The sequence below is a fragment of the Astyanax mexicanus genome, unplaced genomic scaffold (genome assembly GCF_023375975.1).
Source record: "Astyanax mexicanus isolate ESR-SI-001 unplaced genomic scaffold, AstMex3_surface scaffold_33, whole genome shotgun sequence".
NCBI lineage: Eukaryota > Metazoa > Chordata > Actinopteri > Characiformes > Acestrorhamphidae > Astyanax > Astyanax mexicanus.
This window is the reverse complement of record NW_026040043.1, coordinates 4,761,780-4,833,868: the sequence shown is the minus strand read 5'-3', so window position 1 is coordinate 4,833,868 and position 72,089 is coordinate 4,761,780. Positions and strand designations below refer to the sequence as shown.

General features: G+C 39.7%; 1 protein-coding gene across 1 annotated transcript; it reads left to right on the top strand.

The window, feature by feature from the left end:
* Positions 1–16,340: 16,340 nt before the first annotated feature.
* LOC125789960 (ribonuclease inhibitor-like) lies at positions 16,341–70,585 on the top strand. The gene is made up of 13 exons (XM_049473071.1): positions 16,341–16,794; positions 17,039–17,160; positions 18,486–18,545; positions 26,567–26,917; positions 29,482–29,571; positions 31,197–31,362; positions 32,957–33,130; positions 37,234–37,407; positions 37,539–37,709; positions 39,895–40,065; positions 40,171–40,335; positions 69,523–69,569; positions 69,745–70,585. The coding sequence occupies exons 2-13, from the start codon at positions 17,070–17,072 to the stop codon at positions 70,353–70,355; spliced, it is 2,271 nt and encodes a 756-aa protein (XP_049329028.1). The 5' UTR covers positions 16,341–16,794; positions 17,039–17,069; the 3' UTR covers positions 70,356–70,585.
* The last annotated feature ends 1,504 nt before the right edge of the window (positions 70,586–72,089 follow it).

Genomic DNA, 72,089 nt, shown 5'->3' with positions numbered 1-72,089 from the left:
TTTTTCTCTCATTAACACTAATTGAGTAAACAGAATACTCTATTTAAACCAATGGTGAGTTCCTTATTAGTGTTTCCTATAATTATATGTAATAATCATATTAATGTACTGATGTAAGTGGTTATTTACATTAATTGTATGCACAAATAGCTTGTAGCAGGAATAACATTGTAGGTTCCTGAACCTCCTAGTTCTTTGAAAACAAATTCACTAACAGTAAAACACAAAGTATCTTCAGTTACAAGCAGTTTGCTTACTCTGGACTAGAGGTCTGTGCGGGACTGCTCCCGCAAATAACAATTAATTTCTGTACCGCGCCGCAAGATATTCTGTTGGGTCCCGCGGGAGTGCCGCGGGAGTGCAGACCTCTACTCTGGACTATTCAGCCCAGTGTCGGGCACTGGACCAAGTTCGGTGGCCAGATCTCAGCCAGCTTTGAGTAGTCAGAAACCGGATAAGGCCCAGTCCTGGTCCTACGTTCAAAAAGACACTGGGCCGGGTTCGGTGGCCGGATCTCAGCCAGCTTTCAGGAGTCAGAAACCGAATAAGGCCCAGTCCTGGTCCTACATTCAAAAATACACTGGGCCGGGTTCGGTGGCCGGATCTCAGCCAGCTTTCAGGAGTCAGAAACCGAATAAGGCCCAGTCCTGGTCCTATGTTCAAAAATACACTGGGCCGAGTCCAGTGGCCGGTTCTGGGCCACCTTTGAGGATAGTCAGAAACCAGCTAAGGCCCAACTCTGGGCCAGCACTCGGTGGCTATCTGGGACAGCAATAATAATAAACTATATATTTATCATGAATACATATTATGCTTAATAAAAATACAAATTAGTAAGCATTGTCTTAAAAGAGCTAGAAAAAAATACATTGAAAAGTTTTAGCAAAATGTATAGCAAAATATTTTCAAGATTTCATTAAAACAAAGTGCTCTGCTTCTCTGTTACTACATAGAAATTTACCAATAAATATCTGCAGTACTGAAACACATTCAACACATTCTGTAGTGGGTGTTCTCTCCTCTAGAGGTTTCCTGGTTCTTCAGTTCTGCTGGAGTCTGACCGGGTTAATGAAAGAGGGTGAAACTGAAAGCTAACGCATTTCAGAAAGAGAGCAGAGTGGATTTCAGAGCTCAGCGCTTTACTTTTCACCCGGTAAGTTAAAGATCTGTCTCTAATATGATTTCTATACCGTTTATATGGAGCTTACAGAAAAAAAAGAAGAACCTCAGTGTGTGTTCAGAAATCAAACAGCCTATTAAAGAGAGGCGATTAAACAGAGCTTCAGTTATTGTTCCGGATCAGTGTGATGCAGAAAGAAATTAAATCAGTACTGTAAAATACTTCTGATCCGCTGGGACCACAGACAGCGCTTTTACACCAATAGAAGTCTGGTTCTTGAACTAGTTCCGTTCGGACTTATAACCGCGGTGCTTTTCAGCGAACCGGATAAGAGTCTGACTTCAGACTCACTTATTAATATGCCATACCATATGTCTGTTAAAGAGCATAATATTGTCGTGTCTACGGATCTTTATGGAGTCTATTCGCGTGGGTGTTAGGAAGCCACGACAAGACAACTTGGATGCAGTTAGCTTAGTGAGTTTACTGAGAAATTCTGTGCAATACAGGTAAGCAGGACAGCCAGCACTCACCAACACTTAGCGACAGTACTCTTATAACTCTCACTTGTTACTGGGACTCTACAGCTGCTGTTGTAGGTGCTCTTTCTCGAGCACAGAACGGGATCGTAGTCTTCGTCCATGCGGTGAGCAGCGAGCAACCTAACTTCTGATTATGTAACAGTTTTTTTACATCCCCCTAGCTCTACCAATCACTTGCTTGTAAACTGAACACATTACTAACATAGGGGGGGGACAAAAGGGGGAGCTAAACCCCGCTGCACTACACCAGCCCCCCTCTAACAGTGCTGCATCCCTGCAGTACATCACTGGAACTTATTAACAAACAAAAGGCTACTTGATGAACTTAAACATACCCTCAATATTTTAAAACATTTAAGACTTAACTAACACATTACAGTCCATATTCTCTTCTAACTATTGTATCTTGCAGGCTTATGAACCTCCCGCCCTCTTAGTGTCTTCACTGCCTTATGTTCCTGTTCAGACATTTGCCCTGGTCCATGGCAGTCTGAACTGTTTCCTCTTGTCCTGTGATTTTTCTTTCATTTAGACCTCCTGCTTTTCTCCTTTGTTTTTGTTTTTCAGGCTGTGTCACCTGCTGTTCTTGCGCCACAGAATTAATGACCATATCAGGGTCATGGCTTGCAAATTGTTTCTCATTTTGAAGCTGCGGGCAGAGCTCTGTGGGAACTGCACTGCTTTGTAGAACTTGGTTTCTTTGGCGTTGAATCCATGCTGGTATCACCTCACTGTCATATGGCTTAAGGCGATCATGATGCATTATCCTTCTGTGTCGCATTCCTTGGACCTCATAAAGTATAGGGCCATAACATGCAGAGATCACACATGGACCTTTCCAAGGAGCCTGCAGTTTTGGGCTCTGGCCCACTTGTTTGGCGGTGTCCCTCACATAGACAAGGTCTCCTACATTGAAAATCCTCTCTTTTGCCCTCAAGTCATACACCTTCTTTTGTCGTTGTTGTGCCACTTTAAGATGCTCTATGGAAATACTGTGAGCCTCTTTCATCCCCTCTTGCAGGCTGTGGAGGAAGTCTGGGATTTCCATGGCACCATAATTGGACTCTGCAACACTGGACCAGATATCCTGAGGCTGATATACTTCCCTTCCCAACATTAGCCTGTTTGGTATGAATTTAGTTGTTGCATGTGGGGAGCTACGAGTCTACGAGCTGCAGTCAAAAGTGGTAAATGTTCATCCCAATTTTTTTTTATTTCTGTCCACGTAGTATCTGATCATTTGGAGTAGCGTACGGTTAAACTGTTCAACCTGTCCATTGGATGCAGGGTGATAGGGGGTTGTCCTTGTTTTAGAAATCTGAAGGAGTTTGCACACTTTGCTGAAGAGGGAACTTTCAAAATTTATTCCTTGATCGGTGTGAAGCTCTAATGGGGCACCAAAACGAGCGATGAACTCATAAACCAGTTTCTTGGCAGTTGTTTCCGCTCCTTGGTCTGGGACTGCAAAAGCTTCCCCCCATCGGGTAAACTGGTCAATTATAATGAGAATGTACTTGTTCCCAGAGCTGGACACTGGAAATGGGCCCAAGATGTCCAGATGCAGACGATCCAAAGGTGCTCCAGCTTGGTATGTTTGCAGTTTGGCACGTTTAGCAGGGCCTGCTGCCTTGCGCTCATTACTGTGTTGGCATCTCTGTACAAACAACTAGACATCGCCCCCCATTCCATACCAGTGGAAACTCTGACAAAGCCGCTCCAGTGTCTTTCCCTCCCCTAAGTGCCCAGACTGTGGAGGATTGTGGCAAGCTTGCAAAATTTCTTTCTGTAGTGAGGCCAGAACCAGCAGCAGGACAGAGGGATTTGGTTCCCCTGGTTTTTCCCAACAATAGTATAGCACTCCCATTTGTGGCCAACACAACCAGTATTTCCGCACTGCCGGGCTTTCAAGTGATACATTCTCCTTAGTATGAGGGGGGCCGAGTTCTTTCCATTGGTGAAGAACAGACAGGACTGGGTCAGATATCTGCTCCTGTATCAACTATTCATTGGTAAGAGGACACAGCCAGTTTGGGAATGGAGCTTTTAGTGGAGTTTCTCTCTGACCCACTGCTTGGCTCTCACTAATTATCTCTTCTGCATTCTTTGTGCCAAGGTTAACGTTCCTTATTGCCAAAGGAACAACATTGTCAACATCCTCTTCAAACCTTTCCCTCAAATTCTGGAGCCTTTGACAGTGCTTACAGCCACCACAGGGTAAATCAGTCAACTCTTTCCCTGCTTGGTAGCAATTACAATCATTCCAGCTTGCACCATATCGCCTTGTCATTGCATCCGCATTAGAGTGCTGTTTGCCTGCCCTGTGCTCAATGTCAAAATCATACTGGCTTAGTTCCTCTAGGTAACGCGCCAGCTGTCCCTCAGGATGTTTAAATCGAAACAACCAGGTGAGGCTGTTGTGGTCTGTCCGCAACACAAATCGTTGGTCCAGAAGGTAGTGGCGGAACTGCTGAGTGTAGCAGACAATTGCCAGTAATTCCCCTCGTCACACAGTACCTCTTCTGTGTTGGTGTGAGCTGTGTACTAGCATATGTGATCACTCTCTCCTCCCCCCACTGGAGTTTTGATAGCACTGCTCCAATGCTGTGGTTAGAGGCATCCGTGTCAACAATGTATTGTCCTTCTGCTCTGGGGTATGCCAGGACAGGGGCTGACAAGTTTCCCCTTAAGCTGATTGAATGCGTGCTGTTGTTCCGGCCCCCAGGAGAATATGGTACCTTTCTTCAAGAGACCAGTCAAAGGGCTACCAAGTTCTGCAAAGGCTGGCACAAATTAGCGATAATAATTGCATAACCCAAGGAAAGCCTGGAGTTCCTGGACAGAACAAGGAGGTTGCCAGTCTCGTACATCCTTTATAAGGCTAGGGTTAGGTCTGATACCTTCACCACTGACTATGTGGCCAAGGAAGAGAACCTGTTCCTTGAGAAGATGACATTTTGATGGCTTCAATTTTATCCCACAATCACTCAGCCGCTGAAAGACAACTTCGAGGTGATCTAAGCTTTCCTCAATTCCTCTTCCAAGAATAATGAGGTCATCTAGATAGATTAGTAGTGTTTCCCATTGGAGTCCGCGTAACACTAGCTCCATGGCTCTCTGAAACGTGCTTGGAGCGTTGCAGAGTCCAAACGGCATGCGTCTGTATTCATAAAGGCCATAGCAGGTAATGGATGCTGTTTTCTCTCTGTCTTTTTCATCAACAGTGATCTGCCATTACCCAGATTGGAGGTCAAGAGTTGAAAAGACACTTGGTCCTTCTAGGACATCAAGACACTCCTCTATCTTAGGGAGCAGGAACGCATCCTTTGTTGTGACGCTGTTCAGTCACCGGTAGTCGACACACCACCTCACACCGCCATCCTTCTTACGAACTACGACAACCGGGGAGGCCCGTTCTGAGGAAGAGGGTACAACAACGCCTGTCTCCAGCATAGCTTGAAGATGTTGCTCCTCTTCACTTTGAAACCTAAGGGGTGTTCTTCTCACAGGCTGTCGAACTTGTCTAGCCGTGCTAGTGTTGATTTTATGAGTAACAACCGACAGGAAACCTAAATCAGTGTCCCTTTTTGCAAAGAGGGTCTGATATTTCATCAGGAGCATAATAAGTCTCTGTTGTTGAAGCTCATTTAGAGTTCAGGCAGGTCTGTTGCAAATTGTATTCTTCTTACTTCTGGCTGTTGTGGGTCCATGCTGCAAACTTGTTCCTCTACTCCAACTGGATACATTTCCACCAACAGACCAAGGCAAGCTCCTTTGGGTAGGGCAGCCTTATTCCTTGAGAGGTTGTACAGCCTAACTGGAACTCGCTTTTCCATGGTTGTTGCAATACTGCCTGAAGCAATGGCTTCGGAGATGCAGAGGGGTTCTAGAACTGCACAGATACCTGGTCTGGGATCATCAACGTCTCCCATACTACACACTCACATTCAGGAGGCAGTGTTGTGTCTTTTTCTAGGAGCACTCGGGCTATATGGTAATCTGGTCCATCTCCTCCAACTATCTTGGCAGGTAACAATTCTTATTATTATTATTATTATTATTATTATTATTATTATTATAAGTTCAACTTATATAGCGCCTTTCCCAAACCCAAGGACGCTTTACAAACACATACAAAAAAAAAAAAAAAAACTTCTGGGAGTAACAAGTGGAAAAAAGGAAAGTCTTTAACAGAGATTTAAAAGAAGTTAAAGTTGAGCAGTTGCGAAGAGGGGAAGGAAGAGAGTTCCAAAGTTTAGGGGCAGCAGCACTGAAAGATCTACCACCCATAGTAGAACGTTTGGTTGAGGGGACAGTAAGAAGACCGGAGTTAGCAGAGCGAAGACAGCGAGAAGGACAATACAGTGAAATGAGTTCAGACAGATATGGAGGAGACAGACCATGGAGAGCTTTGAAGGTGAGGAGAAGGATTTTATATTTAATCCTAAACTCAACAGGAAGCCAGTGCAGCTGCTGGAGAACTGGAGTAATATGTACTGTACGCTTGGTGGAAGTAAGAAACCTAGCTGCAGAATTCTGAATGTATTGGAGGCGATTTATCAGTTTAGCTGGCAGACCATATAACAATGAATTGCAGTAATCAATGCGTGAAAAATTAGAGCATTTACTAACATTTTAGCATCACCGTCACTAAGTATGGGACGTAGCCAAGCAATATTGCGTAAATGATAAAATGCAGCTTTCGTGACTAGTTTAATATGAGAGTCGAAGGTGAGACTAGAATCCAGGAGACAGCCAAGGTTCTTAACAGAGCAGGCTGGCTTGATATCAACACCCTCGATATTCACTGAGAAATTTGAAGCACAGGAAAGTGATGTTTTTGTTCCAATCAGCAAAACTTCCGTTTTGTCTGCATTCAATTTAAGAAAGTTATGCTGCAACCAGCCATTTAACTCTGCAATGCATGCACTTGCATGCAAGTGTCTGAGCGGAGGCAGAAAGGGTAGAAGTGCTGATGTAAATTTGAATGTCATCAGCATAGAAGTGAAACTTTAGACCATGTTTGCGGATAATCTGACCAATCGGAGAAATATAAATGATAAAAAGCAAAGGTCCAAGGACCGATCCCTGAGGGACACCACAATCAACCAGGGCCAATGAAGATTTATGTGATCCAATAGTAACATACTGATGTCTCTCAGAGAGGTATGAGATAAACCATTGGAGGACAAGGCCAGAAACACCAATAGATGAAAGTCTAGATATAAGTAAATTATGACTGACCGTATCAAAGGCAGCTGTTAAATCCAACAGAACCAGGATGTTGAAAGATCCGGCATCTAAGGATAGTAGTAGGTCATTCAAAACTTTAACCAAAGCAGACTCTGTACTGTGTAATGTGCGAAAACCAGACTGAAAAGGTTCATAAAGATCATTTGAAAATAGAAAATTATGCAGCTGAGTGGCTACAACTCTTTCCATAATTTTGGAGAGGAAGGGAAGATTAGAGACTGGACGGTAATTAGCTAAACATAATGGGTCTAGCCCAGGTTTCTTCAGTATAGGGGTAACACCAGCAGTTTTTAGTGACTGTGGAACAGTGCCTAATGAAAAACACAAATATATTAAGTGAGTTATAAATGGAGAAATATCAGAGACAGCAGTTTTTAGAATAGTTGTGGGAGCTGGGTCTAGGTGTGATGTACAGGAGGATGATTTAGAGATGATCTCAGTAACAGTGGAAGAATCCACAGGGGTAAAGACAAAGAGACATTTGTCTGGTGGGAGCGAGACAGTCTCAGGAAAGGAAGGACAAGATGATTTCGGAAACTGTGAATAGATTGTACTGACTTTGTCCTGAAAATAAGCCAAAAATGATTGACACTGGGCTGAAGAGCTCAAGGTGGATAAAGAAGGAGGTAAGAGAAGTTTATTTATGATATGAAAAAGAGTTTTAGGCCTATGACTACCAGAGTTTATAAGTTTTGAGTAGAAAACTGAGCGGGCAGCATTTAATGCAACCTTATAACTGGAAACCTGTTCAGTAAAAAGGGATAAATGAACAGAGAGACCCGTTTTCCTATATAATCGCTCTAAACGTCTAATTTTAACCTTCATGGTTCTAAGCTCAGGGGTGAACCATGGCGAAGTACGAATGGCAGGGACACATCTAGTCCTGAGTGGGGCAAGCGAATTAATTATTTCAGACACAGTACTATTGTAGTGTAAGACTAAATCCTCTGGAGAGGACAGTATAGAAGGGTCTGACAGAGCAGAAGTCTGGAGAAGATTAGAAAATGTTTGAGGGGAAACAGAGGAAAGATTACGGAAGGAGAGAAGAGAGATCACATGAGTTTTAGGAGGAGGTACACCCAGACCACACTCAAGTAAGTAATATAATACAGGAAATTGACAAATCCTGCACCTAACAGCTGGGGTTATGCATAGGGCTCAGCCAGGATCTACTACTCACTCAACTAACAACAATAGCAAAACCACCACAATCTGATACTGGCTCGACAAGAATCCAGAAGCACAGCCTAACACTATGTTCATGGTCCATTGCCTCAACTGCCAAGTAACAGACCTACCAAAAAATAACCTATGAACACACAGAATCCCTCCTTAATCTAAGCTCACTTCCTTTAACTATGGCAACAACACACTTACCTAAGCACAATCGCACACAATAAATCACATTATAAGTTGCGTGAGCAGAACACAGCAACCACTACCATCTGATACTGGCTCGACAAGAATCCAGAAGCATAGCGAACTATGTTCATGGTCCGTGCCTCAACTGCCAAGTACTCAGACGTCTACAAAAACTCATGAGACAACTTATTACAAGAGCAGGACCACACCAATCCTCTTCATCCAAACTCTAACACAAACTTCAGTGCAAGCTCTTCTCAGGGGTCATCAGGCAGGCACCTTCCTTCGTCAGTGTTTCGCTGAATTAGGCCCACGACACCTCCAGAAGGCTCAACAGTGAAGTCTGGCGTCCCAGACCCACCCCCCTCCAAGCCTGCTGTAGAAGCACAAACTCATTCCCTTCCCCACACAGCCTCAGCCCTTCTGAACCACACCCACTGACTAGATCTTTCAGCTACATCTAACAACTCCAACACAAACTTCAGTGCAAGCTCTTCTCAGGGGTCATCAGGTAGGCACCTTCCTTCGTCAGTGTTTCGCTGAATTAGGCCCACGACACCTCCAGAAGGCTCAACAGTGAAGTCTGGCGTCCCAGACCCACCCCCCTCCAAGCTTGCTGTAGAAGCACAAACTCACTCCCTTCCCCACACAGCCTCAGCCCTTCTGAACCACAACCACTGACTAGATCTTTCAGCTACATCTGACAACTCCTTCACTACAGTCCTTAGCACACGACCTCTAATTCCGAATTCAGACAGCAGTCTTGTGGCAGACTTCGCAACAAAGCCTCTAGTACCTACCTCCACCGGTCTAATATACGCTTGCCACCCACGCTCTCTCACCTCAGCCACCAAGTCTGTATACTTCAGCCTTTTCCTTTCATAAGCTCCATCTACCTCGTCTTCAAACGGAACAGTCAGCTCTATAAAATACACTATCCGCTTACTTTCAGAGTACAACACTACATCCGGCCTCAAGGTTGTAACCAGAATGCACTCTGGGATCTGCAGTTTACTACCTACATCCACTAATAACTTCCAATCTCGTGCATTGGCCCACTTACCAGCAGTTTTCAAGCACTGTACTGTTTCTCCACTATGCTGCCCCTCACGCACAAACGTGATTACCCTACTACAACCTACCACGGGCATGTTATTAACTTCTAACCGTTTCTTATCAAGTGCACCTGCAAGAGATCTAAGTACCTGATTATGCCTCCATGTGTAGCGCCCCTGGGATAGACTCACCTTACATGCCGACAAAATATGCTTCAGCGTGCCATTTCCTGCACATAGCTTACAACTTGGATCCTCACCCACCCACTGAGCAAGGTTTTGTGGCGTTGGCAGAACATCATATGTAGCTCCCAAAAGAAACTTTATACGGCCTGTATCCAATCCCCATAACTCTCGCCAGGTGATTCTCCGCTTCTCTACACTTTCCCATCTCATCCACTGCCCCTGTTTACTCTGCCCTGCTGCTTTTGCCCTCCTTGCTTCCTCCTCCTGCTCACGAATAAACCCTGTAACCATACGCCTTTTCTCAGGTGATGTGGCCTTGCCGAATGCTTTCCAAGAATCACCTAAACCTAATCCTGCCCTCCCAGTTTGCACCTGCCCCACAACATCCCTGTGCTCCAGTGCCCTCCTTGCGGCTTGAGTAGCTTCTCGAGCATTCCACTTTCTCCCAGACCTAGTCACTGGTGCTGTTGCTTTAACCAGCCCGTCTTTTGACCCTAACAACTGCATTTCACGTCCTACCTTAGCACATTTGAACTCCTCAACCAAGCTCGTCAACGGCAGTTCCAGCATCCCTCTCCCACACCACGCCACACTACTAAGGCAACGCGGCATCCCCAACCATGTCCTTATAGCCTTGCTCATAACCCTTTCTAACCTCTCAACCTCAGAAATCGGAATATCATAAACTGTAAGTGGCCACCTTAGACGAGGCAACAAACCAAACTGCAGACACCACAATTTTAATTTACCTGGCAGAAAAGACTTATCAATTCTATTAATGGCCTCCACCATTTCTGTCCTCAACCCTTCCACCTGCTCTTTATCATTCAGTGCTGCAGTATACCACCTACCTAAACTCTTAACTGGCTTTTCCAATATAGATGGTATGACTTCTCCCTCCATCCTAAACCTTTCTTGTATCAATTTCCCTTTAACGATTGAGACACTCCTAGACTTGCTCGGTTTAACTTTCATCCTAGCCAGCCTAAGATTATCATTTAACTTCCCTAGCAGTCGCCGGGTACATGGCACCGTGGTCGTTAATGTTGTCATATCGTCCATAAACGCCCTAACTGGTGGGAGCCGGGTGCCATCATGCAGCCTCTCCCCGCCTACGACCCACTTAGAAGCCCTAATAATCACCTCCATTGCCATCGTAAACGCTAGCGGTGAAATTGTACAACCTGCCATTATACCTATTTCCAGTCGTTGCCAAGATGTGACACACTCCCCTACACTAAAGCAAAACTGTATGTCTTCAAAATAGGCTTTAACTAACCTTGAAATCTCTTCTGGAACCCTAAAAAAATTGAATGCCTTCCACAACAATGCATGCGGTACCGAACCAAAAGCATTAGCCAGATCTAAAAACACCACATGTAGATCCTTTTTCTCGGCTCTTGCTGTTTGAATCTGATGCCAAATCATACTATTATGCTCTATGCAACCAGAAAAACCTGCAATTCCTGCCTTTTGTACAGACGTATCAATTAAATTATTTCTTTTCAGGTACGTTGCTAGTCTACGTGCAACCACACTAAAGAAGATCTTACCCTCCACATTCAACAAGCTTATGGGACGGAACTGATCAATAGCCACAGAATCCTTTTCTTTTGGGATAAGAACACCACCTGCTCTGCGCCACTCCTTTGGAATAATCCCCTTCTTCCACACTATAGCCATTAGTTTCCATAGAAACTTCAAAACATCTGGTGCACTTTTATATAATCTATATGGAACCCCATTTGGCCCTGGGGCAGAACCTGCCTTTGCAGCCTTCACCACCTCCTGAACCTCACTCCACCTAGGGGGGTTAACATCCATTTTCCACTCTATATCACCTAACGGCGGCATGTCTGCTGGTAGGTCCAGGTCGCTAGACCTTTCCTTCTCTGTGTAAACACTCTTAAAGTGCTCCTCCAACTCCCTCTTTCCGACCTTTAGATTTCCTGATTTCTCCTTACTAAACAGACTCTTAACAAACCTAAATGGATCTCTAAAGAACTCTATCCTAGCACGCTCCTTCTTCTTCCTCCTTTTCCTCATAGCCTCTGCTCTCCGCAATTTTACCAACTTACTTCTCAACTCCACCTGCAATAACTCAATGCCCTCTCTTTCTGCCTCATTCCCCTTCTTCCACTTCTTTCTGAGTAACCTTGATTCCTTAACCAGTTTTTCTATTTCTACCTGCCGCCTTGATTTAACTACATCTTGACACTTTACGTTCCTCTGCACAACACCAAATCTTGCCATTCCATAATCATAAATTACTTTACCTAGCCTGTTCAATTTATTCTCTGCTGTTCCCTTCAAACCCTCAAGCATACCTTTCAAATCATCATTAATACTCCTCCATGCCATCTTGTCTCCTGTGCCTGGCCATTTAACTTTGGATCTTTGACCGATTCCTTTCTCCCTACCCATCTGCTTTCCCTTAGCCTTTGACCTATCAACACCTCCTTCATCCTCCACTCCTTCTGTGCTTAAGTTAGCCTCCCTAGTATCAAAGGTATTGATATCCTGCGGACTGTGGCACGTAACCTGCCGCTGGACTTCAGCCGACTGACTCAAACAATTCTGTTCAAAGTATTGTTCAATGCGGGGCCCCTGCACTCCTTCACTCAAGCACCTCTTCTTTCCTTGGTGTATCCTCAGCCCTCTCACTGATGTGACCTTGCTCCACCCACACACACAGGTCAGCAACTCCTTTCCACTTACCATCCCACCTGCCTCTATGCTTAACCCACTTCTCGTAGTCATGTCCGTTCCAGAGTCCGTAACCATGTTATCCGCCTGTGAGTCATCTTCCACCCCTGCTCTCGCTGACTCCTGGGGTATTGCTTTTTTCTTTTTCAATGTAGCTTGCTTGGTTGCACACACATGGTTAACCATGGTGGCTGCTACCATGGATTGCCAGCCCATGGCAGCACCGTTAGGGTCTATTCCCTCTTGTCAGCTGTCTTTCCATGCTGTCACAGGGTCTTTCCTCTGTTGTCAACTGTTCTCTTCACAGCAGTCACTAGCTTAACTAGATATCAAGTAATATAATACAGGAAATTGACAAATCCTGCACCTAACAGCTGGGGTTATGCATAGGGCTCAGCCAGGATCTACTACTCACTCAACTAACAACAATAGCAAAACCACCACAATCTGATACTGGCTCGACAAGAATCCAGAAGCACAGCCTAACACTATGTTCATGGTCCATTGCCTCAACTGCCAAGTAACAGACCTACCAAAAAATAACCTATGAACACACAGAATCCCTCCTTAATCTAAGCTCACTTCCTTTAACTATGGCAACAACACACTTACCTAAGCACAATCGCACACAATAAATCACATTATAAGTTGCGTGAGCAGAACACAGCAACCACTACCATCTGATACTGGCTCGACAAGAATCCAGAAGCATAGCGAACTATGTTCATGGTCCGTGCCTCAACTGCCAAGTACTCAGACGTCTACAAAAACTCATGAGACAACTTATTACAAGAGCAGGACCACACCAATCCTCTTCATCCAAACTCTAACACAAACTTCAGTGCAAGCTCTTCTCAGGGGTCATCAGGCAGGCACCTTCCTTCGTCAGTGTTTCGCTGAATTAGGCCCACGACACCTCCAGAAGGCTCAACAGTGAAGTCTGGCGTCCCAGACCCACCCCCCTCCAAGCCTGCTGTAGAAGCACAAACTCATTCCCTTCCCCACACAGCCTCAGCCCTTCTGAACCACACCCACTGACTAGATCTTTCAGCTACATCTAACAACTCCAACACAAACTTCAGTGCAAGCTCTTCTCAGGGGTCATCAGGTAGGCACCTTCCTTCGTCAGTGTTTCGCTGAATTAGGCCCACGACACCTCCAGAAGGCTCAACAGTGAAGTCTGGCGTCCCAGACCCACCCCCCTCCAAGCTTGCTGTAGAAGCACAAACTCACTCCCTTCCCCACACAGCCTCAGCCCTTCTGAACCACAACCACTGACTAGATCTTTCAGCTACATCTGACAACTCCTTCACTACAGTCCTTAGCACACGACCTCTAATTCCGAATTCAGACAGCAGTCTTGTGGCAGACTTCGCAACAAAGCCTCTAGTACCTACCTCCACCGGTCTAATATACGCTTGCCACCCACGCTCTCTCACCTCAGCCACCAAGTCTGTATACTTCAGCCTTTTCCTTTCATAAGCTTGTTGCCATGTTTTTTCATGTTTATTAATCCGCCGTTGAGAGCAAATAACCGGAATGTATCCATCTGAAGCACAATGCGAGAGGTGATAGCGCGGGGACCGGTGAATATACCTTGGACGACGCACAAACCCAGAACTCCAACATAAGTTAAATGTCAGGGGATCCAGACGTGAGTGGGTATTAAAGTTTTTCAGTTCATATGACGAGTATGTGATCATCTCAGGAAAAAAATACGTACAGGTAGACCAAAAAATATTAATCCATATCCAAAAGCAGCCAGAAGGACGTAGATCAAAGCACAGCATTGTACCAATTATCCAGCAGGCTTACTGAGAACCACAGCCAAATCACTATCACTAAAAACCACCAACGCACGTTAGCCAGACCAACCACACTAACCCTGAGTACAGGAAAGTGATAATAACTACCCAATACATCAGATTTAACTGACACAACTTAGCGAGGGGTAAAAACTCACTCACCGCGGCTGTAGTCGAGGAGGGGAGGTGAGGAGGGGAGAGGGCTCGAACGTGGTTAGCAGGTAGTGAAAAAAAAGCCGGGTACACAACCAGGGAAGATGGTTCAGTTCCAAATTGCACCAGAGAAATCCAGCGTAATAGTCCAGATTGCAGACAGACCAAAAAGTCCGAAAACAAGTCCATAAAGTCAGGGGGAAGTAACAAGGGAGAGGAAAAAAAAAAAAAAAGAAAAAGAAAAGAAAGCCGATGAGAAGAGGCAGCAACAAACGCGCTCTACGTACTCTCAACGTACTCTCAACAAGGAAAACTTTCCCACTGGCATGAATTGTTACATCAGCAGCTCTCAAGAGATCAAGACCAAGAAGGACCTGGTCACGGATAGGGGCCACATAGACTTCCCATGTCAAACACTTAGTTCCCAACTGGAAAGTGACCTTCAAACCTCCCATAGCAGTCATTTCTTTTCCTGATTCAGCGTTCCTGAGGCATGTGTTCTCTGATGCTGTTTGCCCACTTGGCTGAAATTGCTGGTAAAGTCTCTCTGAGATGACAGTTGCTTCAGCACCCAAATCAAGCACAGCTTGTACTGGAATGTTGTTAACTGTTAGGGTGATCAGTAGACTTGGGCCCCTAGACATTGTGCGACCAACTTGTGGGGCTAGACTTCCTGAACTTGTCAGTTTATCTGTGGAGGTTGATGAACTAAACTCCTTAGCACCCTGACTGTGCTGGGCTGTTAGACTTGGGGGTCTCCTGCACTCCCGTTGAAAATGTCCTTCACCCCCACATCTACAACATATTGAACTGGGGCTTGGTGTGCAAGTTCTTGGCCGGTTACCCTGCAGCAGGTTTGGTTGACCTTTCCTCCTCTCTGGGCTGTCTGAGCGGCAGTCTAGCTGACTTGAAGCTGTAGGTTGATCAAGCTTTTTTTTTTCAATTTGCTCCAGTTTTTCCATCAAAACCTGAAATTGGCTTACAGTTACATAGTTTTGTTTGATCTTTTCAAATGAATCGGCCAAACATGCTGTTTTTTCAGTCAGGGCTGCAAACTGATCTGCTGTGACATAACTTGGGCTTTGAACTCTATGAGATGTCACAGGAAGTTCATAAGGCATGTTTTCCTCATCTGCCCAGGATATGCGTCGGGCCTGAGTCCTTGTATTAACATCTCTGCCCAAAGTAGCACGATAGTTATGCTCATGTGCTTCTGCAAGTCGTTGAGCTTCCAAGAGGGTGTGTGGGTCTCGATTCATTACTTCATATGCCACTTTATGTTTTTTAAGCCCTTTCAGGAATGCATCAATCGCAAGTTGGTCTTGAAGTTGTAAATCCACACCAGGGTAAGCAAATGTGATCAGCCGTCTGACCTCCTCTGCAAACTCGGCCGAGGACTCCTTGAGTTGACGTAGCTCTCCCAATTTTCTCCTAGCTATGGTTGGAGGGTCTCTTTGACCGAAACGCTGAGTGAGCTGTTCCTTTAATATTGTGTAATCTTCTCTAATGTGTTCTGGTAGGGAGCAGACATACTTGATGGCAGCACCTCTCAGACACTCAAGCAGTTTGTCAACTCATTGGGTGCTGCTCCAACTATATTTCCTGGTCATTCAAATGGCAAGAGAAATGAGTCCCAATCTTCTGTGCCATCATAAGGGGCTAGTTTCACCTTATGCCCTTCTAAAGAAGCATGCTGGGGTGGTTGAGAAGGGCTGCGAGATCTATAATCGCCAGGGTAAGCTGATGCTGAACGGTTATCTCTAGGCCTTACATCAGGGTCGGAAGTGTGACTTGTTCTGCTTGGGCCTGCATTCCGTTCTGTCTGCTGTATCACCTCTAATTCTGCAGCAAAAAGGACCACTAGTCATGTTGCTGGGTCCCTGTGGGATCTCCCATGAAGATGGTTGGGTAGGATTTAAGTGAGTACGCCTCTCAGATGCTCTTTCAGTGTTTAAGCCTCGTGGGGGAGCAGGGTTATTCTCACGTATTTGATGAAGTATTGGAGTAAGCATCATTTGCAGTTGCTGATTACTTTTATCTTGATTGTCTAGCACTGCTTTCAGCCATGTAGGTGGATTGTCAGGATCAGACACTGTAGCGCTCACTTCCATAACTTTTTCATCAGTCATTTTTCTTTTTTGTCTTTTATTTTATTTATTTATTTATTTTCACGCTTTCTTCCTCAGATATGCTGCTGCAGAACCCTGTTTAATTTCCTTCTTCTTCTATTTTTTTATTCACATTCTCTTCCTCAGATATGCTGTTGCAGAACCCTGTTTAATTTCCTTCTTCTTCTTTTTTTATTCACATTCTCTTCCTCAGATATGCTGCTGTAGAACCCTGTTTAATTTTCTTCTCTTTTTTTAACTCACATTCTCTTCCTCAGATATGCTGCTGTAGAAGCCTGTTAAATTTTCTTCTTTTTTTTAACTCACATTCTCTTCCTTAGATATGCTGCCGCAGAACCCTGTTTGATTGAGTCTCAACGTTCTCATATGTGACGTCACTCGCTTGATCGCTGCCCCGCGAGAGCACAGAGAGAGCAGCGATAGCACTCTGCTGTTGTTGGTGCTCTTTCTCGGGCACAGAACGGGATTGTAGTCTTCGTCCATGCGGTGAGCAGCGAGCAACCTAACTTCTGATTATGTAACAGTTTTTTACATCCCCCTAGCTCTACCAATCACTTGCTTGTAAACTGAACACATTATTAACATGGGGGGGAGGGACAAAAGGGGGAGCTAAACCCCGCTGCATTTGTAATGTCACAGCGTCCTGAATCATTACTACATCTCTGCTGTTTGTAACAAATCAAACCGTGTGTAAATCGGGTAAAAATTGATGGAGTTGTGATTATTATAGGTTTATTAAACTCCTTCCTCAGTGAAAATTAATGCACTGGGGGTGCATGGTTGCCGACTCCAAAATAGCGGCCACACTGAAACGTCAGCTCCAATCAAGAGGACCTGGCTGCAGACGGCTGGGTGAGCATTTTTAGTTCTAAATATTTGGGTGTTTGTAACAGCCATTTCAGTTTGATATATCTAATAACTGATGGACACAGTAATATTACAGGATTGAAACAAGGCTTATTGTACTAACAGAAAATGTGCAATATGCATTAAACCTAAATTTGACCGGTGCAAAAGTATGGTCACCCTTATCATTTTATTGATTTGAAAACTCCTAACTACTTTTTACTAACTTACTGAACTTCATAGTCAGGTGTATCCAATCATGAGAAAAGGTATTTAAGGTGGCAAGTTGTTCTCCTATTTGAATCTCTTCTGAAGAGTGGCATCATGGGTTCCTCAAAACAACTCTCAAATGATCTAAAAACAAAGCTTGTTCAACATAGTTGTTCAGGGGAAGGATACAAAAAGTTGTCTCAGAGATTTAACCTGTCAGTTTCCACTGTGAGGAACATAGTAAGGAAATGGAAGACCCAGAAGTGGCAGGCCAAGAAAAATATCAGAAAGGCAGAGAAGAAGAATGGTGAGAACAGTCAAGGACAATCCACAGACCACCTCCAAAGAGCTGCAGCATCATCTTGCTGCAGATGGTGTCACTGTGCATCGGTCAACAATACAGCCCACTTTGCACAAGGAGAAGCTGTATGGGAGAGTGATGCGAAAGAAGCCATTTCTGCAAGCACGCCACAAACAGAGTAGCCTGAGGTATGCAAAAGCACATTTGGACAAGCCAGCTTCATTTTGGAAGAAGGTTCTGTTGACTGATGAAACAAAGATTGAGTTCTTTGGTCATACAAAAAGGTGTTATGCATGGCGTCAAAAAAACACAGCATTCCAAGAAAAACACTTGCTACCCACTGTAAAATTTGGTGGAGGTTCCATCATGCTTTGGGGCTGTGTGGCCAATGCCGGCACTGGGAATCTTGTTAAAGTTGAGGGTCACATGGATTCCACTCAGTATCAGCAGATTCTTGAGAATAATGTTCAAGAATCAGTGAGGAAGTTGAAGTTACGCCGGGGATGGATATTTCAGAAAGACAATGATCCAAAACACCGCTCCAAATCTACTCAGGCATTCATGCAGAGGAACAATTACAATGTTCTGGAATGGCCATCCCAGTCCCCAGACCTGAATGTAATTGAACATCTGTGGGATGATTTGAAGCGGGCTGTCCATGCTCGGCGACCATCAAACTCATCTGAACTGGAATTGTTTTATAAAGAGGAATGGTCACAAATACCTTCATCCACAAACATTAAGGGACTGGCCTCACTGTTCTAATACTTTTGGAAGGGACTGTATTTATAAAACTGAATCTGTTTAACCTCTCTTGCAGAGATGAAGATTCTCTGGGTGATTCTAGTGGCTTTCTCAGGACTAATGGAGACCATGTCAGGTATGTGTATTCCTGGTACAGGTGTGTGTGTGTGTGTGTGCTGTGTGTGTGTGTGTGTACTCAACAGTTACCTTAACCAAGGTTGTTTTCACACCTGAAAGTCCGAACCAGAGTCTGTACTGAGTCTCGTGTTTGTTACTTTGTATATAGTAACTGGTTTGGTTAGGTTTGGTTTCACTCTACAGTTTACTGAATGGAATACAGAACTGTCCCAAGTCCTCTCCTTATCACCTATGTGGACAGCCTATTTTCCTAATCTCCCTATACTTTACATTAATTGGTTTGTTGAATATTGTTGTTTTCCCAGTTGTTGTGCTGAATTCCACCTCACTGACAGAAGTCAACTCCCCCTCCATTAGCATGTGTGATATGCAGCAAAATGAACTTATGAAAACTAAACAGATATAATGTTTAAAATGTTTGTCGTGGTAAGGCACATCTTACATAGACACATGCAGATACAAATAAGAAACATTATTATAAAAAAAGAGCGTTACAAGAGTAGTCAGGATATGCAGGGTCAGTTCTGGTAGCCAACAGGAAATAACATACCAGTGAGTAACAGTCGAAGGTTCAAATAGAGGCAATCAACAAAGAAGAACAGGCCAAAAATCAAGGTACACCGAAAAATGGTCAATAACGAGAGCAATCAAAAACAGAGAAGTAACGCTTTGTAAGGCAGAGCGAACCGAACAATTATCTGTGATGAGTGTGAGTGTTGAATGGTCTAAAACAGTGTTTCTCAACCATGGTCAAAATATTGCGCCTCACGTGCATATTTCCTTTCCAGAGTCAGCTCGTGTCGGGGTGTGTCCCAATTCACAGGCAGCACTAATCGCGCTAATTGTGACGCGCTATTTTATTTCATATTCCGCCAGCAACACCCCTCGTTCTCACCTGAATTACTGCACCCCCACCCCTCCCCCCCCCCCCCGTTCTCACCTGAAGTACTGCGCCAGCAAACCACCCCCCCCCGCCCCCGTTCTCGCCTGAGGTACTGCGCCAGCACACCCCCCTCCGCCCCCGTTCTCACCTGAGGTACTGCGCCAGCACCCCCGCCCCCCCCCCGGTCAACTGGGGTGCCTTGACATCTCGCATATATTTAAAGGGTGACGTGATAGAAAAAAGGTTGAGAAACGCTGGTCTAAAATACCAAGTTCTCTGGTGTGTTCAATATTCGGGTGAATAGCTCCCTGGAGGTGTGCAGAGTTATAGGTGAGAGTTATAGGTGAGAGTTATAGGTGAGAGTTATAGGTGAGAGTTATAGGTGTGAGTTATAGGTGTGAGTTACAGGTGTGAGTTACAGGTGTGAGTTACAGGTGTGAGTTATAGCTGAGAGTTATAGATGAGAGTTATAGGTGAGAGTTATAGGTGTGAGTTACAGGTGTGAGTTACAGGTGTGAGTTACAGGTGTGAGTTACAGGTGAGAGTTACAGGTGAGAGTTACAGGTGAGAGTTAAAGGTGAGAGTTATAGGTGAGAGTTATAGGTGTGAGTTAAAGGTGTGAGTTAAAGGTGTGAGTTATAGGTGAGAGTTATAAGTGTGAGTTATAGGTGAGAGTTATAGGCGAGAGTTATAGGTGTGAGTTACAGGTGTGAGTTACAGGTGTGAGTTATAGGTGTGAGTTACAGGTGTGAGTTACAGGTTAGAGCTATAGGCGAGAGTTATAGGTGAGAGTTATAGGTGAGAGTTATAGGTGTGAGTTACAGGTGAGACTTAAAGGTGAGAGTTATAGGTGTGAGTTACAGGTGTGAGTTACAGGTTAGAGCTATAGGCGAGAGTTATAGGTGAGAGTTATAGGCGAGAGTTATAGGTCTGAGTTACAGGTGTGAGTTACAGGTTAGAGCTATAGGCGAGAGTTATAGGTGAGAGTTATAGGTGAGAGTTATAGGTGTGAGTTACAGGTGTGAGTTACAGGTTAGAGCTATAGGCGAGAGTTATAGGTGAGAGTTATAGGTGAGAGTTACAGGTGTGAGTTACAGGTGAGAGTTATAGGTGAGAGTTATAAGTGTGAGTTATAGGTGAGAGTTATAGGCGAGAGTTATAGGTGTGAGTTACAGGTGTGAGTTACAGGTTAGAGCTATAGGCGAGAGTTATAGGTGAGAGTTATAGGTGAGAGTTATAAGTGTGAGTTATAGGTGAGAGTTATAGGTGTGAGTTACAGGTGTGAGTTACAGGTGTGAGCTATAGGTGTGAGTTATAGGTGAGAGTTATAGGTGAGAGTTATAAGTGTGAGTTATAGGTGAGAGTTATAGGCGAGAGTTATAGGTCTGAGTTACAGGTGTGAGTTACAGGTTAGAGCTATAGGCGAGAGTTATAGGTGAGAGTTATAGGTGAGAGTTATAAGTGTGAGTTATAGGTGAGAGTTATAGGTGTGAGTTACAGGTGTGAGTTACAGGTGTGAGCTATAGGTGTGAGTTATAGGTGAGAGTTATAGGTGAGAGTTATAAGTGTGAGTTATAGGTGAGAGTTATAGGTGTGAGTTACAGGTGAGAGCTATAGGCGAGAGTTATAGGTGAGAGTTATAGGTGAGAGTTACAGGTGTGAGTTACAGGTGTGAGTTACAGGTGAGAGTTATAGGTGAGACTTAAAGGTGAGAGTTATAGGTGTGAGTTACAGGTGAGAGTTACAGGTGTGAGTTATAGGTGTGAGTTATAGGTGAGAGTTATAGGTGAGAGTTATAGGTGTGGGTTATAGGTGTGAGTTAAAGGTGTGAGTTATAGGTGAGAGTTATAAGTGTGAGTTATAGGTGAGAGTTATAGGTGTGAGTTATAGGTGTGAGTTATAGGTGTGAGTTATAGGCGAGAGTTATAGGTGTGAGTTATAGGTGTGAGTTATAGGCGAGAGTTACAGGTGAGACTTAAAGGTGAGACTTAGAGGTGAGAGTTATAGGTGTGAGTTATAGGTGAGAGTTATAGGTGAGAGTTATAGGTGAGAGTTATAAGTGTGAGTTATAGGTGAGAGTTATAGGTGTGAGTTATAGGTGTGAGTTATAGGTGTGAGTTATAGGCGAGAGTTATAGGTGTGAGTTATAGGTGTGAGTTATAGGCGAGAGTTACAGGTGAGACTTAAAGGTGAGACTTAGAGGTGAGAGTTATAGGTGTGAGTTACAGGTGAGAGTTATAGGTGAGAGTTATAGGTGTGAGTTATAGGTGTGAGTTACAGGTGTGAGTTACAGGTGTGAGTTACAGGTGAGAGTTATAGGTGAGAGTTATAGGTGAGAGTTATAGGTGTGAGTTATAGGTGAGAGTTATAGGTGAGAGTTAAACGTGAGAGTTAAACGTGAGAGATATAGGTGAGAGTTATAGGTGAGAGTTATAGGTGTGGGTTATAGGTGTGAGTTAAAGGTGTGAGTTATAGGTGAGAGTTATAGGTGAGAGTTATAGGTGAGAGTTATAAGTGTGAGTTATAGGTGAGAGTTATAGGTGTGAGTTACAGGTGAGAGCTATAGGCGAGAGTTATAGGTGTGAGTTATAGGTGAGAGTTATAGGTGAGAGTTATAGGTGTGAGTTACAGGTGAGAGTTACAGGTGAGAGTTATACGTGAGAGTTATAGGTGAGAGTTATAGGTGAGAGTTATAGGTGAGAGTTATAGGTGAGAGTTATAGGTGAGAGTTAAACGTGAGAGATATAGGTGAGAGTTATAGGTGAGAGTTATAGGTGTGAGCTATAGGTGAGAGTTATAGGTGTGAGCTATAGGTGAGAGTTACAGGTGAGAGTTACAGGTGAGAGTTATACGTGAGAGTTATAGGTGTGAGTTATAGGTGTGAGTTATAGGTGAGAGTTATAGGTGTGAGTTATAGGTGTGAGTTATAGGTGTGAACTATAGGTGAGAGTTACAGGTGAGAGTTATAGGTGTGAGTTATAGGTGAGAGTTACAGGTGAGAGTTATACGTGAGAGATATAGGTGTGAGTTATAGGTGAGAGTTATAGGTGAGAGTTATACGTGAGAGTTATAGGTGAGAGTTATAGGTGAGAGTTATAGGTGAGAGTTATACGTGAGAGTTATAGGTGAGAGTTATAGGTGAGAGTTATAGGTGAGAGTTATAGGTGAGAGTTATAGGTGTGAGTTATAGGTGAGAGTTATAGGTGAGAGTTATAGGTGAGAGTTATAGGTGAGAGTTATACGTGAGAGTTATACGTGAGAGTTATAGGTGAGAGTTATAGGTGAGAGTTATAGGTGAGAGTTATACGTGAGAGTTATAGGTGAGAGTTATAGGTGAGAGTTATAGGTGAGAGTTATAGGTGAGAGTTATAGGTGTGAGTTACAGTTGTGAGTTATAGGTCTGAGTTACAGGTGTGAGTTATAGATGAGAGTTATAGGTGTGAAAATGCCATAAAACACATCAGAAGCTGGTATTGAACTCCAGTAATGAATTTTGAATGTAAGTACACAGTATGAGACACTTTGGGAAGAAGGATTTCTAGGTGAAAGTTTTAAAAATATGAAGGCGTTTTGCTATGTCAGATTTGTCTGGAAGGCCTCAGACTCCAGAATTTAATTCTCAATCCAGCCACATTTTCTCCTGTTCAGGGCAAATAATTCCCACGTGCATGTTACCCCACATAGCTGTAGCAGATCTTTCAGTTAGTGCGGTACAATAGGGCAACAGTTTATGTCACAACATATTTCTTAATTTCAGTCGATCCAGTAAACAATCCCATCCAAAAGCATTGGGACTGTAAGACCAATTATTTTGTTTTACTATAGACTGTCATTTAGGTTTGACATTAAAAATAATGACACAAAAGGTCAACATTTCAGCTTTCATTTCCAGGTATTTGCATCTGGATCTGATACACAATTCAAGAGAGAGCACCCATTCATGCAGACTAAAAAAGTAAAAAAAAAACATATATAATTATAAGACTAAACAGCCTCGCAGTCTATAGCCTTCATTTACCACAGGTGGCCATGCAGCATCATGAGGTGATGATCACCTTTTTGCATTAAGGTGATTATTTTAGGAAGGTTATGATATATGTGGATTATGGATACAGGTTATTTGAGTCCACAGTTATTGAGCTCAAAATATCGGCATAAAGCTATTGGTAATACCAGGGTTAAGCCTTGTTGCTAAAAAAACTAAGCCGCCGAACACGACAGTGGCTAACAGCTTTTCCGAGCTAAATGAAACACTGAACATCTTCAGTTGAAGATCAGAACTGTTTGCTATATGGTTACTCGTGTGTTGGGTAAACCTTGCTGTGTTACCTGTCAACTCCTAAATTCATCTTTAAATTTTTACATCTGGGAACATCTGACTTGTCCTGAAACCCTGACAGTAAACATTATGCTATTGGACGCTGAGCTGTAGTCGAATAACTTTCTTACATCGTTTATATATATATATATATATATATATATATATATATATATATATATATATATATATATATATATATATATATATATATATATATATATTAAATGCAGAATAAATCAAAATGTTCATAGATTGTTTCCCAAAATACAAACTGCAGATAATACAACAGGTGGTTAGAGGATTGTTACTACAGAATATTGTATAATTTGTGCTGTCCTGTTTGTTCTGTATTGCAGATCGTTTTAATGTAGTGGGTCCAGCTGCTCCTCTTGTTGTTGAAGCTGGTGAAGATCTGATTCTGCCCTGTTCTCTTCAGCCCAACATCAGTGCTGAGGGAATGATGGTGGAGTGGCTTAGAACAGATCTGACTGATAGACTGGTCCATCTGTACAAAGATTATAAAGACACAAATAATGATCAGATTAAGACATACAGAGGGAGAACAGCTCTGTTTAAAGAAGAACTGAAGAAAGGAAACACCTCCCTGAAACTGTCAGCACTCCAACCTTCTGATGAGGGAACTTACAAGTGTTTAATTACATCTGAATCCTGGTATGAGGACTTTACTCTTCGTGTTGAAATTAATGGTAAGAGCAGTAACAGATTTTATACAGTTGAAAAAGAAAAGTGTCCAATGAATTTCATTACGTCTCAAAAGATGACATAAAAGACTACATAAGATTTGTCTCTATTAATACATAATACTAATAATTCAGGGTGAAAAAAATGAAAGGTTTTGTAAAAATTGGACTGATCTTCAAAAGATCAGGAATTGATGTTATTTACTTACAATATCTGACTTTTTTGGAAGTGAAGGCAGCAGCTATTTTGTGATAGTTCAATTCAATTACACCTGCCCAAAAAATCAGTATAAAACGTGTAATTTTATTGAGTATCCTAGTTTTCTTTTAATGTTGACCCTTTGATTTGGCATTGTTGGCTTTGATTATAGATATGCCCTCACTTTATCTACCTCCTTGTTATTTGACCCCTGCCTTCACTTCTGCAGCAGACGGCCACTGCTCTATCATAACATACATTGATCTGCTGTAACATTAGCACCAACTGTCTAGTTGTCTGTCTATCCAATACTAGCCAGCCCCCCTTGGATTGCAACTTCAAGACCTGCCTGTTCAATTTATGCATAATTATGCAAATTACATGAAATAAGAAACAAAAATTAATTAGAATTTCATTGAAAGAAATTTGCATTTGACTCCCTAGTAAAACATAATTTAATACTTGGTGGCAAAGCCCTTGTTGGCAAGCACAACAGCCAGATGTGTCTTGTAGTTTTTATAAGGTTTGAACACACTTCAGGAGTAATTTTGGCCCACTTCTCTTTGCAGATCATCTCCAAATCCTTAAGGTTTTAAGACTTGCATTTGGAAACGTGCTTTATATAGTCTCTCTCCACAGATTTCCAGTGGGATTGAAGTCAGGAGACTGGCTAGGCCATTCCATGACCTTGATATGCTTCTTGTGGAGCCACTCTTTGTTTCCTTAGCTGTATGTTTTGGGTCATTGTTGTGCTTTAAGACCCATCCGCAACCCATTTTCAGTGCCCTGGCAGAGGCAAGGTGATTGTCACACAGGATTTTTCATCTTCCCATTAGTGCAGGTGATGTTGACCTGTGCCCTTAGAAGAAAAACACCCAAAAACAATATTTGCACCACCATGCTTGATAGTGGAATGGTGTTCTAAGGGTCATATTCTGTATTTTTCTTCCTCCAAACACGTCGAGTTGAGTTGAGGCCAAAGAGCTTAATTTTGGTCTCATCTGACCACAGCACCTTCGTGCACTACAGGAACCTTGCGTGCACTACAGGATTTTAAACCATTATGTCTTAGTGTATTACAAATGTTTTTTTTTTTGTAGACTGTGGTCCCAGCTTCCTTGAGATCATTAGCCAGTTCCTCCCATGTAGCTCTTGGCTGATTTTTGCCTTTCTCAAGATCAGTGAGACTCTACGAGGTGATACTTTGCATGGAGCTCCAGGCCAAGGTTAATTGACAGTAATGTTGTATTGGGCTGCAACGTTTAGTCTGTGTAATCGACAACATCAACTATTAAAAATTATCGATGCGGAATTTCATTGTTGACGTGTCATTAATGTTCGATGGAGAGAGAGTGAGCACACGAGAAAAAAATGGCGCGAGAAGAAGACACACACACACATAGGGAGTATGACCGTCCTGATTTGCCACTCCTTATGCATAGTTGGCCAATGAGGCTTCAGTGTGGTTGGGGCTTGCAGCGCACAAGAGAGGGAGAGAGCGCGAGCGATAGAGACGCATACAGTGTAATAAGAGGGCTGTGTTCATTAAACACAAACTAACACATTTAACTCCACTAAACTCTACAGTCAGTCTTTACTAGTTCTGAACAGTTTAAACACTGACATTACCCATGCTGAGTTAAATTACTGCAGAGAGCTGCTGAGGTGAGTTTAAAGTCTTGCCCATGGTGGAGATGTTGGAGTGTCAGAATCTGTGGGGGATCAAATACTTTTCCTCCACTTTATTATACATTCTTGCTAAATGTGCATTCTAAGTCAATAAGTATTTAAGTTAATATGTTTGTTTAAGCAATACACTGATCTTTGAGAGCTTAGCAGCTACTTTGTTAACTGAATGCAGTGAAAAGAATTAACATTCCTTTGGGTTTTATTTTATTTTTCATTCTTATTTCAGTACGTTTGAAACTAGTTGGAGCAGCTGCTCCTCTTGTTGCTGAAGCTGGAGAAGATCTGGTTCTGCCCTGTTCTCTCCAGCCCAGCATCAGTGCTGAGGATATGATGGTGGAGTGGTTCAGACTGCATGAGACAGACACACTAGTTCACCTGTATGAAGATTTTGAAGACAGAAATGGAGATCAGATGGAGTCTTACAGAGGGAGAACAGCTCTGTTTAAAGAAGAACTGAAGAAAGGAAACGCCTCACTGATACTCTCAGCTCTCCAACCTTCTGATGATGGAGCTTTCAAATGTTTGATTAGATCATTTGGCTGGTATGATGATGTGACTCTGTATGTTGAAGTTAAAGGTGAGAAACTTTACAATTTCAGTTCATCATGATTTTACATCTTTGTTGTATGTATAAACTATGCAGTGATGAGTACTTCATCTCAACTCTTTATTCAGTGTTATAAGCTTTCTGTATATTTTAGGGTTGTGCCGATGGACGATGATATGTCATTTATGACCCACCATCGCGATGCCACACCTACTTTTTTTTTTTCCAGGAACATGCACTGACATTCTTTAGGTCTCCTTTACCTAAAACTTTAGCAGGGATTGTAAGGAAAATGATCAAATCAGTTATGTAACTCATATGAATTAGAATCAGGGATGAAAATTAAAATACGCTGTACTGCTACAAATATGCCTGATTGGCATATTATTATATTATTTATTATTATTATATTATTATTAGGATATTATTATTTATATCTAGGTTAAAGCTTGTCTTTGTTTTTTTCTACATGTCTGTATTAATTTTAAACATTTCATGTTATTCATGCAAATAGAATAAGCCTGCTGGTTGTGCCTTGGGAAACGTGTACAAAAGAAAATGAGTTATGTAATTTCTATTATTATTAGAAAAATAACAAACGAAAATAAACCCAAAATGTTGACAAAAATATAATCTAACGAATTTCAAAACATAGAAACGAAAAACGTTAAAATAGTATTAATATAACAGTTTTACAGCTGGATCAAACCGTTATACCGTTATACGGATTTAGCGTCAGTCATAAGAAAAGCGCGCGCGGCATTGCGATTAAAAAAAAAAAAGGTTTAAAAAAAAAATGGCCTATCAAGTGTATTAAAATATTTGGTATTAAATGGTATTAAATTCACTGATATTTAATCAAGAGAAAAATGGCAAAATGCGCCACGCTTTCTCTCTCTCTCTTTCTCTTCCGCAGCGCGGAGCTGAATTCAGCGCGAGTCTACCAATGTAAAACTCATTTTAGTTAAATAAATTAAGATGAGCAAGTAACTGGGAAGTTAATCAAATATCATCAAATATAGAGGATAGGTTGAGGTTTTGGTGAGCTGTTTCAATTATTTGAAACTAAAACTAATTGAAACTGAAACTTTTAGTATTCTGCGCACTATTAGAAAGCCTTTGATTGTTTTCGTCATAAGATATAAATTCTTTATTTTTCATGTATCAATTTTTATGATTTTCTGTTTAAGCTCCACATTGTAGTTCTATATGTGTAGGAAAAAACTCAGAGCTGAAGCCAAGCTGGTGTGTTAGATTATTGTTGTTGTTATTTAAATAGTAACTTAGTTTTATATTTTTACCACTAAATGCAGCCTATTTTAAGCAGTAAGGTGACTCTGAAAAATATAAACTATTTTCAAATAATTTCTTTATTTCTGAAATCTGATTACTGAGCACTTTCGTTTATTTGGAGTCAGCTTAGATTCCCAGTTTTTGTTTAGAGGTGGCGATAATTAGGGGGAGCTGTTGTTGGCCTGGCGTCTTTGTGGCATTTGGCCCCGCCCAAGATTGGTATCGCGATCAGCCCAAGAACACGGATCATCCATCTTTAATACTGACAGTCAGATTTATATGTTAAGATGATCCTTTATTTATCTCACCAAAAGAAATCCAAAGCAAAGGAACATTTTACTAAAATTCAATTTTTTGACAGTTTTTGACAGATTGATAAATTCCTGTGTATTGTTGCTTCTGAGAGACTCTACTTTTTTTTATATTTAATTATATAAGTTCTAAATTATATTTTTCATCAAATTGTAAAATGTCTATTTCATCACCATGTGTTCTATCTTCCACTGTGAATAAAATGTGGTTTACTTCAATATGCAAACCATGGGTAAGGCTTAAGGCCAGATTACACCAAAATAAATAAAAGTCTGATTAGTTCTAGAACAAGATTTTTTTCACAGATAAAACAAAGATTAACCTGAATATGAAGAAGGAAATAAAGAGTTCATGACCCTGAGCATACCACATCATCTAATACTATTGAGTGGACAGTGGTGTGTGAGAGGTATGCATTTCTGCTAGTGGAACTGGGTTACTGGTTTTTCCTTATGATGAGACTGCAGATACAAATAGCAGGAAACATTCTGCAATATGAAGACATAAAATCTGCACAAATTCAGTCAAAATCATACAATGGTAATTTAGAGTATAGATGAAACATTTCTGGAACATACAGTTAAAGTACCACAAGCTTTTTAAGGCAAAACTGAAGCAGAAAACAGCTCAAACAAGCATTAACTGAAGGGGGCTAAAATAAAGGCTGAGCAAAGCATCTCAAAGAAGGAAACAGCATTTTGTGACACTTATTGATTCCAATCATCTGACAGCCATTAACTCTACTGATTCTCTTCTAATTTATAGTATGTATTCAATAATGAATTTACAATACAGTGAACAATGTAAACAATTACTAAATTACTAATGCAGTTCTGTTGTCAAACAATCTGGACTTGTACACATCATGAACTGTTTTATTTTAGATCCACTGAGAGCCTGAAGACAAAACTTCAGAATTGCATCACTGTTCAAATTCTTAAAGATCTTTTTGTACATAAATAGTAATTTGTATCTGGTTTGTTTTTCAGGAAAAGGATTTCATGGTTGGAAGATTGCCAGTATCTGCATTTTTGTTTTTGCTGTTATTTTAACTGCCTTTATAGCATACATCTTAAAAGGTAATTTTATTTCCATCATTTTCACTAAAAATGTTTAATTACTTTAAGGATTATATTCATGTTTGGGTTGTGTAACGCAGCTATTTTTTCAGCATGACCACATGAGAAGAAACTACGCTTTGTGGGGACCAACGTGCGGAGCTTTCGTGTTGGGCTGTGTCTGTTTTGACAATTTATTTATGCATTAAGCACAAACCAGCCTTAAAGGCTGGAAATGCTACGCTAAAGTTCAGACGGTGAACAAGTTTTTACACAGCAGAGTGTTATTTCAGGATCATCTCTAAACTACAGAATAAAATAATTTAAATTACTGCTTTAATTTTTATTTAATTTTAAACTGAACTGGAGTGAATGCTGGAGGGAATCTGGCTTAGTTTCTAGTTCTGTTGATTTCCTCATTAACATATAAGAAATTAGCTGTTTTGCAGCTGGAGTTTTAATTTAACATGCTTTAAGATGCTAAAAAAATCTCCAAGGGGTGCATAGCCATGGACCTCCCTTGACAGTATGATCATCATGACTATACACAAACTGTTTATATATCTGGGCCCAGTTATGCGTCACATACATAGCACTACCACCCCTGCCAAACTCCCAGGTATAGAAAAAAGTTCAGAATCAGTTCTGAGTCTACATTTTTGTGTGTCTGTGTCAGCAGTGGTTTCCTCCTCGGTCTCCTGCCATAGTGTTTCATTTTTTAAAATGTTGACAGACACTGATACACCCTGAGCCTGCAGGACAGCTTAAATTTATAAAAATTTTTAAATACAATAACAGTATGAAGTTCATATGAAATACATTAAAATAGTTAAAAATAAAACAAATCAAGGTTATCAGCCAAGAGTCTACTTAAATATGATGCCAGAGAGAAAAAGTGTGTTTTAAAGAGGATTTAAAAACCTTAAAAGAACCTGCAGATCGAATGTACCAGGGCAGGTTATTCCAGAGGCTAGGGGCTGCCGCCACAAAGGCTCGGTCACCTTTGGTTTTGAGTTTTGTTTTAGGAGGGACCAGTAAGAGCTGATTGCAGGATCTCAGTGATCTGGCGGCGGAGTAAACATGAAGTAATTCGGTTAGATATTGAGGGGCTAAGCCATTAAGAGCTTTGAAAACAAACAATACAATTTCAAAATCTATTCTAAAAGCAACTGGAAGCCAATGTAGCGAAGCTAAGACTGGGGAAAATGTGATCACGCTTACGTTTACCAGAGGAGACGAACCGTTGCATTTTGTACGAGCTGCAGGCAGTGCAACAGTGACTGATCAAGGCCAAAGTAGAGAGAACTACAATAATCCAACATTTGAATTGATAAAAGCATGGATTATCGTTTCCAAATCTTTATATGGTAGATATCCTTTTACTTTAGATAAAACCCTCAAATGATAAAAACTGTTTTTCACGACCGAGCTAACCTGGCAACCAAATTTCAGCCTGTCGTCAAAAATTACCCCGAGATTTTTTACAGAATACTGAACCTATCAGCAGCAGCTTCCCTTAAAGGAAAACAACCCCACCCTTTTGTATTGGATAAAAGCCCTTTTTACATGAATATTTGTGACTGAAGACCTGTCACTGAGTGACAGCAGTATCTTATCAATGTTCTGCTGTCTGTCTCTGATTCCAGATAAATACTCTGAAAAGCAGCTCTCTCCTATACAGTGCTCAGTTATAACCTACATGCGTCTCCACGCCGAGAATCCCCGCAAAGAGCTGAACCTGAGGAAATTCAGAACAACAGACAAAGGATACAGGAGACTCATTCCAGCTATCACAAACTGCAGGAAGGCTCAGTGAGTGTTTATTATACAGATTATCAATTATCATGCTAAAAGGGTTACTACTGTATTGTGGTGACCATCACTACAGATTGTGAGTAGAGGAGTGCTGAGGGGCACAGTGTCTCCCTCCCATCATGCACCACTGACCCGCTTTCCAAACTAGAACCCCAGCTACAGTTGTAATTACAGTCCAGAATTAATAAAAGTGTTGACTACTTATTGTTGCAATATAGTTCATGATATGCCAAGTTTGGGTAATTGTGTAACTGATGTGTTGCTCCAGAAATGAAAACTATTGGCCACAAAATTCTCATAGATAGACTTGAGATTTGGGCTGCATGGAAGGAATCATTTTGTTGAAATTTTAAATAGTTAAATAGTTTCCCTCAGTCCACATAACTGCAGTCCCCTTGACATACTGTGTAAGTGCCTTGAGCACATTGCTGATTGGATGGGTCAGAACTGTCTGCAGTTGAGTAAAGATAAAAAAAAGAGTATTTTATTTGTGAATAGACATGAGGGGCACAAACTAACTGCATATCTGAATTTAATATCCCTGAAATTCACTGAGATTCTAAGTGTGACCAGATTCCAATCACTTTAATGTCAGAAAAGCAGTATAAAAGCAGCACCTAGTCAAGCAGACTGCTTCTACAATCATTAGTGAAAGAATGGGTCGCTCTCAGGAGCTCAGTGAACTCCAGCACATTTAAACCTCATGTAGCTTCAGATTAGATAAAGAGCAGTGCATAAAGAGATTCTTGGAATGGGTTTCCATGGTTTAAAATCTGCATTACAAGGCAGGTGAGCAGATACTTTTGGCAATATAGTGTATTTATATTTGATCTTTATGTGAATAATACTGAGAGGTAATATAACTAAATATATATTGAAGAAATGCACAGTTTGAAAACACCATTTGAATAATGTTATTACACCCAACATTTACAATGTTTAAAATGAGAATGAGGTATCAGGTGTCTATCAACTAGAATTGTAATTAGAGTGGTTAGAGAGGATTAAGGATATCCTAAGTTAAATTATTTTTAAATTATTATTAGAAATTTATATTGATTTTGAATTTTAATTTTTAGATTATATAGATCTGTGATTATATATCTATTGATATTGTTTTCAGATTTGATCATATTTCTTAATAAAGAACTAAAATTATAGTAATTCCAGCATGGTACCGTGAAATATTAACACGACTGGGAACGACAGCGACTCTGTTCTCTGTCAGTATAAAATAACACAGAGGAACCAACTTTCTGCAGAGTCACTACGTCACTACACACCTCCAAACTTCATGTAGATTCAGATTAGATCAAGAGCAGTAGTGTAGAGAGACTCATGGAATGGGTTTCTATGGCCGAGCAGCTTCATCTAAACCTCACATCACCAAACACAGTGCAGGCCAGCAGATACTTTTGCCAGAATAGTGTATAAGACAGAAATAACATTAAGCAAACAGACTGTGGTGAGTGCTTATTTTACAATAAGTCATGGCGATGTCTCAAATCTTGTGCAACACAAGACTAAAATTTTTAATCCAGACAGAAGTATGTGTACTTCATAATACTGATCTGTTCTTCTTCTTCTGCAGATTAGCTGGCTGCAATCTCACTGAGAAGTCTATTGAAACCTTAAGTACAGCTCTACAGTCAGAAAACTCTGCCCTGAAAGAGCTGGACCTCAGTAACAACAACCTGCAGGGATCAAAGATGGAGAAACTCTCTGCTGCATTAAAGAGTTCAAACTGTAAACTGGAGATACTCAGGTCAGAATTACAGAATATCCTTAAATATTATAGTTCGGTTACAGCAGTTTTAAGGATTTCATTTATCTTTTGCAAAGGAACTTGTTAAATAATATATTATTCATGTAATATAATATATTTAACTGCAGATAACCCATTATTTTTGTTTATAGGTACTGCTTTACACTGTTCAATAAAATTAGATTCTTTAGATTTTTTTACCTGACTGTAAAAATACTTTTGTAGTAATATTAGTTTATACATCACTGTTCATGTATTTATAATTGAGAGTGTTTAAATATTTGTCAGTAATTGAGTTATACCACACAGTGAGGTGTGCCAGCTGATGATAGGGCAGCTCAAATTCAGATCCCACTCTCTAAATTTCTAAAAAGATATATTTAGATTTTTCAAACTGGACCTAATCTCCTCCACTGCTCATCCTTCTGCCCTACTGTCCTCCACTGCTCATCTCTCGGCCCTACTGTCCTCCTCTGCTCATCTCTCAGCCCTACTGTCCTCCAGTGCACATCTCTCAGTCCTACTGTCCTCCACTGCTCATCTCTCTGCCCTGCTGACCTCTACTGCGTATCTTTCAGCCCATAATTCCCCCTGACTGTAGAACTGACACACTGTATAAAATATACTGCTGCTTCTGTCACCTGATCTCGGTGGGGGATGAGGGGGTACTGGAAGTGTTAAATCACACTGCTTCACATTGGTTCTGATTTCTGTGCCCTCAGTGCAGGATAAAAAATACATACATGACAAGGAAATATAATAAAGTACAAAATTACACATTACACTGTGACCGAAATGGCTCCCTACTCCCTCATTAGTGTTGCGCTATTTAGTGAGACACTATGTAGTTAATTAGCGGTAAAACAGGAGTGAATTCGGACACTAATTCATCATTATCATGCGCCAGCACCGGTCGCATAAACACACACAGGTGAGAGGGGTTGAGCCGTGTTTAAAACTCCATAAACACACTGAACTGAGCTCTGAATTAAAGTTAGTGAAGCTCTGAGCTGATCATGAAGTTATTTATCTGCCTGTTATATTTACGCTGTTTAGAAGATGATCCTTAAATTATTAAACTACATGAAGAAAACCTGAAATTAACAGCGTGCAGCGGCTCGCACTGTTGCCAGATTGGGTGGTTTCATGCCAAATGTCGAGTTGTGTCTGAAATTGTCTGGAGGAAACGCTGTGATTTGACGGTTGAACAAAACTACCAAGTGTAAAGAGTTTTGGAATTGAACTCATCAGTGTTGTAGTTAGATATCTAACCCTGCAGAGACAGAGCTTTTAGTCCTGCTGATGGAAATTTGAAGTTGTGTTTATGTTCGTTATTATACGAGTATTTATTTCTTTCATTCTTGCAAGATTATTTTTATGTACTGTATTTCCTTTTTTTTGTTCATGTGTCCAATGATACAAGGCACAAAACATGTAATACAAACATGCAGATAAAATAATTTAAATATCGTTTTTAATTAGTGATATTTAAGATATTTAAGGTGTTTTATTTTATTTTATCATGTTGGAATAAACCCTGTAATATTGTTGATATGATGAACATCAGCTGTTTGGGTGGTTTTCTCAGTATTTTGTTGGATTTGAAACACGTTTTACCCAGTGAATTGGTTTTATCTGAATTCCAATGTAACAACCTGGCAACCCTGATGGTTTGCTTTCCGCCCCGTTTCTTCGGCTGTCTGTTGCTTAGTAGCGAGACCCGCAAATGCATTTTGGGACACATTTAGCTCGCTTAGTAAGCAGTGATGTTTACTATAAATCATGATGCATTATGTGCCCTCAAAATCACGCTCGAATTCCCCCTTACGATTCGGACACTCACAGAAAAATGGCTGACTTACTCAATAGTATCCTAACTAATAAAGGGAGACTTTTCGGTCACAGCCTTTTACTTCTGTCTCCCTCCTGAAAATACAGACGAGGCTTAATATGTGGTTTGGGTAGTTGGCCTTCCAAATCGGGGAGACAAGAGGTATTTATAAATCAAACCAAATAATTTTTTAGTTTAGTGGTTTCTAATTTACCTTCATATATTAGTAAATGTAACTTTTGGAAAGAAATTCCTTGTGCCTATAAGAGTTCATCAGTATCTCTGCTATAAATACACCATGAAGATAGAAGAATATGTATGCAGTTACTTACTTTACATTATATATTGTACTTACTTTTCTTTGTAGCAACCTATTTTCACTTTGTTCTTTTTATTCTTCTAATTATTTATGTTATACTGATTATTGTTCCATTAATAAAAGCAGTAAATGGGGAAATATGTAGGTAATTTGTAATATTTCAGTAACATCTTTGATAGTTGTTTGAGGAGGGGTTTGTGTGTGTCAAGGTTCCTGTGGTTCCTTAAAAAGTCTTAAAATGCCTTAAATTTACTGAACATTTGCTGTAAGTATTACATTTTCAAACCGCATGTTTAATGCAGGGGGGAAATCTCAGTGGCCCACCATCAGTGTTGTGCCAGTTCACAGCTTTTCTGAATTAGTTGAAAGTTCAGTTCATTTTACTTTTTTCGTGAGATATTCAAATTAATACTTTTTTTCACACTACAAGCTAGAAATCACTATACGTTCTTTGAAACTGCTCATTGTAGACATTTGCTCATGAAACTGCAATTGTGGGTTTCTTACCAGGTGAAGAAACTTGCAGCAGTACAGACAAGCTAGACCAGTTCTATACTTGGTGCAATGAAATCTACCAGCATTTAATAAAAAAAAGAATATATAATATGTAATATGTATAAATTAGGGATGCAACGGTACAGTGAGGTCACGGTTCGGTTTGTATCATGGTTCTTGGGCCACGGTTTTGATATATCAATATTATTTAGCTCCAACATTCTTGGATCTAACAACAACCTTTCTATTTCAACACCGGCAGGAAAAAAAACACACACACAGCGTTGGCGTGCCTTTGTCGCTCTGTGCTGAGAGTGAGGATCCTCACGTGCCTTCAGCAGCACGTGCTCAGCAGCCCCTCCCCCTGGCCATGTGGCAGAGTCTGCTGTCCCAAACAGTTGCTTGACTGCGGGGCTGCATTCAGCACCATGTACAGCGGCAGAGCGTTCGCTTCTCTGTTAATGCACGCAACGGAATATCACGGTTCTTCTGGGTGTATCAAACCGAACAGGCCGAACCGAGCGGTTCCATAAAATACCGAGAACCGTTGCATCCCTAGTATATTTTATTTGATACATATGATATTATATATGCATATGTGTGTGTATGAAATGAGCAAAACTCAACTTTTTTTTCTTTCTCTCTCTCTCGTTCGCTCTCTCTCGCTTGCTCTCTCTCACTTGCTCTCTCTCACTTGCTCTCTCTCGCTCGCTCTCCAGCCCTCCACGCTCTCGTTGTTGCCTGCTACGCGGCGTGTCTGCTGTTCATGAAACATAATGTGAACTGATTCCCGTTCAAGTTCTTTATTAAAAAATGTGTTGCGCTCAGTTCAACGTTCACGAAAAAATGAGTGTGTTCACTGAACGCGTTCTTTTCTCACGCACAACACTGCCCACCATAAACGTCTAATCCAAAACAAGAAGTAAAGGTAACAGAGAACTAGCTAAAATTAGCAGCGAGCTAGCTAACATACTAACATTAGTGCCGAGCTAGCCAACATTAGCAGCGAGTTAGCTAACATTTGCTGTGAGCTAACTAACATGCTAACTTTAGCAGTGAGTTATTTAACATTACTGGGGAGAGACCTAAGGTTAACAGAGAGCTAGGTAACATTAGCTAACATACTAATGTTAGCGGCGAGCTAGCTAACTAAATTCAAAATAAGTCGTGACTAAGAATATCATTTGTTCAGAAAGCTACAAAAGAGTTCATGCAACTTACATATGTTATGTTGGCTCTGTGTGTTTTTCTCTCGTTTTGTGAATTATGTGTAGATAGAATGTTGAGTAAATACTGATTCTGAATGAGGGTAATATATAGGTAATATGTTCTGAATTGTCAATGAAGCACAAAAAAATATTTGAACAATTATGAAGCTGTTATATTTAGATCATTCTAAATGTATAACATTATTTGTGAGATTTAAAATATTGTACTCTATTTTTTTGCATTCTGTAGATTATCTGCCTGTAAACTCAGTAAACACTCATTTGAGAATCTGCAGTCAGTTTTGCAATCAGAAAACTCCTCACTGAAAGAGCTGGACCTCACTAACAACAACCTAGAGGATTCAGGAATGGAGAAACTCTCTGCTGGACTGAAGAGTTCACACTGTAAACTGGAGATACTCAGGTCAGTATTCTTTAAACTTTTTATTCAGTGCCTTTTCTAATTGCCTACCTGTAAACATTTAGGGTAATTTTATTCAATAGTAACATGTGTCACTGATTGTTGTGTAAAAGGTGTTTTTATTATTTTTACAGACTTGTTACGTGTAAACTCAGTAAACAGTCCATTGAGACTCTTCAGTCAGTTTTACAATCAGAAAACAACTCTCTGAAAGAGCTGGACCTCAGTAATAATGATCTGCAGGATTCCATAGAGAAACTCTCTGCTGGACTCAAGAGTTCACACTGTAAACTGGAAACTTTCAGGTAAGAATGATCTTTTTTATAATTATTTAGAAAATTATATAGAACAATGCTACAATATGGTACGATGTCTGCATTGTATTGTTGCCACAACAAAACATTTGGCTGTTTCAATTGCTGTTTTGTATTTTATGGTTTTCACAGTGCTCTTTACAGTGTTCGTCAGTGATAAAGACATTATATTATTATTATCATCCAGTATTATCCAGTATAATAAAGACTCAAAATAAATACAACCCGTTAGAGACTCTCTGCATCTTATAATTTGATGTTAAAGGCTGCTGCATGCTACAACACAGAATCCAGCATGTCAAACACTGTATTCCATTTTGTTTGTTTAAGGGACCTGTCCAGGTTGCTTAGCAATCCAAAGAGTTTAAAGTATTTGACCAGTGTCTTCTCATTTCCATGAGCTGAGAGATCTCTTCTCCAGTACAGCAGGGGAGAAGACGCTCGACAGAGCAGTGCTTAAAATGTAAAAAATGTAAAAATTGTAGTTAAGTCTGGTTAAGCCAAGCAAAACAGCATTCATGTTATCGCTCTGTGATAAAAATGATTCTCTTTAGTGCCAGGTTCCATGAGCTTTTGCCACAAAGCGATCTAATATTAATTAAAATGCCTTGCTATTTGGGGTCCAACATTGCTAAGAAGGGAAATGAACTGTTCAATATCGTATCTGAAATAGGTCAGAAATCCACTGACACAACTCACCACCAATACACACTACTAATAAATGCCACTGACACTTTTATTTAACAGAACAGGTAATATCAGTAAGCTGGGTTATGTAAAGGTGATGTCTGAGGAAAACATTTTTCTGTTTTGTTAAATATGATTCAGAAGAAATGCTTTGATCGTACTTACAGAACTTCCTCATTCAACACAGTGCCAAAAAACGTATGAACTTGAGGTTAGCCGATATCTGTCAGAGTGGTTCATCACAGTAAAATTAATTTTATTATATCTACCAAAATTATTTTTAAAACATTTATTTGAAACTAGGGGTGTGACGAGACACTAATATCATGAGACGAGACACGATACTGGGTTCACAAGAACAAATTAAAAAAAAATTAAAAATGGCATAAAAACTGGAGTTTTATTAGACAAAATCATATAACGCAAACTTAACAGACTGGTTTCTCTGTTAATAAAAATAAAACTTTTCTAGGTCTTATATAGTGCAAACAATGAGTACAAACCACAACCAGTCATATTAAGGCTATGGTTTGTGTTTTTTTTCTCCTAAATCTCTTGTAATTTAACTATGCATAACCATAACCAGTCATATTAAGACTATACTTGAACTGCATAACAGAGTGCATGAAACTTTTTTATACAGTACAGAGCTAAGGGATTAGTACAACTGCCTATGAAACAGTCACGTGTATGATTTACATATGGTTTGTATCTTGTTGGTCACTCTGTTACTGTTTATTGTTTCCACTGGAAAGCCAAAATGCAACAAGACATACAACTTAAAAGTAGCAGAAGCATCTTCTATGCAAATGCCCGAATTTTACTCTTCTGCTGAGAGCTGCTCTCACTGCTCAGCCACCACACTCGCTGCTATCGCTACTGTGTTGCCAGATCCCTCTTAAAAAGTCCACACTAAACTGTTTTTTTCCCCCCGCGAGACAGGTTTAAGCTTGACATGAAATATTGTCACGTTTTAATCACACGAGATCTCATGCCATGATTTTCATATGGGCACAATGGGATATAGTGATAATATTTAATAAATACAACCATAAATTTAAAAAAAGAAATTCATTAAGAAGAACTACACATTCAACTCCGGACACTCCTTATGGTTGTATAGCAAGATTAAAATAAATAATTAGCTTTCTGAAAGTATTACTACTCTTGTAATTGCATGTTCTGTCAATCAATCATGTTATCACCTGGAAGTACACTCCTTGAATGCTGTTGTTGCAATCGTTGTCTGTGTAGCTGGTTGTCTGTGTATCTTGTATGATTGAAGTTACCTTTACAGTTTATAATCTGGTTTTAGAAAACACTTGCATCACAACTGCATTAATCAGATAATATTAACATAATACGCCTAGTCAGCATGAATCATGAATGCACCCAGAATCATATTACACTAAATATGGAAGTGCAAACATTAATACATTTTCTTGCTTTATTCAATACATTCTTCTTTATGTACATTCTATTTTGTCAGACTAGCTTTGTGTAATCTTGGGGAACAGACCTGTGACAGTCTGGGATCAGTTTTAAAACTAGAAACCTCCCTGAAAGTGCTGGATCTCAGTAATAATGACCTGCAGGATTCAGGAGTGGAGAAACTCTGTTCTGGACTGAAGAGTTCACACTGTAAACTGGAGACACTCAGGTCAGTGCCTCTGTCAGTATATTACTAAAAGAACTTTAATTTTAAAGAATACCAACAGTCTATATTATCTGTGTCTCTCATCTTATCTGTGTCTCCTCTCTGCAGGTTATCTGGTTGTATGATCACAGAGAAAGGATGTTCATCTCTGGCTTCATCTTTGAGCTTAAACCTGAAAGAACTGGATCTGACCTACAATAACCCAGGAGACTCTGGAGTAAAGGAGCTCTCTGTAAAAATGAAGGATCCACACTGCAAACTCAGCACACTCAGGTATGTGTGTGTGTGTGTGTGTACTGTTTTTACTACCAATGACATGTACTACCGATACTTAAAGGCACTGCTTAGCATTTCACATGAATGAGTGGTAAGAAAAAATAACCAGTAAGAGAGCGAGAGAGAGAGAATTATTAGACTTTGTGCAAAAAACCTAAATTTGGGTTTGCCCAGTACCAGTTGTGAGGCTGACAGGAACCGATTACCCACAGAGCATGTACAAATTACAAAGCCAAGACCAAATGTATCCTTCCCAGAAGATAACGGCACCACCAGCAATGCACAGTGCAATCAACACCAAACAGGGAAAAGGTGTGGAGTTATGCTGGTAACAACATCCCTGTACAACGGAGAATCGTTCTCTCTGCTGTTCACTACTAAGAGGTGAATATTTAACAGAGAGAATCAAAGAAAGCAGCTGTCTGAATCAGATATCACCTGTAGACAGAACAGATAAAAAAAAGAACACAAAGAAGGTCTGCACCATTGTTCTGACCAAGCGAACCTTAGCTATCTGCCATATCTTAGAATCTAAACCAAACGTCTGATCAACGCTCCACATGGATATTTCCTTCAACGTCAAGCCTGTAACGGGCAGATACAGACAGAAGAGGAATGGTAAAATTACCTCCAAATCATATGAGGATGACAAACACTATATTTCCTATAATATCCATCACATGAGACTGAACATTAAACAACTGGGCTAGTAAGGCCTTTAAGTTGAATACATTAAATAATTATCAAGAGAAATGTTAGAACAATTATTTCTTAATTTGTTGTCAAAAACCTTCACTGTCTAGTCACCAACAGTTCAGGACAGTAGGTTAGTGTACTAGTGTTTAGTGTTACATATGCCGGTAATACTCAGTGTTGAGTTTGCAGCACAGCACAGAGCTGTTGTCCTCCTAATTAAGTCTTTCTATGTAATTTGCATGTGAGCTGGTGTTTACTCATGGGTTATTAGTCAGTTTATGTTGTTGGGGATGGTGAGGTGTCCAGTGTATTGCAGACTTTATATATTACTGAAGTTAGAAGCTTTTTGAATACCAGTATGGTAGATTGAACACAGTGAGTCTATATTAGCTAGCACATCAGGTAAGATAGATCTTTGTTAGCTCTGCATGGTCCGTGTTTTTATGAAGCTTTTGGAGGAAAGTTAATGTATTTAAAGGGAAAGAAAGCACAGAGCATATGATTGTCCTTCTAAAAAAGCCCATTTATGTCATTTGCAGACATTTTTGTTGTTGCTCCAGTAAAGCTACAGTGACAGTATATCTGAAGACCTTGTTTTTGAGCTCTGTTACATGAACATGCTGAGCTGTAACTCTTCTGTAACTATGTGCTTATCCTGAGTTATCCGCACGTGTGTGTACCTATAGCCATGAATAATCTCCATTGCTTTCTCAGCTCCTCCAACATGGAGCTTCACCATCACAATATGCTTCCTCAAACAGTCATTTTTACTCAGCTGAACTTATTAACATATGATCGTCATGTTTAGTATTCCAACTGTGTTGAAATCATTAATCTTGGTTGCTACTGATAACTATATGTAAAATAATTCACATTTAATAAAAACTTCAGATCAGATAGTTTTCTCTAGTTAGAAATGAGATATGTTATGATATCAATGATTTGGACATTTGTATTTAATTTATTAATGAAACTAACTTAATTATATGATAATTTTAAGATTGGGTAAAATAGATCCCTTCCCTGTATTTTATGGTGAACTGCACACCTACATTCCCTACACAAACAAATGTAACAACAGCTCAAACTGAAAAAAGAACACAGTGGTAGACAATGGAAACTATACAATGAAGCCAAAAGCTTAAAAACATTCTTAATTAGTCTCCTCAGTGTCCAAATAAGCACCACATATTTAGGTCGTCACAAAAGAACCACTGGACTATATTATTATTATCAGTGTTGAACTTAACTATTGCTAAGCTATATATACAGCTTTAATATATCACTTTTTATCTTACATTACAATACTCCATCAGAAACAGTTTACACTCAAATAACATGTTATTAACCAAATCCCCAATTAAATATATCAGCTTAGAAAAAACAGTGTGTCACAAGACCCCACATGTAGAGTATTTTAATGTTTTGACATAGAGCAGCAGCAGAGACAGCAGATAATAGCTTTATTAATTATCTGGGTAATGAATCAGTTTAAACTGCACCTGAAATGCTGTGTATCTAAAATGAGTGGAGTAAATTTGATAGTTAATTTAGATTAAGGACAGATCACATACACACCCAAACAAGCCTCTCCAGAATAGGTTTAGAACGAGAAGGACACCACCTCCTCTTGCAGGGCTTGGTGCAGTTGTTTTAGTAAACAATAGAGTTTAATTACTGTTTATACACCCACTGAAACGAACTGCACCAAGGGAAACGGAACAAACCAAAGAGTGCTGGTGTGAAAGTGGACAGAACTAGGCAGATACGTCCGGTCATGATCATTACCACCAACTGCACTATCCACCAAAGATGCAAAGCTTGAGCAAGCAGTGACTGGAATCTGATGATTTTCAGTTGATCGGCCATGACTGTTGACCAGCTAATCAGTCTCAGAAATCTGATTCAAATTTACAAAAAATTGACACAAATTTCACATGGTTCACTTTAATGCAATAGCGGTACACACATACAGACTCACACAAAATACATTGTGAGCAAGAATGTTCTTCACAGCGAGTGCAGACGTCAGCAAGCTTGCAATCTGCCATATCTACAGGCTCAGAGTAAGCTGCGGAGGAACAACTCCTTCAATATTCAGAGCAACAAATTAATAAGACACTTGCTGAGTATGCCCAGTCTGAAGAAGTTAGCAGTCGAGGTTAAAGGTTTTAAAAACACTTCACTTCACTGAACCTCAAGGAATACAACACACAATGCAATACTTCTCAAACGTGTGTTCCAGGATTATTTCACCTCTTGTGACGGCACACACAGCTACTACAAGCCGGTAACAAACCCATAAAAATAGTGTACTTCATTTCAACAGCTAGTCTGTAAAAGGTCCAGTGCTGCACTTTGTTTCAATATTTTACTAAAAAGAAATTTTACTTATAATTTATGTGAGAAGTGGAAATTGGAATTGGTGCATCTTTGCTCTTCACTGTAGGTTAGAATGCTTTCCATGACATATTGCTGGTACACACTATGGACACATTGGATCGAAGAGTATTAAATTACCACAGAACTATGGAGATTGAATGTTCATCCATTTGCACCCACTATCAGACATGACTCCCTAACTCCCATAGTTTACATCACCTTTGGATGAGCACTTTTATATAGTGTTTACCATCAGTTTACATAATGCTATCCTATGTTTTTTTAGATATCTAAAAAGCAGCTATACATGGTCATATCCGAATATTATGACCACCTCCTTAATTGTCCATCTTATCAGTTCCACTGATCATAAAGGAGCACTTTGTAGTTCTATAATAATTACAGACTGTAGTTCTTTATCTATTTCACTACATACTTAATTATTACCCTCAATTCACCCTGTTCTTCAATCCTCAGAACCCCACAGGACAAACCACCACAGAGCAGCTATTATTATTTGGATGGTGGTGTTGTATGAGGTGTTAGAGTGTGTTGTGCTCATATTCCAGTAATTCTGCGTGTTGGTATTTCCCTGTATATGTGGAGAATGTACTTAAACTCTCTGATTATAAATGTAATGAATGCAGGAGTTTACATGACTATTATTCTTCTGTTTAACTGTTTATTTAAAGAATTATCCTCCTCTTCAATCAGATAAAACTGTATTCAAAATGGCCTCAGTAGCACTGCTCTATTCTCACTGAGGTGAATACATGGACTACTCATGTTCTATTCAAATTGAGCTATTCTAGTTTAGATTATTAATAGATTATCATGATTAACATCATCACATGGTATTTAACACATTATAATTTTTTTAATTCAGCATTATTGTATGTTTTCCTAACCCATTGTTTTCTATCATTTATTTTTATAACAGAGTTTAACTGTTGAGAATAGAAATCTCAATCTGACAATAAAAAAAAGTGACTCTTGCTGTTATTTATAGTTTGTCCTTCAATAGAGACACGTGCAGAATCATTTCCTCAATGATAATATCACAGAAACTGATCTATTATTTTTATAAGGAGTAATATAAAAAGTGTGTGACTGGGTTTCAAAAACTGGGAACGTGTGTTGAAATTGAAATTTCATATAAAATTAATTTAATGTAATGATTGTCAATGAGGACATGCAAATATAAAAAAAATAATAATTTTATATCAACTTTTACTCAGTTCTATTAAATGATGAGTTTACAATGCAGTTCATGGTTTCCATTAATTGAAAATGTTTGAAGTAAGGTTGGGGCATCACCATGTTAGAGTCCAGCCAGCAGAGCAGATCAGATCGAGAATATGACCAGAATTATGGGTCGATTAATCAACATGTTAAACCAGAACAGTAAACAAACAAACAAAACAAAACAAACAAACAGAAACATGCAAAAAAACTTGCGTTCTAGGTTGTATAGGCGGTATAATGGCTGTGGTATCGTTCTCTCTTACTATCTCTTTCTCTCTCTCTCTCTCTCTTACTCTTTTTCTCTCTCTGTTTCTCTCTCTGCAGTAAAATGTTTATTCTGAATGTGTTACTGATCTGGGGTACGTTTCCCAAAAGCGTAGTTGCTAACTGCGTTAGCAACTTACATAGTCTGGACGATGCAGCTGCGACGCAGGTGTTTCCCAAAAGCGTGGTTGGAACTATGGAGGTAACCACGTTAGTAACTTGCATAGTGCGAACCTTAGTTAAGCTACTCAGGTGTTTCCCAGAACCGTAGTTCCAGCGAATATTCGCAATTACCGTGGTTCAGCTGCGTCGTTCCAACTACAGCTCTAGACCTGTCGTTAGGAGCTTAGTTCCTGGTTATTAGTGCAGACGATGGACGGTAGGACTCAGAAAGCTGATAAATCACATTAATATTGCTGCAGGAGGATTTAAGATGTCAAGTGTACCTATTTTTTTAATGTTTGTGTTAATTACATTAATTGAGCCACTTCACTTTTACCCATGTGCGCCCAGGTAAAATAATAAAATTCAGTCCTTTTTTTAATGTATGTCTTTAACATTTAGCTTTATTTGGCAAACATGAATTCAGTGTAGTGAAAAGAGAAGTGCTCTTTAGCTAAAATGTATTTTAGAGTCTTGGAAAGATGTATGTCAATTATTCAAGCAGGCATCTCTTGAGTAAAGATAACTTGTGCTGTGCACATTTATGAAATAGTTAATAATTATTTTTTTAAACCCACTGTGCTATATGCACTCTCCGAATAAGGCTATTAAACTGTCACTGGGGTAATACTCTAAAATGGCTTTAACGTAAACACCTGTACCCTAAGGACCTTTGAGGGTATATTTGCATTGTTTGTACCCAGTGAAACAAATATAGCCATACAGTAGGCAAGAAGGTGTCTTTTAATAATATATTCATAACAAGAAAAAACTAAGTAAAAAGTGTCTTAAAATAAATAGAGACATGTAATAAGCAGGTGTTTTGAATTACCTAATTATCCTCTGGAGGTAACAGGGCCAGACAGAGTGTGAATAAAGACAATGTATCATTTAGCCAATACAACGTGTGTTTCTAGGCCTATACAAATGTTATCAATTAGTATTTGTTAAATAATATATTACAGGAAATACGTAGAAATATGTAGGCTACATTAATATTTATGTAAAAAATAATAACATTAATTGCCATTATGGAAAAAAAACATTAAGAGAATAAAACCACGACTGGGATTCGAACTAGGTTTCCATCCGGTGTTCTGTCGAGTTTTGCTACCCTGTCAAACCGTACTACCCTGGTGCATATTTAATTTTTAAATATAAAATTGCTAGAAAAAGCCCCATATTTAAACATGCTTTCGGTAGAATATTTGGAAAGCCTGAATCAAAATATCAGGAGACAGTTTAGGGTTATTAGAGGTGATTATAAACCTTATGTTTTTTATTATTGCTAACTTATTATTACTTTCATTATCATCAGCTGTCATTTACGCATTTGTAATACTAAATAATAAAAAATAAAAATAATAATGGCAAGGGGTTTCTGGTTGTTTAATGCACCCAAAAATTACCATAAAAAAAAACAATAAATAAATAAAAAAATGTTTCCACGCATGGGCGCTGGTGTTGAGAAGCACATCTCGATCGGTTGCACAATTCGACAGAACACCGCGCGCTGCACCGTCGTAGGCGCTCTGCTGAACCACTGAGTAACACACATTTCTCAGGTCTCATTTGAATAAGACTCATTCAGAATGGTGATTATTTTATTTTTAAAAAATATTGCAATAGCAAATATGTGTATGTTTTTTTTAAGTAACACTGTCTGTTACAAATAACAATTAATATATAGCAATTATTGTGTACATTTTACTTGCAGTTCATTGTTATTTTATTAATAGTATTGTTGTCCGTTATGTTCTGGTGATAATTACAATATAAATAGCCTAAATGATACATTATTATTTTTTGCATAATATTTTAAAGATTGTGAGTTTTGCACGTTTTCTGCTGGGAAAGTCTGGCCGAACACATCTGGAAACACCTTAGTTAAGACCACGGTGGTTCAAACCAACATAGTTCAGACTTCCGTGGTACCAACAAAGTACGATGGTTTCGGGAAACGGTCGTACTTCAGATGTTAGTTAGTTTAACGATGCATCGTACCACGTTAGTTCAATGCTAGGCTCCGTCGTTGTACGGGAAACGCACCCCTGGATCAGTCCCTACTACAGGTTTTTAATAAAATGTAATTAAATAGTTTAACTCCGCATCAGTAGATGCTTTTCCACTTGACCAGGGCCGATTCTAGGATCAGAGTTTTAGGGAAGCTGAGCCACAAAAAAACCCAGCCCAACGTCCTCCCTTAAAAAATAAGTCAATTAATTTAAGAAGAGTTCCCCGGAGGTCTGAGTGAATCATATCAGAAGAAATAAAAACATTTACATTCAAATCAAACACACTGTCACATCCTTGCCCTGTTTCCTGTCTGTTATGTTTCTCTATTTGTTTACCTGATCCTCGTGCCTGTGTGCTCCCCACTTGACCTGTGCTCCTCTTTCTCTGCTCCAGTACTTTTCCATTCTTGTCTCATTCGTAGCTCCGCCCCCTAGCCCTAGGTGTTCGTGGTTTATTGTGTTTCCTGTTTGTATATATAGTCCTCAGTTTGTCTGCGTCAGTCTTTGAACTAACCCCTGTTGTCTTGTCGGTCCGCGTTCTCGTTTTTCACAATCATAGCCCTTGTTTATTCCTTGTGTATTTCTCCTTGTTTATTTCTCCTTGTTTATTTCTCCTTGTTTATTGCTTTGTTTATGTTCCTTGCCCTGTTAGTTTATTCTGTTGTGTTTAGTTCCTCGTTTATTAGCCTCCCTGTTTATTTAACATTATCTCTTGTTTGTTTTTGGTTTGTTTCTTTGGTTACTTGTTAATATTGATTGTAATAAAGTAGATTACCTCCGTTTACGTCCGCCTCCATACGGGTTGGTGTGGTGAGCCTCTGGTCTCGTCCCATGTTAGGCGGCGCCTACGAGTACCCGAGGCAGGTAAAGCGGGAACCGTGGGACTTCCTTGGGTGTGCTCCCAGCAGCTCTGAGGAGGAGGAGGAGCTCTACCCCACACCAACTCCCTTGCCTTACCCCCCAGGGGTGGTGCTCTACCCGGCTCTCAGCCGCACAGCTCCAGAGGCCGTCCCGACTCCTGTCCGCGCGTTTTTGAAGGCACGCTCCGTCCCGATGACTCCCAAGGTACGCTCCGTCCTGGCTGCTCCAGAGGGGCGCTCCGTCCCAGTGGCTGCAGTGCTAGCTTTCCCGGCTGCTGCAGAGCTAGCTTCCACTGCGGCTGCTGAACTGGATTCCCCCGGTGGCTGCTACGCCGCGCTTTAAGGCTGCTGCGGCTGCTACGCTGTGCTCCGAAACTCACACGGCGGCTGAGAAGCCGCCCTCCGTGATGCCCGCTGCTGAAACGCCGTGCTCCCTGAATCTCGCAGCTGAGGCATCACGCTCCGTGATGCCCGCGGCTGAAAAGGCATGCTCTGCGATTCTCACGGCTGCAGCACTGCATTCTACGGCTCCTGCCACCCTGGAACCTGCATACGCTGCTTCTGCCATCCCGGAACCTGCATACGCTGCATTTCCAGCAGCCCCAGTCTCCGTGCCTGCTCCAGCAGCCCAAGTCGCTGCACCTACTCCTGTGCCTGCTCCCAGAATTTTGTTCAGTCCCAGGCACCGCCTACGGAGGCCTGCCCCGAGGCCTCCTGACCTCACCACCAGAACTGTGCCCAGGCTGGTCCCACGAACTGCACCACAGATTTTAGCCAGTCCTGGGCACCCATCCATGTTTTTATACCCCTGTCTCTCCCTGTCCTGGTTCCAGTCTCCGTCTCCCTTCCAGTTTCCTTTTGTGCCCAGTGTCCAGTCTTCGTTACCTGTACAGCCTGCGTTCCCTGTTCGGTCCCCATTCCAGGCTCCATCTGCTGTCCAGTCTTCTTTCTCTGTCCAGTCTGTGTCCCCATTTATGTCTAGTGTCCTGTCCCAGTTTATTCCTCCTCTCAACTTTCTGTTTCTGTTCCCTGTCCCGTCCTCTGTCCAGCTTCCTCTCTTGTGTTCTCTGTCCTAGTCTGGTCTGGCGTTCTTGTTCTTTGTTTTCTACCCTCTCCTGATTTGTTCATATTGATTGTAATAAAGTAGATTACCTGCATTTACCTGCGTTCGCCTCCACGTCTCCCTGCCTGAGCAATCCCTGACAAACACAGACTATTATATACAGGAGACAGGTGTGTTACTTTCACTTTACACATTCTTTCAGCAGATAGGAAGATAAAACTGTTGGGTGCACATTTACATATTTTTATTAAACATTCCTCTCACAGCTGTGTTCTCCATTATCTGGTCCAGGGTGTGAATTATACAGGGACAATCGAAGAGAAGTTTTTCTTCAGGGTGTAAAGAGAAACAAGTACAGTGCAGGATGTGCTTCAGTGAACTGAAGTCTTACAATCCTTACAGTGTCTTATTTGCTTACTGTAATTTATGCAGTATATAAATGATAAATCCTTTACACCAGTAGCACATATTACTACCACTATAGCCTTTATAGTCAGGGTAATAAACAATATATTATACAACAAAATCAACAGCTTGTCAATCCCACAAACACACACAGTGCTATTGGTTGCTATCACAATCTAGACCTGTACCTGTAACATTAAAGCCATAAACCACCCAAAACAATAAATCTGTCAGTTTTCTCACCCTAAAAAAAATATTACACAGTAAAATAATAGTAAGGAAGCCACCTAAAAAAACAATATTTCATGATTTGTGAATCCACGACTGAATTAGCTAGCTAACCTAACTAACGCTAGCTGAGGGGAAATTTTTCACAATAAACTGGCTAGCCAAGCTAGCTGAGGAGAATAATTAACCTATGTTCTCTTAAACTACTAAACTTGCTCAGCTAGCTGATGTGAAATAGGGACTAACCTAGCTGGTTAGCTAGCTGACGTGAGGCGGAAGACTTCTCACAGGTTAAACAAAAAGTGTGGGAAAGTGTGCTCAAGAAACAGCTAATGTAGCGTTAGCTAGCTTTAACTTGGGTTAAATAGGGACCCTCTTGCCAGAAAAGGCTAGGTTAGCTAACCTAGCTAGCTAGCTAGCCTTAGCTTACTTGAAACGGGCAACTTATCGCAAGAAACAACCTAAAGTTAACTAGGTAGCTAGCTAGCTGAGGCGAAATTGAAAAGTTCTTTCATGAAACCAATTCTGGCGTTTGAAGTCTCAGCATGTAGGCTAGCTAGTTAACTTCTGTATCTACCATTTAAGGTGGATTTTTGTTTCTGGTCCACCTTAAACTACGCAGTAGGCTGTGTTAGAAATTAATCCTGTTGTACCCTACTGCAACTTGATTCATATCTATGAATGTGTTTAAATGTGATGCATTTTAAATAAAAATACCAGTAACCTGAATAATATAAAAGGATATGTTTTCTTCTTTATTTTAATTTCACTATTCAATGTCATTAATACTAAGTTTAACACTTTAATACAGTAATATTTACTTTTTGTAGTGTGAGACCATATATACTCCAAACGGTGTAAAATTAACTCTATAGGTATTGCTATGAAACTAATAAACAACACTAGCGTAGCGTGAGTAAAATGGTACACTACACAGTGTCATATTAACACTAAACATTTAACACTGCTATCAGTGTAATGTTTACTCTCTGTAGAGTGGGACCATATATGCTCCAAAGTAGAGTAAAATTAACACTTTAAGTATTGCTATAACACTTGTGAACAACACTAGCATAAGAAAATAGTACACTGCACAGTGCCATATTAACACTGAGCATATAACACTGCTATTAGTGTAATGTTTACTCTCTATAGAGTGGGACCATATATGCTCCGAAGGAGTGTTAAAGTTAACTCTTTAGGTGTTGATCCAGCACTGCTAATTTTACTGTGTACATATTTTACAAAAGACTAAAACAGAATTCAAGGTTATACAGTGTATCACAAAAGTAAGTACACCGCTCATATTTCTGCAGATATTTAAGTATATATTTTCATGGGACAACACTGACAAAATGACACTTTGACACAATGAAAAGTAGTCTGTGTGCAGTTTTCATAACAGTGTAAATTTATTCTTCCCTCAAAATAACTCAATATACAGCCATGTCTAAAACACTCGCAACCAAAGTGTGTACACCCCTTAGTGAAAGTTTCTAAAGTGTCAATATTGGTGTGGCCACCATTATTTTCCAGAACTGCCTTAACTCTCCTGGGCATGGAGTTTAACAGAGCTTCACAGGTTCCACTGGAATGTTTTTCCACTCCTCCATGATGACATCACGGAGCTGGAGGATATTCAAGACTACTTTATTTTCCGCTTGAGGATGCCCCAAAGATGTTCTATTGGGTTTAGTTCTGGAGACATGCTTGACCAGTCCATCACATTTACCCTCAGCCTCTTCAATAAAGCAGTGGTCATCTTAGAGCTGTTTTAGGTCATTATCATGCATTATCATGTACTCCTCACGTGATTGCTGCCACACATGCTTGAGACCATCTGAACCAAACAAATTAATCTTGGTCTCATCAAACCATAGGACATGGTTCCATTAATCCATGTCTTTTGTTGACACGTCTTCTGCAAACAGTTTGCGGGCTTTCTTGTGTACAGACTTCTGAAGAGGCAACCTTCTGGGGTGACGGACATGCAGACCAGTTTTATGTAGTGTGCGGCGTATAGTCTGAACACTTCCCACTTCCCACCTATTCAATCTCTGCAGCAATGCTGACAGCACTCCTGCGCCTATCTTTCAAACACAGCTTTTGGACGTGACTCTGAGCATGTGCACCCAGCTTCTTTGGACGACCAACGTGAGGTTTGTTCTGAGTGGACCCTCAGCTTAGTTTCAGGGTGTTGGCAATCTTCTTGAAGCTTTGGTCATCTTCATGTAGCGCAAAAATTTGTCTTTTAAGATCCTCACAGAGTTCTTTGCCATGAGGTGCCATGTTGGAACTTTCAGTGACCAGTATGAGAGAGTGTGAGAGCTGTACCACAAAACTGAACACACCTGCTCGCTATGCACACCTGAGACATAGGAACGAGTCACATGACATTTTGGAGAGAAATTAACAAGCATTGCTTAATTTAGATATTTTGGAGGGTAGTCTCTTAGGGGTGTATTCACTTTTGTTGCGGGTGATTTAGACATTAATGTTTGTATATTGAGTTATTTTAAGGGAAGAATAAATTCACACTGTTATTTAAACTGCACACAGATTACTTTTCATTGTGTCAAAGTGTCATTTTGTCAGTGCTGTCCCATAAAAATATATAAATATATAAATATAAATGCAGAATATCTGCAGAAATGTGAGGGGTGTACTCACTTTTGTGATACACTGTACATTAGTGTATTGATTTACTACGTGAATATATAACAGAGTTTCTGCAGATCCTTTAAAAACCTTAAGTTAATTTATCTAAAAATTTGGATTAAAATGTCTTGAATCCACCCCTGAGGTTCTTAAAATGTTACAGACAGTAAACACAGATTTTGTTTTGTTTTGAGAGTTTGTTTTGTTTAACATATTAATGTTAAATAATAATAAAAAAAAAATAATACAACAGATTTACTGTAAACTAAAGTAAACTTTATATTGGTGTATTTATTTTTTAATGGTCTGATGGTTCTCTCTTACAAAGTCTTACATTTTATTTCCCCAAACCTGCAGAAACCATAATTTGAGTTTACTGTAGGATTACTCGTACATGTGCAGCTAAGTCCTCACTACTAAACCCACCAGAATATCAAGCTTTTAGTTTCATGTTCACATTTTTAATTCCATCTTAAAATGAAGCACACATTACATTGAGCCTGCAGTAGATGTGATGTTTTTTTATACATTTCTGTTTATGTTGTGCAGACATTAAAAACAGTCCACATAAAACTACATCTTGATTCTCATATAAATTTTCTGTGTGCCCCTTAAGAGTTGAAGACATTCAGTTCCTAAAAAGCCTGTGTGTTGCCACAGCTGCATTTAAGGTGGAATGGTCAATTTAAACAATCTAAAACCTAAATATGTGATAGATTTAGTGAAGGCAATTGAGTGTGTTTAAGAAAATCAGAATAGCAGCTACTTAAATGTAGTGCCATGGCTTGTGCAGTTCTTAATTTGTGAGCGTGCGGGACAGAAAGTGAATCATACTTTTTTGAGGGGGAAACTGCTGTATTTTCATTCCTAAAATTATGATTAATTATCTACTTTCTAATATTTTACTAATACTTTTTTATTTAGGGGTGCTGGGATACATTTCAGGTGCTGGAATTCCACTAAAAAGGGCTAGCGATGCACGTTATATTAACATCTGAAGTCTGCACTATTTGACTCTTAATTCCTTTAAATTAACAAAATCACTGTACAGACATTAACACTGTAATACAATCAGCACAATTTCAGTCTCACATACATAACAATAATAAAATAAACAGCTTTTAAATATAAAACTCATATAAACACTTTTCTCACATTTCAGTAGTAAAAACACAGAGGAGCTGATGTTTTTATAGAGGCTGCATTATAGAAGAAGCTGCAGCAGAGTAGAAGTTCTGGATTAAAACAGCAGGAGAACAGAAACACAAACCCACTTTAAAACCTTTACCCTGATGCTGTAATAAATCCTTTATTAAAACACTGAATTACAGATCATATAAAAGTACAGAGAGTGAGATTCTCCTTCTGAACCCATTAGAACAGACCCTATGCTAAGCTAAGCGGCTAATGTATTCTCCATCTTTTCATTCTCTGATAAAACTGACCCAGAACAGGCTTATCTTGGACTGTGGTGTTACACAATGCTTTATGAAGCTTTCAGTGTAAAGTCTGGATGTTTCACTGGATACAGAGATTAAAGCAGTGTCCTCACTAAAATCACTAGTCACGTTATAACAGTAACTGAAGCTTCGTTACGTCACTGAATCCACTGTGAAGATTCAGATCCCCCGCTTTATTCCACTTACTGGAACTGGAGAACATGTTCTGTTTTAATCAGTTATATTTTTCATATTTTGTGCCTTTATTTACTCACAGTTTTTACACCAATCCTTTAAATAAAATGTAATAAAAATAAAATCCATTTAAATAAATCTATAACTGATATATTTTATGGTGGTCTGGAAATGACGTGTGTTCAGGTACATTTCTGGTGTGTTTCTATCTTGGCTACGGAAAAACCCATTGCACGATTGATCCTCTGAAAAGACATCTAAATTCAACAGTCGGTGGCACACCCAGAACTGAATCACGATCACCCTGCGCCCTGCGCTCCAAAAAAACCCATACCATCCCTTCTTTACCACAGAAAAATACACCTCACCCACAGCCTTCAGCAATCAACTATAAAAATAAAATATATTTAAAATCTGCACAGTAACTATAAATTATTATTAGTTATATTTATTTCTGTCAGTTATAAGGATTTATATTTATGTTTAGTACACAGACTAAATAACTGTAACTTAATGTAGCAGACACAGGCATTCTGCTGTTTAAGAATTTCAAAAAATGTTTATTCTCACTCAAATGCTGGAGTTTTTGAAATGGAAAATTAAAATAGAAAATAACTTTGACTGAACATAATAGAGGTGTGCCAAAAAATCGATTCACATAAGAATCTTGATTCTCATTTACTACGATTCAGAATCGATTTAAAATGTCCCAAAATCGATTCTGAGGGGCGGGTTTTGGACTGATTTTGGGCTGGGTATTTTTGTTGGACCTGGCAACCCGCTTGTCCCTTCAAACCGAGGTCTTCCAGACCCACACAGAGCGTAGTAGGTGTTTGAGAATCACCGGTAAGATGGCAGAACAAGCACTATATTACCTTAGATTAACGTGTAGTTTCAATGTTTTATGGCAGAATGCTTCATAACAAGCATAAAAAAGATCGCTAGTAGTTAGTTTCAGTAACTGTTAGCTAGCTAACAAGCTAACTTTCCAGTTCCACCTTAAATAACGCTACAGGTGGCTGCGGGCTGCAGCATTTAAGGCGGAACGGAAAAATAACAATAAGCTAATCAGAGCTAATTTCAGCTCCTCATCACAGAGGAATTAAGGAATGGACAATATGAATTAATTTCTCCACCTCCTGCCCCCTTTCTGAAGAAATACAACGACCTTAAATTAACTAGTTAATCAGCAGCTGCTCCTGAACTTTAGCGCTCCACTGCTATCATCACATCAGCCCAGCAGCGTCACCTACACACCACCGCTAGTAGCCTGGTAATAAAGCAGTGTTATTTATTATTTATTTATTGTTCATTAACGTCATTGTGATATCCCAGTGATTCCTCTGTCACTGAGGACCCACATTCCTGCACATTTTATTGTTTTTGTAACACATTACTTGCTCCAGGACCAGTGTATATTATGGAGGGTTTTTTTTCAATACGATTCATAAGCCAGAAGCAGAAATATTTATAATTCAAATCGTTTTGAATCAAAAATCGATTTTGAATCGAATCGTGGCCCCCAAAATCGGAATCGAATCGAATCGTGAGATAGTAATCGATTCCCACCCCTAGAACATAAATTTATTTAATTTAACTTTGCTAGTATTTAACTTTTCTATCTGAAAAATAAAGCACATTGTCATCCTGGCGTCTGAGGCTGCCCGTCAATTATATAAAACTTAAAACATTTGAAATTACACAGAAATATAAAGCTATATGTTAGCATTCATTTCTTATCACCAGGGCAAATGTATTAAAATATTAAATATATTAATTCATTAATTAAAATCTTGTCCATGAAACGCCAGACAGATAGGAATGACGCTTGCCGAATAAAAGGTAAAGACTGGTTTATTCACAAAGTTGTTAACAGGGAAACACAGCCAGAGAACAGGTTGAGCACCACTCACAGCGTTAACAGGAGACGTAGTACAGGAAACAGTCCAAGATCCGAAGCCAGAGAGACAGTCCGATAATACAACAAATCCGATAAGGGCAAAAACAAAAGGCAAAATCCGTGATACAGAAAAAAGGGTCATAACAAAAGGGCAGACAGAAAAGGGTTTGGAAAAACGCTCAGTACGCAACATGAGTCGACAATACCTCGCAACGGACAGAGGTGGAAAAAGTACAGAAAATTTGTAATGGAGTAAAAGTACCTTTACTTTGCTAAAATTCTACTCAAGTAAAAGTAAAAGTACCCATCTAAAAATCTACTCGAGTAAAAGTAAAAAAGTACTCAATTTAAAATGTACTTTGAGTAAAAGTTACTAGTTACTTTTAATTATTTGATGTAAAAAAAAAGTCATAAATTATGAATAGGTGACTATAAACCGTATTTTTATATTTTTACAGTTCATTATTATTTTTTTAACTTGCCATTGCTATGCTGCTATTTATGCTATCAAATTTATGGCATATTAATTTACAGAGTTATGCAGTAAACAAAACATAAAAATAGTAAACAAAACCTTTTTTATAACTTCTTAAACTCCAAGCCTAATTTCCGCCTGAAAATTCATACCCAAATTTTAAAGCTTTTTACACTAACATTAAATTATTCAGAGAATTTTAATTTTATCAATTAATATTACGAAATTAACTGAAAACACTTAAAAATATACAAATGAACGTGTAATATCAAAACATCAAAATATGGTAAAAACTGGATTTTCAGTTTCTCATTTTTAATTTTAAAATGAAATATTTATGTGTGTGTTTATATAAGTGTTTTTACAGTTCTTTATTTAGCTACAAGGTGTTTACATTCACCATGTAAAATTATAAACTGGTTAGATATTATAGTGATCTGCTCCTGGGATATTTCTTTCTTTCTCCAAAGGACTGGAAACTTTATAAGAATAAAAAATACTAATTTTATAACTTAATTTCCAGTAAATAATGTGTTTCTGTATTCTTTATATCTATCTGCCCAGTAACAGTGTCGGGTTACAGACACCGCCCCCGCTCTGTCGCCGCCTAACGCGGCACCTGATTGGCCTGATTCAAGTCTTTAATTTTAATTTTAATTAAGTCCAGTAACATAGAAGGGATTGATATATTTGGAAAAAAGATACTGATAAGTCAATTGGCAGATGACACAACTCTTTTTTTAAAGGACAGCAGTCAAATTTCATTAGTGCTACAAACTATAGATTGTTTCTCTATTAAATATAGACAAATGTGAAATTCTTATCATTCATGAATATCCTTTGCAAACACTATATAATATAAAAGTAAAGAAAGAAGTAAAATATTTGGGAATATTGATTTGTAAAGATAAAGCAGTCTCTGAGAAGAATAATATTATAAATGTAAAAATTGAAAAATGTAAATTAATTTTAAGTAAATGGATTCCAAGGGATATCACTATCTTTGGACGTACTCTCCTAACCAAAATGGATAGTATATCCAGACTGATTTACCCTGCATCTTCTTTGGCGATGCCACCTGACATTATTAAAGCCATAAACAAAATCAACTTTAATTTTGTATGGAAAAATAAATGTCATTATATTAGAAGTGTTAAGCATATTTGTTATTAGGGCAAAGCCATGTTTACCAGCATCCAATTAGACATGTATGACGTGATGACGTCAGTGCCCATGTATACGCCCATGCGTACCGCCCTTATGCTGTGTGTTTTTTTTTTTGAATAAACGGCTGAGTCAGTTGAGGTTGTGCCAGCCAACAGAGAAGATGGTTGTCGTGTGTTTCTCTTAGCCAATCGAGTCGCTAAAGCTGTTTACTGTGTGCCCTAAGAAAAACGCGAGTGCTGCTGAACAGGGACGATGAGTATCCCCACAGGTTATGGGCCCAGTCACTTAGGCCACAGGTGGAGCAGACTTTTATTCGACGGTGAAGAGAAAAATTATGAACTTTGGGAAGCAAGGTTCCTCGCTCACATGGAACTCCGTAGTCTCAGGGAGACCATCACGGAGACGCCTGATATCGATGCGGGGGATGAAGGAGCTCTCGCCGAAGATGAGGCAAAGAATGGTGAGGCGTATGCGGAACTTGTGCAAGTGTTGGACAACAAAAGTTTATCGTTGGTAATGAGAGAAGCGGAACGAGACGGAAGAAAGGCATTGGCGATTCTGCGAAAGCATTACGTTGGCAAGGACAAGCCACGAGTCGTGAGTCTATACTGTGAACTGTCCTCACTCTGCAAAGCTAGCGATGAGACAGTTACCGACTACATAATTCGAGCAGAGACTATTTTCACGTCATTAAGGAGAGCAGACGAACAAATTAGTGATGGACTTATGATTGCAATGGTAGTGAAAGGGCTACCCGAGTCCTACAAACCGTTCGTTGTGCACGTTACACAGACAAATGAAGTCGTGATGTTTGGTGAGTTTAAAAGTAAACTGCGCAGCTATGAAAGTACAGAGAAATATGGGAGAGGAGACGTGACTGAGGACAACGTGATGAGAACAAGCGGGGCGACGAAAGCACGCGGGAGAGGCCGGGGGAAGAGAGTGGACTTGGCTGACATGGAGTGTTACGCGTGCGGGAAAAGAGGGCACATGGCCCGGGCATGCCCCAACGACGTGCAGCAGAGGAGAGATGATCGAACATGGGACACACCACAGCGAGGAAAAGGGCGCGGTCGTGGACGCGGCCGAGGTCGTGACCAAATCAAGAAAGCTGATGAACAGACAGATACGCAGTCGTCATTTTTCTTTAAGATGAGTGACTGTCACTTGCAAGAAGAAAATAAGAAAGGGCTCATGGTTGACTGCGGCGCCACATCGCATATGATCAATGATGCCACCAAGTTCAAAACGGTGGACAAGAACTTCAGACCCGAGGATCATATGATCGAGCTGGCCGACGGAACCAAGGTGAGCGGAATGGCGAAGATGAGGGGAGACGCCGAGGTCTACTTGCTGGACAGCGAGGGACGACGAGTGAAAACGAAACTCAAGCAGGCGCTCTACATTCCATCGTTCCCACAGAACATTTTTTCTGTCAAGGCAGCAACAGGCAACGGTGCAGAGGTCCATTTCAAAGACGGTGATGACTGGCTAGTCAACAGGGACGGTACAAAATTCAAAATGGATGTGTACGGTAGGCTGTATTACCTTAGCACAGTTGAGAGTGTTGAGAGTGATGAAGTGTATGGTTGTCATGATATACAAACATGGCACAGAATACTAGGCCATTGTAACTTTGATGACATTGTAAAGCTGGAGAATGTTGTTGAAGGGATGTCTATTAAGGGCAAAAATGATAAGTCAAAACAAAACTGTGAAATATGCACACAGGGCAAATTCACACAAAGCAGAAACAGACAGGCAGATGCAAAAGCTACATGCATACTTGAGCTAGTGCACACAGACTTATGCGGCCCCATAGAACCAGCAGATAAAAATGGGTACAAGTATGCAATAGCATTTACTGATGATTACAGCGGGATGATTTTTCCATATTTTCTAAAGGCAAAAAGCTATGCAGCGCAAGCTACAGAGAAATTCATAGCAGACGTAGCTCCCTATGGGAAAATTAAGTGTATAAGGTCTGACAACGGAACAGAATTTACCGGACAGGAGTTCCAGTCCTTACTTAGGAGTAATGGGATAAGGCACGAGACAAGTGCACCCTACTCACCTCATCAGAATGGAACTGCCGAAAGGGGATGGAGAACATTATTTGAGATGGCACGATGCATGCTGTTGGAGAGTAACCTCCCAAAGCAGTTGTGGACATATGCAGTGCAAACTGCAGCTCAGATTCGAAACAGGTGTTACAGTAAGCGTCTAGAGCAGACACCTTACCGTGTTTTCACAGGGAAAACACCCAACCTGTCTAACATGAAGGTATTCGGATCTGAATGTTACACATATAAGCAGGACAAAAAGAAGCTGGATGCTAGGTGTGACAAAGGGATCTTTGTCGGCTATGATAAGTATAGCCCAGCTTACAACATCTACTACCCGGAGACAGGAAAAGTCCTAAAACATAGGCTTGTGAAAACAATCACTAAAGGCAGCGCAGATAGCCAGACACAGACCAGTTATGATATGGAGGATGACTTAGAGAGCTATGGAGATGATACACCAAAGGTAGTGAGCCAGGGTCAGGAACAGTCTGAAGGGACTAGAGAGCCTTGTACGGAGACGACTGAAGTAGGTCCAACCCAGGCAGATGGTACAGAGAAAGAGCAGGTAGAAAGGAGGTATCCTGTGAGGGAGAGAAAGGCCCCAGAATACCTGAAAGATTACCAGTGCAAAGCTGACTGTGATGATGAAACAGAAAATGTAGATTATTTCTACAGAGTGACCTATGGTGTTCCTAAAACGTTTAGTGAGGCAATGAGTTCAGAAAAATCTAAATTATGGGGTGATGCGATGAAAGAAGAGATGCAGTCTTTAACTGAGAATGAAACTTTCACTCTGACACCACTGCCACAGGGTAAACAAGCAGTGGGAGGTCGCTGGGTATATGCAATGAAAGAAAGCCCAAATGGATCTGAGACTTGTAAAGCCAGATATGTAGCAAAGGGGTACGGTCAGGTAGAAGGGATTGACTATAAAGAGACATTTTCACCCACTGCCAACATGACCTCTGTCCGAGCATTGATGCAGGTAGCTGTGCAGGAGGATCTTATCCTTCACCAAATGGATGTAAAGACTGCTTACTTACATGCTCCCATGGACTGTGAGGTATACATGGAGCAACCGGAAGGTTTTGAGGTTATGTCAAAAACAGGTGAACATCTTGTGTGTAAACTCAACAAGTCATTGTATGGGTTAAAACAGTCCGGTCGCAACTGGAATATGTTACTGCATGATCACCTTACAGGGAATGGTTTTGTGCAAAATGATGCTGACCACTGTGTCTACACCAGAGAATCTGGGAATGAGAAAGTCATACTGTTAGTGTGGGTTGATGATTTAATCATAGCAGCTAGTGAAAACACCATACTGAGAGATGTGAAAGAAATACTGAAGAAAAGGTTTAAGATGAAGGATATGGGTCCACTTAAACACTTTCTAGGTATTGATTTTAACTACAGTGATGGAGAAATCAAAATGACACAAAAGAGACACATTGAGAAAATGTTAGCCAGATTTGGAATGCCTGAATGCAAACCGAGATCTACCCCATCTGAGCAGAAATTACATTTTGGCAATGACGGAGATGTAATTGATCCAACAGGGTACAGAGAAATAGTGGGTAGCTTGATATACATCATGACATGCACTAGACCCGACTTGAGTTGGATAGTTAGTAAGCTATCACAACACTTGGCAGAACCAAACCAACAGCATTGGACTGCTGCAAAACACTTACTGAGGTACTTAAAAGGTACTCTGGATCAGAAATTAAACTACCGAAAATGTGAGAAAAGCTTACAGCTTGAGGGGTATAGTGATGCTGATTGGGCAGCTGACAAAAATGACAGGAGAAGCACCACTGGATATTGTTTCAGCTTAACTGAGACTGGTGCAGTAATATCATGGAAGAGCAGGAAGCAGCCAACAGTGGCGCTATCTAGCTGTGAAGCAGAATACATGGCTCTAGCAGCCGCTACTCAGGAGAGCATGTATCTTGTTCAGCTACTAAAAGGGATGGATGGTAGTAACCAGCATTTACCAGTCAATATCTATGAGGACAACCAGGGGGCGATAGCGTTATCCAAGAACCCAGTATGTAGACAGAGAAGCAAGCATGTGGATATAAAATATCACTTTGTACGGTCTGCACACACAGAGGGGAAGATTAATGTTGTTTACTGTCCTACTGCAGACATGGTAGCTGATGTACTTACCAAACCAGTGTCAAAAGTCAAATTTGAGAAGTTCATGGGTTATTTGTTTGGAGAGTAATGAAAACTGCCAGTATGTCAAATGTTTTTGTTTTATGAGTTTTACTGTAACTGAGTACAGTACAAAATGGGTTATGTATCTTTTTGGTTTCGTTTTCCACTATACAGTTGAGAGAGAGCTGCAAACATGTCTTTGAGTGGGAGTGTTAAGCATATTTGTTATTAGGGCAAAGCCATGTTTACCAGCATCCAATTAGACATGTATGACGTGATGACGTCAGTGCCCATGTATACGCCCATGCGTACCGCCCTTATGCTGTGTGTTTTTTTTTTTAATAAACGGCTGAGTCAGTTGAGGTTGTGCCAGCCAACAGAGAAGATGGTTGTCGTGTGTTTCTCTTAGCCAATCGAGTCGCTAAAGCTGTTTACTGTGTGCCCTAAGAAAAACGCGAGTGCTGCTGAACAGGGACGATGAGTATCCCCACAAGAAGAGAAGATATGGTTAAAAACTATGAGGAAGGTGGTGTTAAAGTAATTGATTTCAGCTCCATGAATGGTGTTCTAAAACTTAATTGGCTGAGAGCATTTTGTAATGATTCACAGTCTTTCTGGTGTATCATTCCTAATGTTGTTTTTCAGAATGTAGGGGGAATTGATTTTCTCTTAAGATGTGATTTTGACTATAATAAGTTATAGGGCTGGACCCGAATATTCGGGTATTCGGATATTCGTTCGTTGAGTAGGTATTCAGTTTTTAATTTTGGTATTCGGATATTCGGTTTTTTTCTCCTTTCCAGAGTTCCACCTCAGTCTAACCACTTCTGTTTTAGCGGGTCCCGTCAGAATATCTTGCGCGCGGGACAGAACTGGGGTGGGTTTCCCGAAAGCTTCGTAACGCTAAGAACTTCGTTAACTCGTACTTAAGATTGATCGTTAATTAAAGAGTGTTTCCCAAACCCGTGCGTAACTAAAGTACTACGTAAACTCGATCGCAGATTAACGAGTGCTCTCACCCAGTCGTTATTTTTAACGAGCTTCTTTAGGGGATCTCGACTTGCAGTTCAGCACCTTAAACACCAGGGACCGCCAATTTTGTGGAAGAAAAATGATAATTTCCGTGTTTGAAGCAATTATATTACATTACTATTAATTATAATCAATTATGTTATTATATAATTATTAATATTATTATATTATATTATATTACTATTAATTATAATCAATTATATTACTATATAATTATTATTATATTATATAATTATTATATTATATTATATTATATTATATTATATTATTTCCCGTGTCTGCGGGTGCTCCGGTTTCCTCCCACAGTCCAAAGAAATTAGTTCAGGCTAATTAGATGTCGGATAAAAATTGCCCCTTAGGTGTGAGTGAATGTGTCTGTGTGTCTGTCTGTGTCTGTCTGCCCTGTGATGGATTGGCATCCTGTCCAGGGTGTATACTGCCTTCAGCCCGATGCCAGCTGGTATAGACTCCAGCCACCAAGCATCGACCCCCCCCCCCCTCCCCCCCCCCCGCACCCCTTAACGGATAAAGCGGTTGACGAGTGAGTAAATGAGTGAATAAGTTATATTATATTATATTATATTATAATGCCAACTGTGGCTTGTAGTCTAACTGGGCAATCAAACCCACGAGTAAATTATTTAAATCCAGATTAGCGATGATAGAAGTCTTGACATTAATGCTGCAAGAAATACAATCAGTCAATTCCTGCAGATGATGCTCACGGTCTAAGCAAAGCTGCAAAGTCACCAAGTTCATCTGGGCAAACTCTGGGGTGTGTCAGCTCGCAAATATCAGTCAAAAGTTGGACACGTCTCATTCCATGTTTTTTTTTTTTTACATTGTCGATTAATATTAAAACCATGAAAACTAATTGACGCAAATGGAATTAGTAGACAAAAAGGTGCATGGCTTTGACAATCCCCTGAAATAAACCCAACTGAGATGGTGATTTAGGTTGAGCTGGAGCTTCACAGTATAAAGTACAAAACATATTTCTCTTGGTTTAAAATGTAATATATATATATATATACACATATATATATATACACATATATATATATATATATATATACACACACACACAGGAACATATGTATTATTATATTATTTTTATAATATTAAAAATTAGAATAATAATAAATTAATATTACTATCAACATTACTGTTAATAATATTAGTATAATATATATTTATATAATATATATTAACAATAATAGTTTTAAAAATGTAAAAAATAAGTTTAATGTTTTAAAATAGATTAGATTTTCGAGTATTTATTTAGTCATATGTATCTTTAGGAGTATAATGTTGTTAATTACAACACATTTCTACGTTTTTAGGGTGTAATAGTGAATAAATACTGCATATTGCAGTGTTGAATCGATATTTGTGGATCGATTGAGCGCGACCGACACACACACGCACACACCGATGGTGTTTGGACTGGGGTAAGGAACGGGACCACACTATTCAGCGCTGCTGTTTTAATAAATATATAAGTAAATTTTAAGCATTAAATGTAGTTTATTTAATTTATATTAGGAACGTGGGGCGGGAGCGGCAGAAATGTGTATGTGGCGGGCGGGCGCGGGATTAAAAGAAGCAATTTTTTTGCGGAGCGGTAACGAGACAGAAACGCGGGAGCGTGGAAGAGTGGGTTTAAAAATCAGTCTTGCGCAGACCTCTATTATACATGATAAAAAAAAAATGCAGGCTCTTCGAAACTGATTTATATAATAAAACGTAAGGGGTAATGTGGCAACAGTAGGGGCTAAATCGGTTACAAAAGCCTGGCCTACAAAAATGATGTCTGAACGAATTTCCTCTTATCTAATATAATTTAAAATGGTTTAAAAATATAAAATAATTTCTAAGCAAACGAAATATTTAATATTGAGCTTATAGCCCAAGTGCAAAAATACAAAATCAGTAATACGGCTATGCCCTGCACAATGCTTAAACCGAAATAGACCAAGTACAATAACGTCATTAACAATGACTTTCCTCTACTCTAATATAATTTAACATGGTTTAAAAATATAAAATAATTTCTAAACAAACGAAATATTTAATATTGAGCTTATAGCCCAAGTGCAAAAATACAAAATCAGTAATATGCCCTGCACAATCCTTTAACCGAAATAGACCAAGTACAGTTTACAATGACTGTCCTCTAATATAATTAACAATGTTTAAGAATATAAAATACTTCCTGAACAAACGTTTTTTTTTGTTTGTTTTTTTAAGCAAATAGCCTAAGTGTGAAAACACAAACAGCAATTTACTGGGCTGGCTTGCGCGGAGAAACCGTGCAGCAGCCTCCTAGCCTGCTTACGCAGCGGATAAGCCGCGTGTGGGGCAGCAGAAATTCCGGGATGAAAACACAAAGAAATCTGGGCTAAAAACACAGAAAAATATGGGGTGAAAACACAAAAATATGGGGGATAAAAACACCAAAAATCCGGGGTGAATATGTCTCGTCGGTCAGAGCAAATTGAACATTTTTCAGTGGATTAAAGGGGCCGTGATTTGCTTTTTTTTATTTTTTTTTTACCTCTTTTTTTAAAAACGAATATTCGAATATTCGCTTCGAATCAGTGCCGAATATCCGGAGCTCAAAAAACGCTATTCGGGCCAGCCCTAATAAGTTACCCATCAAGCTGTCAGATTTTCATCAACAGGTCCTGCTTTATTGGAAACTCTTGTATAAACATAATTTCACACCACATAATTCTCCTGTCTGGAACAACAGATATATTTTGTTGAACAGAAAATCAGTTTTTTATGAGAACCTGTTTTCGAAAGGAATTTGGGCCATATCACACTTTATGGATGACAATGGGGATATGTTATCGTTCAAAGACTTTTGTTTGAAATTTAATGTTGTTTTTGATGGGAAGAGTTACAACAAATTGATAAATGCTTTCCCAGCTGTTCTTAAATCTATGGTTAAAGAAGATGTGTGTCACTCCAAAACCTCTCCTGCTCTGAGTCAACTCTATATAGAAGATACAGACTTTAATAGTGAAAAGATGACTAACAGGTTCATTCTGAGAGTGTTACAGAAAGAGTTGTATCCTGGTCAGGTTAAGCGGCAATATATTGTTAATGACTATGGTCTTGATATAATCTATAAAATTAGAACTAAATATATTTATTTTCCTCTTCCTCCTAAAGTAAAGGAAGTCCATTTTAAAATTCTAAATGACATTTATCCGACTAAGTATTTTATAAAGTCTAGATTTAAATTAGAGACTGATGGATGCACATTCTGCAGTGATGAAGAGGAGGATTTAGATCAGGGGTCTCAAACTCATTTTTGCCGAGGGCCACATTGGCATATTGGCTGTCCTCTGAGGGCCAGATGTAACTTATAAATATAAGAAAATGTAACCAGATGTAATACAAAATGAATGTAATTACTCCTTAATGTTAAATAACTCTCAATATACTATTTATTCAATCAAATATTACAGTTGCATGGAAAAATGGTTGCTTGTTGCTCTATTAACATAAATCCTTTTAATTTATAAGTTATATTAACTTTGATCAAAACGTTTGATACTGAAATAAGGCTTAATAAATATAAAATCAAAAATTGTGAGCTGTGACAGATTTAGCATTTCCTCAGATTTAGCAGTTCCTCATCCAACCACTAGTCGGAGCTGCAGCTGCAGCACCACAAGCCCGCAGTCTTTGCTTAGTCAGAGCTGCAGCCCAGCCACGGGCTACAGGGGTCAGCTGAGCCAGTCTGGAGCGTTTTTAAAAATTTGTAAGTTCTTCTGTGTATGAAATAAAATAACCCCACTAACCGGATAATACAGCTCTCTACAGTTCATCTTTCAGCCCAAGCAGCTAACAGCAGCAGTTTAGATCAGCGTCACGGAGTCACTGCTGGGATTACATTATAAACAGGTCAGTTAGCGCGCTGCTAACCTCATGATGTTTATAACTACGGAGTTTAGTGGACAGACCACGGCTGCAAGGTTAGACTGTTGAAGGCTACTGAAGACTACTAAAGCAGGCAACGCAGCGTAAGCAAAAAAAAAAACAAAAACCACACACACACCAAAATACAAGTTAAGATAAAATATGAAAACGAACATAATAAAGCATAAATAATTAAATTGAATTGCGGGCCAGATGTATGTTTATTTTGTTAACCCGTGAGGGGCCGTATGAAACCGCGTCGCGGGCCGCATGTGGCCCGCGGGCCGCTACTTTGAGACCCCTGATTTAGATCATCTTTTTTTTCAGTGTCACGTCATCCAAGATTTCTGGTGCAGTTTGTGGGATAGGCTCCACGATCAAGGAATTGATTTGCCAGCTTTGAATTCAAAAATAATCAAATTTGGTAGTTATTCTCAGAACCCCAAGACAGAATTTTTGATAAATAATTTAATTTTATTGGGAAAGTTTTTCATTCATAAATGTAGATTTTTTAAAACTAACCCTAATGTATACCATTTTAAAAATTACCTTAAGAATTTTTTTGGAGTCTCTTAATTTAGTTAAAAACAAGTCTGCTGAAAAACTTTGTTTTTTAATTAAAAATGTGATCTGATGTAAATCTCTAAATATATATTTTTTCTTTTCTTTTTTTTATTATATATTTTTTATTTATTTATTATTATTATTTATTTTATTTTATTTTTTATTTCATTTTTTTATATATATATTTTTTATGTTGATTTCTATATACATATATGTATATTTCGTGTTTTATATGAATCCTTTTTTTTTTTGTACACATGCTACTCAACTCGGTGATGCTGATGCCTTGTATTACTATTGGTGCCTTGTTTTTGTTTGTAAGTTGATATTGTAAATTAAAAAAAAAAAAAAAAAAGTCTTTCTTCAGAGAATACTGTAGATTCTGCGCATGCGCGTTAGTAAGCTGTAAACACAGCCAGACCTTTAAATAACGCGTTAAATTCGATAGTATGAGCACTACTTTGAGGATTACTGTCAAATGGACTGATGGATTTACTTATTTGGAGCGATTTAGAAGCAGCAGGGAGAGGTAACGCTGGTGGGGCTGTGTGTGTGTGTGTGTGTGTGTGTGAGACTGTACAAATACGCAAATTATAAATATTTCGTAAATGTTTCTTTTCTAAAAGGAAATACAGATAAATAGGCTAGACAACTGAAAGCCAGAGATTCTAAGCTTCAGTATATGGCATATTGTGTGTGTATATATTGAGCCTATAATTATTCATAAACACAGTCAGATATTAATTATGATATTTTTCTGGCCCGGGGGTGGGCCAGGGCGCGTTAAGACGATAAAGTAGAAGCGTTTGATTTGATGTCAGTGTTGTCCACTCTCAACGCTCTCTCAGCCAGCTTGAAACTCACACGGAGCTAAAGGTGGGTAATCCAGGTCCAGAAAATAAAAATCCATCCCAGGGATTAGGTTGAACTCCAGAGCCAGCCAGGCAATAGGAGCGAAATCCTGAGATGGATTTTTACTTTTGAACCAGATTACCACCCTCTACACCTAAACTCATCAAATTAAAAGCTCACACGCGCTCTCTAAACGAATTTACAACACTGAATCATCAACCTCGGCATGTCTTGGCCACAGCAAACATTACAAATTCACCATTCACCATCTCTAGGATCAACATATAACTGTAGGAAACGTTCAGTTTACCTTAATATGCTTCTTCAGATTAGATGGTGAATTTCTGAAATCTCGTGGTGTTGAGCTGCTGCATCCGAAAAGAGTTTTTTTTAATCCAATAATTCTGAAGCTCCTCTCTGCAGCTGGAGACCAGAACTAACTTTCTCACCGGCGCACTACTTGAGTTTAGCGTGACGTGCAGGTCACGCTTTAAATACAGACCAATAGAGAGTCTGAATGCTATATGTTTATACTTGTTATCCAACCACAAGCTTTCCGGATGGCGCGATTTATCTGTGTGTTTTTTTATGTTGCCGGAATGATCCGTGCGCCGTTTTTTTTTTTTTTTTTTTTTTTAGTTCAGACAGTTTTTTCCCCCCAGCATTTTTTTACTCAGTAACGAGGGAGTTTTCCAATGTAACGAAGTAGATTACTTGTGTCAAAATGTAGTTGAGTAAAAGTAAAATTACCTATTTTAAAAACTACTTTAAAAAGTACAAATTACTCATAAAATCTACTTAATTACAGTAACGTGAGTAAATGCAATTCGTTACTTTCCACCTCTGGCAACGGACAAACGCTAACAGAAGCCTATATATACAAAACCTAGAATTACTATAACCCGGAACTTCCTAGAATACAGGTGAGTCTGAACGGGGGAGCGTAACGCGATTGGGTGAAGGTGAACTGCTGACGGTGACGAGACGGGTGAGCCCGGTGGAACTCTTCCACCAACAACGGGTCAAGAATGTCAGCTGCAGTAACCCAGCTTCTCTCCTCAGGTCCGTAACCTTCCCAATCCACCAGGTACTCCAGGGCTACCCTTCTCCTTCTGGAGTCTAACAGGCGCTCCACCGCGTAGACAGGTCCCCCATCCATGAGCACAGGCGGAGGAGGCAGCACTCCATGCGAGGTCTCGTCCAGCGGACCAGGGATAACCGGCTTGAGCAGATCCAGATCCAAATCCAGATGTGCAAAGTGCAATTACCTAGTGGCTATAGATCGCTAAAATAGGGCACTAACAGGGTTAACTGTGTATGTGTATATTTTGATTAGTTATAGATATTTAATAATTAATTAACCACAAGGGATTTGCTGAGTAAACAAAATATGCATTAACGCATTTGTGTGTGTGTGTAGGGTGGAGCATGGAGGAATTATCAGAATGAAAACAGGACTAAAGAAATGTAAGTATACACACACACACACTCACTCATACACATGAAAATACACACACACTTACACACATACTCAAATACTCACACCCAAATATACACACTCTTACACACACTCAAATACACAAACACAAACACTCATACACACACAATGTGTGTTCTCTCTAATGTGTGTTCTTGTGTTCAGACGGCTGTGATCTCACACTGGATCCAAACACAGCGCACCCAGTTCTCACTCTGAGTGAAGAAAACAGGAGAGTGGAGTGTGGAGTGAGGCAGCCGTATCCTGATCATCCAGAGAGATTTGATGAGTGGTGTCAGGTTCTGAGTAGAGAGAGAGTTACTGGACGCTGTTACTGGGAGGCAGAGTTCAGCAGAGGAGGAGCTGTTGTAGCTCTGAGTTATAAAACCATCAGCAGGAAAGGACGAGGTTCAGACTCAGGGTTTGGAGGGAATGAAAAGTCCTGGAGTCTGGAGATCGATAATAACAGATACTTTATTCATGACAATAAAAACAGTTACTCTGTTCTTCACAATGATAACAGAACTGCTCTCCCTCCTCCTCCCTCTCCCTCTTTCACAGTAGGAGTGTATGTGGACTGTCCTGCCGGCACTCTGTCCTTCTACACTATCTCCTATCATACACACACACCCTCCTCACACACACCTTCACACACACACCCACACACACACCCTCACACACACACACACCTACACACATTCTACACCACATTCACTGAAGCGCTCTATGCTGGGTTTGATGTTTGGGGTTCTTTACGTATCTGCGATATAGAATAAACTTATTTGACACTAGTAATTTACTTTGGAAAACTCCCCGTTACTGAGTAAAAAATAAAATGCTGGGGAAAAAAATAAGTAAACCAATACAGAACACGATTTGTTCCATATTTCCATAAACGTCCAATCCACATGTCTGACACTCACATCCACCCTAAACCCCTCCTCCCTCCGCTCCTCTCTTCTGTGTGCTGCTGCTGGTACCTTTTTAAGTCTCCACCACAGACAGTAAGTACTCCGCAAATTGGTGCAAAAACACAGGCGTGAGTGTGAAGAGGGGTGTCAGTAGAGATGATTATAAGTTAAGTAGTTAAACGTGTCGGTGAGTGTTTTTGGTGGCTCGCGGTGGACTGTCTGATATCAGATGGATCAGGAGAGCAACACTGCCCACACTCAGTGTCTCACTGCCCGAGCATCAGTCTCACAGTCCTTCACCCCCCACTCATCTCCTGAGACTGATATTTTACAGATAATTATCTAGTCATGCTTTTGCCAGAAGATGTCAGTGCATGGGGCAGAGCTTATTTTAGTAGACTATTGTGGTTTGATCAATTAGTATGTTGAGTTTTGTCAAAAGAATGATTTTATGGCAATTGAAAGAACAAATCTAAATAAAGTATATATTAAATTCTTATATATTTTCTAATATATAAGAATTTAATACATACTTATTTATTTTGATTTGTTGATCCACAATGTCTCCGGGAGATCACTGGACACGGTATTCCTCACAAAAATATAAACATTTTAACACAAAATATTTTTGGCGTCCCTTAATTCTAAAAGGTGGCAACCCTAGTTAGCTAGTTAATCTAGCTGTGCGATGTTACGTGCTCAACCTGCATCCACAAATAGAGTTTACCTTTCTGAAAGTCTTGGTGGTGAGAGAAACGCCTCATAATGTTCCATGTGTTTATGTTCCACTGATTTTATCACACATAGTTTGCGCTGAGTTTTGTTCTCCATGGCAGCGCAACTGAACTTTTTCCAGTAATGGTTATTTTGGTTAGCGGGTAAGACGCTGTGTAAATCAGCTGTGTAGCCTGGGGTCTGTGTATTTTTTCATGTTTTTAATGATAATTCCATAAGTTTTTATTGGGAACATTAAACAATCTGCTTGAATGTTAAAAAAACATGTAAATTGCAGTTAAAGCAGAGCAATGGTAAGTTAAAAAGTAATAATGAACTGTAAAACTATAAAAATACGGTTTATAGTCACATATATGACCATAACTTTTTAACAGTAAAGAAAAAAAATGGATCATAGAAACCTATGCCACTTGTTCCTGAAAATGTTTTATGGGGTGGCTGAACAAATACTGCCTGAAAGGTCCAAATTATTATGTGGAATAATAGTTCATTTACAACAATTTAATTTATGATTTGTTGTACTTTTTTATCAAATAATTAAAAGTAACTATGTAAAGTTTACTCAAAGTACATTATTTTTTATTACTCAAAGTACATAAATTGAGCACTTTTTTACTTTTACTCAAGTAGATTTTTAGATGGGTACTTTTACTTTTACTTGAGTAGAATTTTAGCAAAGTAAAGGTACTTTTACTTAATTACAAATTTTCAGTACTTTTTCCACCTCTAAATGAGTGTGTGTGACAGAGAAACTGTGTGTATGTGTGTGTGTGTGTGTGTGTGTGTGTGTGTGTGGGTGTGTTTGTGATTGTGTGCGCCCTTATCCAATCTTCATCATTAATAATCTACAATTCAGCACAATAT

Bases quoted from the DNA above. Each gene is read 5' to 3' on its own strand.
- LOC125789960 (XM_049473071.1), top strand. From the start codon at position 17,070: ATGCACTGGGGGTGCATGGTTGCCGACTCCAAAATAGCGGCCACACTG. The intron at 17,161-18,485 runs GTGAGCATTTTT...CCTCTCTTGCAG, and splicing joins ACCTGGCTGCAGACGGCTGG to AGATGAAGATTCTCTGGGTG. The intron at 37,408-37,538 runs GTCAGTATTCTT...TTATTTTTACAG, and splicing joins TGTAAACTGGAGATACTCAG to ACTTGTTACGTGTAAACTCA.